Genomic DNA, 64,415 nt, shown 5'->3' on the forward strand with positions numbered 1-64,415 from the left:
TGTGAAAATTTGGTTTCTGTTTCCTTTATGGTCAGAGGCCAGCAATGGAGCATATTTTATTTTAATATAGAGATAGGCATAAGATATTTTTTTAGGGCTCGAATAGAAAGGGTAATATGTCTGTTGTCAGTCTGACGTCTCATGGACAGTGATAACAGAACAGTAGAAATTTCCCTTGATGTAATTTGTTGCCGTTGTAACAACATAATAAAATTATAATTTAAGTGGACTCCTCTACTTAAAAGACTACTTTGTTCGTTTTTCATAGATATTGGTCGTCGGACTTAGTCGGACTCGCGAAACTGAGGGTTCCGTAAAAATGGGACACAGAAATACTCACCAATGGTCATCCATTTCATTTATGACCATTACAATCGTTGCCTAACCACAACCCTCAATTTTAGTATTTATTGTTCTAGCAAGAAACTAAGGAGAATTTCAACTGTCTAGCTACCAACATTCATGAGATAACGCCTGTTGAACAGATGAACTGTCAGCAATCCCGATAAATACTCGGGAGTAAACCGTTGCATCATTTAATAAATTAAAAGCTCAATCAGTTCCGGAGCTATAGCACCACAAACATACAAACAAACACGTTAAACTTACAACACCCCTCTTTTTACGTGGCGGGTTTAAAGTGCATTCAAAATTTCTGTTTTCGATTGTACTTTGCGTAAACAGATTTCACAGAACTTGCCTCACCCCACTGCCGGGGGCAGGCGGGGCGTTGATTTGATTTCATGTTACAACGCATATTTCATTCCTCTGTTTGTTATTCATTTTATGATTAACTAGCTATCCCAGCAAAAGTTCTTTGGATATAGAAATGAGATCTAGGTATAAAAAATGTCAGTATGAACGATTTCACAAAATTTCATGAGAATAGGTTGAGGTAGACTAGATACGATCATTTTATATACACGGTGATTTTTAGTCGTCTTACAAAAGCAGCCCAGTTCATGTATCCGACGTAAAATACCCCTAGGCGCGATTATTATTTTTTTATCATCAACTAAGATAATAAGTACGAAGAAAAATTAAACAAGAGAAATCTGAAATATACTCTTAAAAATGATAAAAACGCCGCCGCCCGCGCCCCTCACCATTGTTACAAATCTCGGACCGCGCTCGCAACAGAGCTGTGTTTCTAAAAAACTACAAATTGCATCATAATATTGAATAAAAATTGCATTTTAAATTTATTAAAATCTCATAAATACCAATTTTTTTATCATGAACGTGTTCTAGTCATTGGATACATGAACTGGGCTGCTTTTGTAAGACGACTAAAAATTCACGGTGTATATAAGATATAATACGTCCCACTGCTGGGCAAAGGCCTCTTTTCGTATAGGGAAGGTTTAAGCATTGATCATCGCGCTAGCTCACTGTGGCCGATTCCTCATGATGTATCCAGGTTTCCCCATGATGTTTTCCTTCCCCGTTAATCAGTGATGTCTTAAATTAATTAACAAAATACCTAAACCTGTGATCATCCTTCAGTAGTGAAGTAAATTTCTGTAAGTATATTTTTTCTTTACCTTATAATACATTTTTTTTTAGTATGTCTTTTATTCAAGACTAGAACAGTATAAGCTAGAGAAAATAATAAGAATTCGTTCAAAAATATTCTATTATATTGTAACATTTTTTTTATTTTTAAAGCATAAAAGTATGTGTATCTATTTTCAATCGCAACCCGTTTTAAAATCTGATTGAAGCTTAAACAAATAACCCGTTTTTGAAAAAACTAGTATATTTGGTACTAGAATTAACTATGTAGATATATTTAAATTAGGATGAGAAACATCGATTTTTGTTATCTCTTCCTACTTAATATTATGATAAAAGTTTATTTAATTATGCAGCAAATGATTGTACTGTAAATATTTATTTATTTAAAGAATGCAACAGCGAAAAACTTGTTAAATATAAATTAGTTGATATTTTATTATTAGACTAGCTGTTGCCCGCGACTTCGTCCCCGTGGGTAGAATACATAAGTTATGATTTATACCTGCCCTGTTTTTTTTTCACATTTTCCATTGTATCTTCGCTCCTATTAGTCGCAGCGTGATGGTTTATAACCTAAAGCCTTCCTCGATGAATGGTCTATTCAACACAAAAATATTTTTTCAATTTGGACCAGTAGTAGTTCCTGAGATTAGCGCGTTCAAACAAACAAACTCTTCAGCTTTATATATTAGTATAGATATAGATATAGATTATATATTAGTATAGATGATAATTTCAGTGTGCCTGAAAAAAGCTATATAAAATTAAGCTATATAAAAGTGTTGGTTCATAATGTTGACATAACCGTTTTAAATACATTTCTATGATTAACAATATACATTTATTTTTTTCAGAATTTGTCTTGTCTTTTGACTCTTTGTTCCAGCTAATCTCTGAAATGGCTGGACCGATTGTGACTTGACTACGGGGAAAACGGAAAATCCTTTAATTTAATAATATTTTCGTAATCCAAGTAATAATATAATCATAGATAATACACTATAGACTAGAGAAATATAATCTTGATTAAAAAGGACCGGGTGCATGTGAAGCAAATACAATTATTTAGTTTTCCTTGAAACAAATAAGAAAAATTGCAAGTAAATTATTTTGAAAAAACGGTAGGTAAATAATTAACAACGCAATTATGAGAATAAAAACACAAATTCTTTAGGAACTTCTTTTTTTTTTCTAGCCTACTGTGTCCCACTGCAGGGCAAAGGCCTCCCCCAAATCCTTCCACGACTCTCTATTCTGGGCCTAATGGAACCAGCCTGGTTGGTAAGCGTTGAGGTCGTCTCGCCACCGCTTCCTAGGTCGCCCACGTGTGCGATAACAATGCAAGTCACTGATCATTATCATCGGCCTAGCCTTTTCCCAACTATATTGGGGTCGGCTTCCAGTGTAACCGGATTCAGCTAAGTACCAGTGTTTTACAAGGAGCGACTGCCTATCTGACCTCCTCAACCCAGTTACAGACAACACGATAACTTTAGTTAGACTGCTAACATTTTAAAATAATATTTTATACCGTATATGCAACTGTTTATTTAAGTCAGTCAAGTTTTATATCATTAGTAAATAGTGGCTGGTCTGTTGGTCTAGTGGTTAGTGGGCCTGACTGCTGTACTGGAGGTAGTGGGTTCGATCCCCACCCAGGACAAATGTTTGTGTGATGAGCACGATCGTTTGTTCTGTGTCTGTGTTCTTATCCCCCTAATATATTTTTACGGAACCGAATACAATAACTCAGAGTACCTAAAATTATATTTATTTAAAAAATAAACTTCCTGCCTTAATAAATTAAATAGCACAATTTAAAGTAAATCGAAAGATTAAGACTAAATTTAAATTACAGATAAACTACAAAATATATAAATTAATCAAGTTTGAAAGAAATGAAAGGACAAAAGAATTTTACAAGGACACTCGCTCACACCAAGCTTAATTTTTAAAATTTCCTAAATTGCGGTCGATATGTGGATGGGTGACCGGTAGTCTGTGAACCCCGCACACCAGGAGGACGTGAGCCTCTGATTCTTCATGTTGCAGACAGCCCCTACATAGTGGACTATCCATAACATTGATGGTGAAATGGTGCCTCATCATCACCATCATCATCTCTCTATAGCTGTCCACTGCTGGACGTAAAAAGGTGTCTGTTAAGTGAAATGTGCCAGGTCAGCGAGCCCACTACCTATTAACTTCTTTATATTTATACTAGCTGTTGCCCGCGATTCCGTCCGTGTGGATTTTAGTTCAGAGACAGACAGACGGATAGACAGATTTACTTCTTCTTTGACTTAAATAAACAATATTTGAGAAAATTCAAAGCCGTTGTCTAATCCAGTAGAATCCTTACCCCATTAATCCCACTTAAAACCTAGCCTAGCCTTCGTCCTTTTTCAGGCTCTAGACTATCAGTATACCAAATTTCATTACAAAAGATTCAGTAGATTTGGTGTCAAAGCGAGACAGACAGACAGACAGAGATACTTTCGCATTTATAATATTAGTATAGAGTATAGGTTTGTTGTTATTGCAATAATAACATGATATGTGATAATTTCAATTGTCTAGCTATCACCTGATTTAACGCAACGACATAACCTCAAAAAATTACCTGTTTATAATCCGATTTACAATAGGGTAAAAACCTTACCAACTGCGTCACAAAAGTTGTTCTTAAATTAACATAGTTTACAATTATCCCTTAATTGGTTAACACGTAAAAACATGCGTCATTGTAAAAAAAACTGTTGTTTCGATAACTTGTTAAATATCGGCCATTAATTTCGTTAACTATAGTTGATTTGTCAGTTAAAACAGTTAAATTACTAACTAGTTTTGTAAAAAAACGGGAATATGTTTGAATCAATTGAAGCTGCTTAATAAAAGTATCTCAAACTTTTAAGATTTCCACTAAACTTGTGTATTTTTACCCGACTACCAGGAGGGTAATGTGTTTAGCGCGTATCTTGTATGTATGTAATATTCTTTATTACCTTGTATCTCTAGAACCGTTGAATGGATTTTCACAATTGAGGTATCGTTAGATTTGTCTTAATAGCCCGAGTGTTCTTAGGTAGGTGAAATATAGAAAAAAAACAATATAGCGGCTGTTTGAAGCCATAATGTGAGGAAATAAAAATAAATCTACCAGGCATACGAAATTAAGTGCTTCTATATGATAAATTATTATCTCTTTACGCATGCCTCCGACTGCAATTCTGTTTTGAATTTTTATCTTGTTTCAGTCTTTTCAGTTGATTTTTAATTGTTGTTATCCATGCAGGCGGGTTTTTTGTTTTTTTAAATTATTATTTTATTAATTTATTATTCAGAAACTTTATGACCGTAACAACCGTTGCTTAACATTGATCCACATTTGTTGTAATAGCGGCAATTGAAATACATCACACGTGAAAATTCCAACTGTCCAGCTATCACGGTTCATGAGATATAGCTTGGTGACAAACGGGCAAACAGCGGAACTCTTAGTTTAAGGGTTAGATTTTTACCTTTGTCGTACGGACTCCTAAAAGTTAATCTACCGAATTAATAACCTTCTTCTTTTGTAGTCGGGTAATAAACAATTTATATATTTTTTTAGTTGCATGACATTGACCACAGACAAGGAGAGGGAAGTGCTTTACTTTGACAGTAATGTCACAAACAGCAATAAATATGTCGTAATGGCCATAATTCGGCCTTGTAGCCCACTGCTGGGCAACGGCCTCCCTCAAAGACACACGCATGCATATAATCCGGTAATTATCTAGCAATGATCTAAAACGCGGAAATCATTTGTATCTAAGGTCAAAAATTTTGCACAAATTAATATTAATATGACATAATTTTACATAATTAAGTTAGCAAGTTTATTTGACTATATTATGTATAACTGTTAATTGATAAAATCTTGTTGACAGCGTAGCTGAGTGGTTAAGGTCACCGCTCAAAATCTTGCGTGACGTGTCGTGGGTTTGATCTCCGAAGGACAAAGGCTTGTGTGATCCACGAATGCCTGTCCTGAGTCTGGGTGTCTTTGTGCATGTGACTTGAAAGTTTGTGAAACCCGAGACACAAGGATTAAATTACTTAATGCGATGTTAAAAAATTATATAGAGTCTAATATCCTGATGCTACATTTTAGAGAAGGCCTATTAGGGCTAGGGACAGCGGGATTTTACGTAAGGGTTACCGTGGCCCCGGTACACGAAGGGCAAAGGAAGGAACATGGGTGGGTTTTAGTCAGTAGAAGTCTGACACTCCCTTCTGTTCAACCCAAAACGGAAGGAGTCGTTTGTTGATTTCCCATCCAAAAAAAGCATGTAAAAATGATGAAATTATATCCTAATTACTGAATAAATAATAACATTTCATAGTGGTTTCTTAGGTTTACGCGAATGTTAGACATTGAAATGAAACTAATTTTTCGGATTTCATCGCGGTTTAATTTTAGATTTTAGTTCCCGACGTTTCGACACCTTTGCAGGTATCATGGTCACGGGCAGACTGAGATGGCGTTCGTCTTGACAGAAGATGTTGCTCGTTCTACCTTCATTTCATCCTTTAGCCAAACGGAATTTGGTCAAATTTCTCGAAATTTACATATGTATAAAATTAGTATATATATTGATTAATTAATATATGTCTTAATTATTGATTAGTTTCTTTGGATTTCATATTAATTGCGTCATTACCTTGTTTTTTCTATTTTGTAATGATGGATAATGTACCTAAAGGACCAGTTTTATCAAATCGATGTTTTTCTTTTCACAGGATCATAAATAACTAAGTTTATTGTATTTAAATTGAACGCAGATTAATTACGTAACTAATTGATTATTTTTATCATTATAATACAAAACAAAATCGAGTTTCGAGGTTATGTACTTTAAACCAATACTTATTTAAATTCATTTGAGTGACCGGTTAGTCTACTGGTCAGTTTTTTATTAAATACTAAGGAATTTAAGCCTTGTATCGCAGAGGTTTCACAAACATTAAAGTCGCATGCATAAAGACACCCAGACTCAGGACAAGCATTCGTGGATCATGCAAATGCTTGTCCTACACGGGGATAGAACCTGGGACACTTAGCGCATAGTACGTTTGGCGTGGTGACCTCTCAACCACTCAGCTATCTGTTAGTAGCCCTGACTGCTACACCGGAGGTCGTGGGTTGCATGTGGGTCCATCCAGGACAAATATTTGTGTGAAGAGGACGATAATTTTTTGTCTGGGTGTTATTTATCTATATTATGTATGTATTTAGAAATATATAAGTTTGTTTATCAGTTGTCTATTACTCATATTACAAGCTTTGCTGAGTTTGAGACTAGATGGCGTTGTGTGAAAGTCGTGGAATGTTTAAATTGTATCGTGAGGAAATCAGAACCCCTGGCTTTCAATGATGTGTTAAGCTATGACAGTCAGTTTAAACTCTTACACCAGGTTATGCATCAACATTACGATAAGAAGAATATGGTATAGTTTTATCAAGGACATTACTCGCCCTTAGTAACCGTCTTATCAATTATGACCAATACAAAACTGGTTAAAAATAACCACCATCATAACTTACATAAAATATGAATCTTTAACAGATATATCGTATTCATTAAAACTATAAAACTTAACACTTTACGAGATAATTTTATTTAAGTTGTAATTTGTACAGTTTGTTGCGTTAATTGAGTATCGGTTAACAAATAGAACGATTTCCGATACGTTTGCTGAAACGCGGTCTCCACTAGGTACTAACGTAGTATAGGACGTCCTCAGGTACGGTGGAGTGATGATCTGCGCAAGATGGCAGGAGCTGGATGCGAGCAGCCGAAGATAGATCTCGATGGCGTGTGATTGGGGAGGCCTATGTCCAGCAGTGGACGAATATGGGCTGATGATGATGAGGCAACAAAGGGGTTTAATTGTATAAGGCTGGTTATTTTTTGAAAATTTTGGTCTGAAGACAAGTCACTAGTTTTTTATTTCTATTAATAATCATCAGGTCCTAAGAAACGTTACATTACAAAACTTAAGACCCTTAAGTGCGCGGTTCTAAAATGTCATTCTTATAAAGAAGAACCAGTAAGATAATCCATATGTTTCTCCTAGAATAATATTTTTTTAGAACAAAAAAATACAGTCGACTTCAAATAAAAATTACTTACCCAAACCTGATGACATTTAAATGCGACCAAATGAAAGGTATTTTACGTTAAATGAAAAAAAAATAGTTTAAAAAACTAAAAAAACTCGCTTTTATTCCGCACTAAAAATATAGTTCGAAAAAACTAAAAAAACACGCTTTAATGATGAAAGAAACTAAAAAGTGGTAAATAATTTCTAATTTAGAAATAAATCAATAAACAATAAATGGTATTAGGTATTGCGTGGGGGGCTCCATAATATCAGTTCTTAAGAAGCGCCCCACGCTTTTTTTGCAAAAATACCATTGATTGTTTGTTAAGTGGGTCAAATTAATATTCCAAGATTTTCTTACATACTTACAAGTGAAGCTAATAAAAACGTGTTAAAAATAACCAACAAAATTGGTTAATACAGACCTAAGGTTAGTGACAAACACAAATACAGACAAATTGAGAACATACAATATCACTTACAAAAGTCGATTCAAAAAAAATATTCGTATACCTACATTTGGTAAGCATGCAAAAACTAGTGGGGAAATACCATACAACCATACAATATAAAAAACAAAGAAAAAATTAGGATGTTTATACTTTTACTGAGATTTACGCTGTTGATACATAGTACAAAAATAACAACACAAAAAGAAAATGGAAAATACATAAAATGTTTAACAAGCTACCAAGCTATTATCGTCGAAATCCTACTACTATTATAAAGGCGAAAGTTTGTAAGTATGGATGTATGGATGTTTGTTACTCTTTCACGTAAAAACTACTGAATGGATTTGAATGAAACTTTACCACAATTTAGCTTATACATCAGAATAACACATAGGCTACAATTTTTGAGGTTTCTAAAGTGAGGTCGTAAAAAAACACATTTTTTGCGCTTACGTTGCAAACGCTGACTGAATCCTACAAGATAGATAGAAGGCAGATAGATAGATAGAACGCAGGTATAAATTATAACTTATATCTTCTAACCACGCGGACGAAGTCGCGGGAAACAGCTAGTAATATTATAAACGCGAAAGTTTGTGTGTGTCTTTGTTTCTCTTTCACCCAAAAACCACTGAACGGATTTAGACGAAACTTGGTACACAAATAGTTTATAACCAGGATTAACACATAGGGTAGTTTTTATCCTGTTTTTATATTCTAGTGGGATCATTTTCGATGTGTAGCAGGCAATCGGGAAATCGCTAGGAAATAATTATGATGTCTTAATAAAGTTTCCAACTATACCAAAATATATATATCAAATTTAAATTTTACTTGTAAAATTATGTTAATAAACGACCATGTTTATTACAAGGTATGTCAAGTATATGATGTTTAATAAAAAATAACATCATATGATACCGTGCTCGCATAATAAACTTTGCGAAAAAAACCTGTCGATTACGGGTCCGACTACAAACTGGCTAAAGAAACAGATTTATTGGTAATAAATTGGTATTTTCGGAAGGCACGTTAAATTGTGTGTCCCGGCTGTTGTTCCTACATCTTTGATAGTCGTTACAGGTAGTCAGAAGCTTGAAAGTCTGACAACTAGTCTAAGGGGTATCGTGTTGTCCAGATAACTGGGTTGTGGAGGTCAGATAGGCAGTCGCTTCTTGTAAAACACTGGTACTTAGCTGAATCCGGTTAGACTGGAAGCTGACCGCAACATAGTTGGGAAAAGGCTAGGCCGATGACGTCGTATTTTTAACGAGATTTTGTTCTTTTATTACATATCTCAATATATTTTTTACAGGTGCCAAAAATAAATCAATACCTGGCAAACGGTGAAGAATAACATCTTGAGGAAATCTGGGCTCCAAAATTTGGAATCGTAAATTGTCAACACGCAGTGAGCTGGACGAGAAGAGGCTGAGCCCAGCAATGGACGCATGTATGACTAATGGTCCAACCACGTGTCGCGGTTCGATCCCCGCGCAGGACAAGCGTTTGTGAGATCCACGAATGCTTGTCCTGAGTCTGGGTGTCTTAGAGCATGTGATTTGAATGTTTGTGAAACTCCCGGCGACTCAAGGATAGAATTCCTTACAGCGGGAATCGTTATCTCAAAAAAGGAGGAGAAGCTCTGACACCAGGTTGTACATCAACCATAAGATAATATGCTAGTAGAGCCAATAAGAGAATAATCAGCTAATACATGGTCTGCGCCACTCCATTCCGTTATTAATTACTAGCTGTTGCCCGCGGCTTCGTCCGCGTGGTTAGAAGATATAAGTTATGAATTATACCTGCCCTGTTTTTTCCACATTTTCCATTGTATCCTCGCTCCTATTAGTCGCAGCGTGATGGTATGGCCTAAAACCTTCCTCGATGAATGGTCTATTCAACACGAAAATATTTTTTCAATTTGGACCAGTAGTTCCTGAGATTAGCGCGTTCAAACAAACAAACAAACTCTTCAGCTTTATATATTAAGTATAGAAGTATAGATTATTTTGCACAACTGTTACTTAGCTTTTAGGTAATTAACATAGTTTTACATTCGCTTAATTCGATAGTGCGAATTGTCATTGACGGTCCCAATAGCAAACCGGGTGTTAATGAATAACCTTCGTCATTAAAAGAGTATTTAATTATAAACGATTTAATTATAAATCTATTAATAGGCCTTTATTAATAACAATATTATAAAGAGGATTTATTGATCGGCCTATTGGTCTAGCGGTTAGTGGCCCTGACTGCTACACCAGAGGTCGTGGGTTCGATTCCCATCCAGGACATATTTTTGTGTGATGAGCACGATCATTTGTTCTGTGTCTGGGTGTATTTTATATATCATAAGTATGTATTTAGAAATATATAAGTACGTTTATCAGTTGTCTAGTACTCATAACACAAGCTTTGCTTAGTTTGAGGCTAGATGGCGTTGTGTGAAAGTCGTGGAATATTATTGTTATAATATTTTATAGGTAAAGTTTGTGAGTTTTTGACTTTGTAGGCGTAGTTTTAAGGGAGTGCCAGACTTCTACTGACAAAAACCCATCCATGTACCTTCACATACATATTATAAAACAAATAAATGAAATGAAATAATTTATTCTGCAAAAAGGATAGACGTTATCACTTTTACATGACATTTTTTAACCTAGCTGGAGTCGACATTTTCTAGCTGGCTACCATGAGAAGAAACGTCGAAACAACCTCAGGGGTCATAAGGGAGCATAATTATCATTTGCCAAAAAAGGCTTACGATAAGTCATAATATACGATAAGAAAATGCTATCTAATCTAAGATCTTTCCAGATACATTTTTAGTCATACTTAAAATAGTTATACTTGTAAACATATCACTCATAGCTTATTTATATTTCGACGCAAATACGTACCAGTATGCAAATTTATGCGCTGTTAATGACTTGAGATCAATCTTAAGGACATTCCTATATAATTATTTATTATCTGAACTTTGATCCGAATGTATATTAAAGATAAAAATAGTCTCAAAGTGAATGTAAGTGATATAACTTATTATTGTATAATAAACTAGCTGTTGCCCCCGGCACCGCCCGCTAAAAATAGTCCAAGAGGAACATAAAATCGTGATGAAAACTATCCTATATGTTAATCCGAGCAGGGCCGGATCTAGGGGTCCTGGGGCCCCGAGGCAACAGAGGAGTGGGGGCCCCCTTGGTTCAAGTTATTTTCATTCAGTGAAAAATATATCGAGCTTTTTTTAGATGCATAGTGTCAATCATGTGGGCTTCTACCCCGTGGTATCATATTTTTTTTATTTCGTCGGGCCTGCTGGGCCCCTGGTCATAGTGGGCCCCTAGGCACTGGCCTAAAGTGCCTTATGGATAATACGGCACTGAATCCGAGTTATAAACTATCTGTGTACTAAGTTTCGTCTAAATCCGTTTAGTGGTTTTTGAGGGAAAGAGGAACAAACATCAAGTCATACAAACAAACTTTCACGTTTATAACATTACTAGCTGTTACCCGTGACTTCGTCCGGTTATGAAATAAGATATCTGGTTAGGAAATAAGATATTTTCTCGTAATAAATCGTACCCCATGTTAATCCAGGGTGTCAGCTAATTCTATACCAATTTTCATTTATCGGTTCAGCCGTTTTGACGTGAAGGAGTAACAAACTTACACACACCTTTATAATATTAGTGGTATTATTTAATAGGATAGTTTTCATCGATTTATTATTTAAAAACAGCCATATTGACATTATACTTATAATAACAAGTTTCGGATCAAGAAGCGAAAATCAATATTTTTAGATTTTTGATCAGTTACCTTCTTCTTATATAGCGAAAACATCAATTTTTTTGCAGTGTCCGTCTTGTTGTTTTTTGTATAATAATGGATATGTATTTTTTAGTTTGTCCCGCAAACATAAATTGACCAAATTACAGTGAATGAAACTTACGCGTGACGTCACGATTGAGTATAAATTTTACTCTATCGGTACGTCACAAGCCCCCTCTCCTAAACTTTAAAGCAGTTAATCTTTGTCAATTCTAGTTTTTCTGAAAAAGGAAAAAATACGTGTCTCATACTTTTCAATTATCTAACTGAGGGACTAATGAGATTTTTTCTTTTTATACCCAGTCATCATCCCTATTAATGACTCCTCCCACTTTAACTTGGGCAGAAGGGAGTGTCAGACAACTACTGACGAAAACCCACCCATGTTCCTTTCTGTGTATTTTTAAACGGTTCTCACATTTAGGTATTTAATCCTTGTGTCGCACGCTTCACAAACATTCAAGTCACATGCACAAAGACACCCAGACTCAGTACACGCATTCGCGAATCAAATACTTGTCAAACGCGGGAATCGAACTTGCGACACCTATAGAAATCGGCTATCCATGCAGTTTACTATAATACCGGCAATGTGTATGGATTTTTTATTTTATTAGCGATCTCTATTAAACAAAATCGATTTAAATAGCTCCATGCATATAATCTGAATTAAGCGTTTGTTGTGACCACAAATTACTGAGTTGAGTGTAATTACAAGTTCTATTATTTAGTATCCATTAAATATGATATGAATATAAACAAGGTGTACAAAAAAAACCGTAAAAATTAGGGTTCCGCACAAAAAGGGTGAAGATAAACTAATCGATTGGTTGAACAAAACATATTTGTTTCCCTACAACAAATTTATGACCCTAACAAACGTTGCTTAGCCTCGATCTTTAATTTAGATGGGTAATTGAAATTTTCGAAAATTAACTACTCAACTATCATGGTTCATGAGATACTGCCTGGTGATGGATGGACAGACAAAAGTACCTCAGTAATAGAGTCACGTTTTTGGTTTTTAGCCTTTGGGTGCGGAATCCTTAAAATACGTTAAGTAAGTGTTTTTGTTTAATGTTGCCATCGTTAATAAATACGTTAAAAAAACTAAAGACAGCTAATCAATTATTTAAAGCTGTGTCATGGTGACTAGATTTTATTTCTAGTCTAAAATTACTAGACAAAAAATAGGATAGGTAGATACACAATTTATTTTGGTAGCTAGCTAAATAAACAAGCTTGAATTTTTAATTTATAACGGTATAATACTGCTAACTGTTTTTGAAAACTCGCAGTGGGACAGTTACAGGCTGGTGTTATTAACAGCTTCGGTAATGGCGCCCCACCGTGGGGCAGCTCACAAGCGTGGTGATCAATGCTCGTTCTCTGTATGAGAGGCCTGCAGTGGGACAGTTACAGGCTGGTGTTATTAACAGCTTCGGTAATGGCGCCCCACCGTGGGGCAGCTCACAAGCGTGGTGATCAATGCTCGTTCTCTGTATGAGAGGCCTGCAGTGGGACAGTTACAGGCTGGTGTTATTAACAGCTTCGGTAATGGCGCCCCACCGTGGGGCAGCTCACAAGCGTGGTGATCAATGCTCGTTCTCTGTATGAGAGGCCTGCAGTGGGACAGTTACAGGCTGGTGTTATTAACAGCTTCGGTAATGGCGCCCCACCGTGGGGCAGCTCACAAGCGTGGTGATCAATGCTCGTTCTCTGTATGAGAGGCCTGCAGTGGGACAGTTACAGGCTGGTGTTATTAACAGCTTCGGTAATGGCGCCCCACCGTGGGGCAGCTCACAAGCGTGGTGATCAATGCTCGTTCTCTGTATGAGAGGCCTGCAGTGGGACAGTTACAGGCTGGTGTTATTAACAGCTTCGGTAATGGCGCCCCACCGTGGGGCAGCTCACAAGCGTGGTGATCAATGCTCGTTCTCTGTATGAGAGGCCTGCAGTGGGACAGTTACAGGCTGGTGTTATTAACAGCTTCGGTAATGGCGCCCCACCGTGGGGCAGCTCACAAGCGTGGTGACGCTTGCAGGCCTCTCATACAGAGAACGAGCATTGATCACCATCAATGCTCGTTCTCTGTATGAGAGGCCTGCAGTGGGACAGTTACAGGCTGGTGTTATTAACAGCTTCGGTAATAGCGCCCCACCGTGGGGCAGCTCACAAGCGTGGTGACGCTTGCAGGCCTCTCATACAGAGAACGAGCATTGATCACCATCAATGCTCGTTCTCTGTATGAGAGGCCTGCAGTGGGACAGTTACAGGCTGGTGTTATTAACAGCTTCGGTAATAGCGCCCCACCGTGGGGCAGCTCACAAGCGTGGTGATCAATGCTCGTTCAGAATATAATAATTACAGTAATTTGTAAACAATGGAAAAGAGAATATAATATCACAAAAACTATATGTAATTAGCTGTTTTTGGTTCATATGACAATCTTATGACGTCTTTTGTAAAGGTGATGGAAAATCCCGAGTTTTTGTTATAAAACTGACACAAGTATAATAACATATCATTATTTGGATGACCATACTTCTATAAGAACTGTGTCATGCAAAATTCAACCTTAGTGTAAAGAAATAGTGTTGATTTTTCGGGGAAAATTTTGGGAATTCATGAAAATATACAACGATGGTATGCAAAATTGAACTTTAAAGCTTCGGAGTAGAGACGATTTTACAATAAAACGTTAGTACTGAAAACGACCAAAAAATAGATAATAATATTAGTTTATTTGTTGAAGTGTTCTATTGTTTAAATTTTTGAGTTTATTGACTTTAAGTTATGTTTTACTTTTGAACGTGGATGTTAGTTATAGATGCATAAACATAACCCTCTTATTACGAAGTAAAAGTAGATACTCCATGTGTTAGTCCAAGATGTGACCTGCCTCCATACAAAATTTCATCGAAATCGGTCCAGCCGTTTTCATAATTGTAAATTGCATTGTCATCGGGTTTGAAGCTGCCCTGAAAATTTCAGTCTGCTAGCTTATCGGGAAGTGCCTCAAAATTGAGTTGCAAAATTCCAACCGGAACGACAAACAAACAAGAAAAGCGAGTGTATAAAAACATGCGAAAAATTAAAATTTGCTATAATCCCTTGTGATCCACAAATGCTTGTCCTGAGTCTGGGTGTCTTTGTGCATGTGACTTGAAACCTGGGACAACTCACACACGGTTACCTGATCCCAAGCTAAGCAGAGCTTGTGTTATGGTAACCAGACAACTGATAAACTTACTTATATATTCCTAAATACATACATATTATAGATAAATTACACCCAGACACAGAACAAATGATCATGCTCATCACACAAACATTTGTCCTGGGTGGGAATCGAACCCACGACCTCCGGTATAGCAGTCAGGGGCACTAACCACTAGACCAAGAGACCAGTGAATGTTTGTGAAACCTAAGACACAAGGATTAAACTCCATAATTCTTGAGTTAAAAACATGTTTTTATGTACCAACGTCAGTTGTCTATAATATGTCAGAGGTGAGTTCGATTGTTTTCTAGAAAAGACTTTAATAAACCAGTAATTACTAGAGGTACACAAAAACAAGATTTAATTAATATATACCATATAGCTACTATATAATTATAAATAGTTAAAGTTGGCTAGTTTGTGACGCTGTAGCGGATAACCTCAGAAACTACTGAATCGATTATGGAAATTCATGTTATTTTTTAGTGTCTTTATCACGGAATATGCTGCAATATATAGGTGGAAATTGTAAGCTAGTATGTAAATAAATAAATGCGGACAACATCACATACATTGTTCTGAACCCAAAGTAAGTTGCTAAAGCACTTGTGTTATGGAATTCAGATACAATGAAGGTACCACAAACACCCAGACCCGGGACAATGTAGAAATGTGTACATACATTGACCCGACCGGGGATCGAACCCGGGACCTCAGAGCTAGCGACACCTTGATACCGGTGCGTAGGCCACTCCACCACGGAGGTCGTCAATGCATATATATAATTATTTTATACTTCTTTTTTCATATGTAAAAATCAATAGCTGTTCGTTAGTCTCGCTATAACTCGAGAACGGCTGCACCGATTTGGCTTATTTTAGTCTTGAAATATTCGTAGCAGTCCAGGAAAGGTTTAAACAATGATAAAATAAGAAAAAGTGACGAAATATTGTATTTTTATCTGCATTATCATCGACTATTAGGCAGCTCGTAGCGACTGTCTATCTGACAACACAACACATGTTTCTGGGTAACACAGTATCACATAGCAAGACTCGTAACAACTTGAACTGTCAAAATTATTTTATAAAACGCATGATTATAAATTATATTAAATTAAAATATAATAAGATTATCAGGAATTATAATGATTAATGTTTAATATTATAAATAATTGAGTTATGACACAATACCTCTTTATAAATAAATTATTTACATAAATCATATTGCAATTAGTTTTACTTCCTTTATTTAATATACGCCATGTTTTATTTATTAATATGCAGTGTTTTATAAATTTAAAACTTACGACACACTAAACCGCGCCCTATTTTTCTCCTTTTCTTTGTGTTCCTTCTACCGTACTATCATCTAATATGTAATTTTATAAAACCCTTTTTTTAGTTTTAAATGTTGCGGTAATTTTTATTGTGTACCCACTTATTTTTTACTAGCTGTTGCCCGCGACTTCGTCCCCGTGGGTAGAAGATATAAGTTATGATTTTTACCTGCCCTGTTTTTTCACATTTTCCATTGTATCTTCGCTCCTATTAGTCGCAGCGTGATGGTTTATAGCCTAAAGCCTTCCTCGATGAATGCTCTATTTAACCCAAAAATAATTTTCCAATTTGGACCAGTAGTTCCTGAGATTAGCGCGTTCAAACAAACAAAGTCTTCAGCTTTATATGTTAGTATAAATATAAATTTTGTATTGATAATACCTAAGGTTATTGTGTAGATTATATCATAATATTAATATGTCACTAGGTCATTTTTACTTCCTTCTTCCTTGTCTATTATTATTATTTTATAATAATCTTAATAAATTATTAGCTGGCGTGTCAAATGCTTATTAATGAATAAAACAATGTTTTGTTATACATTCTTTAGTTAAGTAACCGGTCAAGTTGACTGTACGGATAACCGAGTGGTCACCACGCTTAATCCACTGTGCGCGACGTGTCACGGGTTCGATCCCCGCTAGGACAAGCATTTGTGTGATCCACGAATGCTTGTCCTGAGTCTGGGTGTCTTTGTGCATGTGACTTGAATGTTTGTGAAACCCAATCGATACAAGAGTTAAATTACTTTATGCGTTTTTAAAGAAAAATTGCAAATGGCGACAATTTTCATCCAATTATGTTGGTACTTTTTATGTAGGATATTTTAATGATAGTCTAACGTAAAAAAATAATCTGATTCGCAACACTGGGTTCATATGAACAATCTAAAGAAATCTGATAAACAGATAGCAAAGCCTTGTCGATAGCAATAGATTTCCATTTTTAATTTGTGTACGGAAAACAAAAAATATTAACCTTTACTCTATACTAATATATAAAGCTGAAGAGTTTGTTTGTTTGAACGCGCTAATTCAAATTGAAAAATTATTTTTTCAATAGGCCATTCATCGAGGCAGGTTTTAGGCTATATAAAATCACGCTGCAACTAATAGGAGCGAAGATACAATGGAAAATGTAGAAAAACGGCAAAAATATTCATCTTCGAGGGCTTCCGTTCAAAAATTCCTAACTTATATCTTCTAACCACGCGGACGAAGTCGGCTGTAACAGCTAGTAAAATAATAAGAGACAGATATTTTTAGAATATAGGCTACAATAATATCTTAAATTACAATCTCGGGTATCGGGGATTTTCTGCTTCAATATACCTATTTTGTAATCATAAATATTGATGAGATCAATACCGGATCAGATGAAAAATATTTCAAATCGAACCCTTGACCTCTATTGACAGCCTAACGTTTTATAAATGACTCATTTTTTCGTTAAAAACATGGAAAAGTACATTGTAGTCGAAGAATAAGGAAAATAAATAAAATCGTCTTGGAAACCGTATACAATGGGTTCCGTACAAATAGGCTAGAAAAAAAAACAAATTTGTAAATAGAATTGGTCACCCGTCAAAGGTATGGCTAAGTCAACCGTTGCTTAACCTCGATTTTTATTTTTATTAATTGTTATTATAGCGACAGCAGAAATACATCACCACTAAAATATGCTATCTATCACGGTTCATGATATATAAGCCTGGGCCAGAATATTCAGCTATTTACAATAACAGAATATTTTGACTGCACGGATAGCAGAGCGGTTGAGGTCATCACGCCAAACCCACTTTGCGCGACGTGTCGCGGGTTCGATCCCCGCGTAGGACAAGCATTTGTGCGATCCACGAATGCTTGTTCTGAGTCTGGGTGTCATTGTGCATGTGAATTGTATGTTTGTAAAACCCCCCGCGACACAAGGATTAAATTCCTTAGTGCGGGAGTTAAAAAAACAATGGCCAATTAATAAATAGAAATTGGATTAAATTGGACACTATTCCTATTCTATTAATCATTTTCCCATCACAGGAATTGGCAATTCATTGTATTGACCTTGAGTGTACCGTCCCATACTTAATTTCCAATTATTGTGTAGACAAAATGCATAAGAGAATATATAATATATATATTTTTTTATATAAATAAATGCGGACAACATCACATACATTGTTCTGAACCCAAAGTAAGTTGCTAAAGCACTTGTGTTATGGAATTCAGATACAACGGAGGTACCACAAACACCCAGACCCGAGACAATGTAGAAAATGTGAATTTTTACATTGACCCGACCGGGGATCGAACCCGGAACCTCAGAATTAGCGACACCTTGAAACCGGTGCGTACGCCACTCGACCACGGAGGTCGTCAAAAGTGTCATTCATTCATAGGCCATTGTAAATAGGAGAATTGAGATAGGCCCTTTTTTTGAGACTATGTATTCAAAAATTTACAATAATACCTTTTAGTAATATTTGCAATGTCATTAAAATTATTTTAAAGCAAAGAAGGTTTTAAACTTACCTGCGTTGGACAGAAACGGATTTTTTGTTGCCAGTTCTAAAAATAACCGAGAAATGTAATGCTATCGACCTTTTACAGATTTCCTGAATATTTATAAATAAACCAGTTTTTTTGGTTTATTAATGATTATTGTTTAACAAACAGTTACGTGTGATATATGTTATTTTTTAGGATACCGTAGCGAAAGGGTGAAAACCGAACTCTTCCAAATTAGGTTTCGCTGTTTGTCGATCTGTTTGTCACTAGATTGTTTCACATAAAAACATAGCTAGATATGTTATTTTCAGAGGTGATATATCTATTTCTCTTGGCGCTTATACAGAAACTAGCTGTTGCCCGCGACTTCGTCCCCGTGGGTAGAAGATATAAGTTATGATTTATACCTGCCCTGTTTTTTTCACATTTTCCATTGTATCTTCGCTCCCAATAGTCGCAGCGTGATGGTTTATAACCTAAAGCCTTCCTCAATGAATGGTCTATTCAACACAAAAAGATTTTTTTCAATTTGGACCTGTAGTTCCTGAGATTAGCGCGTTCAAACAAACTCTTCAGCTTTATATATTAGTATAGATATAGAAGGTCTTAAAATAAAGATATACTTAAGTCAAGCTAATGCTCCTAAAATTGGGTGACCAACTTTCTTCACAAGTTATAATATTTCTTTCTTGCAATAATTATACGGAACCCGCTTTTTCGTAAGTACAACTCATGCTTTTGCTGAATTTTATAATGACAGTAAATATAATTTGCGATAAGATTAAACTTTAAGTGACAAAATAAATAAATAGATTTTAGAGATAAATAAATTATTTTAACACGCTTTTATGTCATTTCTATTGAAGAGAAATGTGTTACATTAATGGTCGATTCATGCGACGAATAACGGTCTAGTGGTAAGTGATCCTTAACTGCTGTAGGGAAGGTCGTGGGTGCGATTCCCACCCAGGATAAATTGTGTGATGAAATAATGAAAAAGTAATTTTGTATTTGCCTGCGTTGGAATCGAACCTCGTGAAGATACAAATATACTAGTCATATTGTTTATTTTAACTAATCTACAAGTGAATTATGTTTACTTAAATAGTTACATAGATAATAATATAACTAGTCAAGTGAGAGTAGGACCCGCGAGACTGATGGCTGCGTACAAATATTCTGGTAAATAAATTTGTGTAATTTTTTGGCCTTTATTAAAAAATGTATCTATTACCGTAAGAAAAAATTCTTAATCTCGATTTTTATTTTTAGTAACTATTTGTTATAGCGGCAACATAAGTAAGTACATCTGTGGAAATTTCAACTGTCTAGCTATCATGGTTTTTGAGATACAGCCTGGTAACAGACAGACAGATGGGCCTCAAAGCCTTATTAATAAAATGGATGTATTTTCATGAGGATATGTTCTTATTAAATGATGAAACTAGTCACCGCAGTAAACTGGTGCATCATTTAATAACTTAGTAATGGGTTCGGTTTTAACCCTGTGTACACGTAACCCTAAAAAGCTACTTATTATAAGTAGGTAATGTTTTTGCTCCCTGACAAAGCAGTTTCGTCTAAAAATTAACTTTTTGTTTTTCCGGCTATTAATATGAAGTCGCAATTTCGACATGTAACCCTATATTTTATGTTTTTGTCAAATAATTTACTTTAAGTCATTATTCTATAAGTATACATATTAATGTATCTATTAAACTAGCTGTTGCCTGCGACTTCGTCCGCGTGGTTTTTTTTTATTTATTATTTATTTATTGCACAATTACATAATATCTTTAACATAGTTCCCACAAAACCGGTTTATCGGTTTGTCTGCGGGCGAGGAGTTGCTTACTATATAATTATGCTTACGTTGTATTAATATACTAAAATATTGGGTATAACTAGACTAAGTACATAAATTTAAAAGATATTTTCTTAATTTTCTCTTAAAACTATTTTTGTTTTTATCCTGTCTAATATCCTCAGGTAAACCATTCAGGATATATGGTAGTCTCTTTTTCACAGTTCTATCTCCAAAGTAGTTTCTAACTCTGGGTACATTAAATTTACCAGTAGCCATCGACCTGGTATTATGGTTGTTGGTTACACATGATAGGTTATGCTCTATACTGCCATGGTTGTTTACAGCGAAGGTTAGAAGATATAAGTTATAATTTATACCTGCCTTCTATCTATCTATCTACCTTCTATCTATGTTGTAGGATTCAGTCAGCGTTTGCAACGTAAGCGTAAAAAATGTGTTTTTTACGACCTCACATTAGAAACCTCAAAAATTGTAGCCTATGTTTTATTCTGATGTATAAGCTATATTGTGGTAAAGTTTCATTCAAATCCATTCAGTAGTTTTTACGTGGAAGAGTAACAAACATCCATACATCCATACTTACAAACTTTCGCCTTTATAATAGTAGTAGGATATACAAAATTCTAGTATCACGGTGTACGTAATGGAGCTCCTCCGAAACGGCTCGACCGATTCTTATGAGATTTTGTGAGAATATTTGGTAGGTCTCAGTTTTCATTCTAGATCTTATTTGTATTAATAGTAAAACAATGTTTGTTGGGACAGCTAGTATTAATGTTATTACCTACTGTAATAGTAAATGATTTCATTGTTCTGTATTATAACTTAATTGAAGTGCAGAAAAAGTATTTTTATAACTTTTTTATTAGGTTCACCTTGGCTGGTTATTTTCCGTCGAAATAATTTTATTCGTTGCTTTCTAACAAAAGTTTAGCTAGCGCCATCTATTGAGTAATGTGAAAACAAACTTAAAATTTTCTCTGCTTAGAGACAAACGGTTTGGATCATCACTCACCAGGTGGCACTTACAGAGTAAGTTCTTCTGCTCGTCGATAGATGTCCATATAAACGATGAAAATTATGTTCGGACATTGAGTTTATGTCTTTTGCTTGTTTGCTATAAATATTAATACCTCTTCTTTTATGAAAAACACTTTTCAATATGTTTTTTAATTTTCGATTATAAGATATTTAATGCAACACTTCTTGGCACGAAATGTCCAAATACTGATATGTATGTGTATCCGAACGGCGGCAAGATGTCAGCTGCTCTGTATCGTGATAACAATTTTTCCCTAGTTTATGGGAGATTTTACCGATAAGAGATGCTAAATAAAATAAAATAATAAATTCATCTTATCTTCGGATACAAGAGTAATACCGCTTATGTCGATTATTCTTTGTCATAAATACCTTTATGTTTCTTTTTATCAAAATTACATACTTAAAGGAGTATCTAGATAAGCTTTAACATTTCCTTATCTAAATTAACTATAGACTAAAAGATAATATTTGCAATTCGAAAATGATTATTTGATTAAGCATTCAGTTACTCATTCTCATGTTTTTATGATCAAGTTTTGAAGTTAATATCGGTGTAATTTTGTGATTGTGATAGTTATTCTGTATGGGACTGTTTTGGCTAAACTGTTGTGCTGTTTTTCATAGTATTTAATATAGTATTAGCCTTATCAAGATCAGTCCGTTGCAGTCAACAAGACGCCATGTCTTGGTACGTCTCTCTCTTTCCCAAGGTACGTCAGAAAATAAACATTTTCCCAAGATTTTTATAACTGCAGACTTGCTGGCTTAGTATGTATACTAGTTTGGTAATGTTTTTGATTTTGATTCAGTCTTCGATTAATATTAGTAGTAACCTATGAAACCAGACCAAAATCGTATAGCAATTCAATATTCTGTGTCGGGTTATAGAGGGCTAACTCGATCTCATTTCAATTTAAACAGAACTCGATTCTGCCGTTAGTAGACCTACAGACCGGCCATACACAAATCTGTAACAATGTTTTTTTCCGAGCTGTCTTTGCTGCTGTAAAAATTTTGAATTTTTCTCTGTACACAATCACGAATGACCAACACTCACATAAACTCCAATTAAATTTGTATTGAAATACAGCCTGCTCTGAATAAGAATATTACGAAACAAAGGAATACCTTTTTTCACTTTGTTATATTCAAATAAAATTGAACTTAACTCGGAGTAACTCAAATATACCAAGTTTTAGTGCTATCTAGTAAAGTGAAGATCACTCTATTTCGTTCTGAGTTATCTTTTACCGATTTTTTCCTCTGTTGGGATCGCTTTGAATATCAACAAACTGTCAGTCAGCGAACTGTTTATGGATCTTCTGTTTTCCTGACCTTCAGGGACGAAATTGGGTGAATCAATAACACTAACAACTGATTAAGATATATACATTAATCTTTATTAAACGGTTTTATTTAGCTCACTTCGTTTTTTGTTTAAATGTATTTGAGAGTGAGGTAAAAGATAGCGATTAAAAATAACCTTCTATTTAAATCTGATCCCGTGGAACTACTACCAAATCAAAATCATAAGTTTTTATTTCAAATAGGCCGTTTTCACGGCACTTTCAAAACGTTACAGTGATGGCTCTAGTTGCGCGGTTCCAGAGTGTCATTCTTATGGAGAAGAACTGGCAAGAAACTCCATAAATATTAAAGTAATATTATTGCGTGATTTCAACCCTTGATACTTGTTTTTCTGTTTCATGTTTAAGCAGAATCTTAGTGGGTATTAAAGCAGACACTCATCAATCACATATTTATTTGTGAAACATAGGTAAAGATACAGATCTTACGTTTATATGATGTATCCAAAAGAAAATTTTGCGACCCAGGCAAAATTATAGTTAGCATATAAGAAGTAGTGCAGTTTTAACTCCGTCCCTATCTCTTTTTTTGAAATAAGAAGTATAAAGTGTTTCTATTGTTCTATATTTCTTTTAAACTTTATTCAAAACTGGTATTTTTACAGTATAAAACAGACTTGTATGTACAAATGTAGGTTATCTAGAAAAACAATGAAATATGTTAAAAGTTTTCATTAAATATTCATTAATAATTTTGACTTTAACAGAAATTGAAAATAATTTGTTAATTAGGCACTTATAAGGTGTTGTTTTCATTCAATGCTACAGAAAATACAAAGAAGTCCTGTAACTAAGTTACTTAAATAATGCGTCATATTAATGATTCACAATAAATAAATACTTTTAGTTTTTGTTATTAATGACACATTTATTTCAAGTCAGCTGTTTTAAGGAAAACCATTGCATAAAAGGAAATAGTTTAACAGTATTAAAAAGATAACGGTCCAACAATAGATTGAATGACTTGGTAATAACGAATTATCAATGAGACATATTCATTTCTTAACTAAATTTTATTTTTCCAATGTTCGTGGGTACTACATTATTTTCCTTCAATTCTGCCCGATCTAATCGGGTAATGTAAAACACAAACCTGGCAATACCGCAAGTGCCATGCCGTGCCCTCGTACGTCGAACGAACAACTGTTTATGTAAACTTTCTGTCAAGTGCATTGTGTTTCAAAATAGTTAACATCGGGTAAAATAACAATCGTCGTTCCACTTTCGCAATAAAAACTATTGTATCGTGCAACTTCTTACTATCGCGATTTTTAATGAACACAACTTACAATCAGTTCGGCATTACATCTGGTGACTTGAACCGTGTTTTGAAAAAAAAAACACCAACTGTTGTTTCATAGTTTCGTGTTTACAAATTCTTTCACGAGAATTAAAATGGGTGAACCGAATGAGTTTTAATGTTTATCTTAACGAATAAGTTGATAAAGTTTGTGTGTGTAACTTAGTGCGAATAAAAATGTATTATGCCGTGTCGAAATGATATCGTCTTCTAAGAACAGAGTACAAGAAATAAAAAGTAAATTTGAGAATTTGAACAACGAATACGTGCCGAAACGCGTCGAGCCGCACTTGAGTAAACATAAAAATGTTTTCGCTACAACTTTTGGAAAGGAAAACAACGATACTATTGATTACGAATTATCATTTAATAAGGATAACACCGAGAATGAATCAGTGTGCAGTGATGAGTGGTCGATCAAACCTAATTCGAGCTATTTGTACAGTAAAAGCGATGTGAAACGTAGTGCAAGTGATACGAAAAATTCCCTATCGCGTCAAAGTAGTGATCCTGGAAAAAAGTTGCACAGGAGCCATGCTTTTCGTTGTGACAGAAGTCAGAAAATAGTGAATGGGCCACAGCGTCACGGCAGCTGCAACGGTAGGTCGGAAACCAGTGATTTTACATTAAAAATGGAGAGAAAACTAAGTAAAGACAGACTGAAAAGACTAGGCAATTTCCTCGAAGAGCAAATGAGGAAAGAAAAATTTGTTTCGCATTTAGATAACGCAGAAAATGTGGATGCAGTAGAAAATGTGGAAAATGGTGATAATGGTGACTCAATACCGGATTCCGAAGTGCCTCAGCATATACTTGACCAGTATGCTACCGTAGTCAAACCAAAACGTAAAGAAAATGAAAAACATGAGGCCATGACGGATAGTGGAGTCAGTTCGGAGACAGAAAATGTTGAAGAAGACAAAAATGGCCGCTTTAAACGGCTCATGTCTCAGTTTGAGAAGTCTCCGGAAAAGACTCACACATCCAATCTTCAACACATGGATGAATTCTGTGATTCCAGTGAAACTATACGTCTTGAACGTAAAAATCCACACTTGATCTTAACAGATACGTTAAAAAAGGCTTTAAAGCAGCCTTTGCCTCCAGGTCCGCCACCGAAGAAACCTCCACGGATAACCAAACCCCCAACAATTACGGAAAACGTAGAACTACAAAAGAAAGAAGCAAAACGAATGCTCGAAAAGCTGGAACAAGTTCTCCATAAACGTGAAGGGACCGTAGAACCTAAAAAGCCAAAAGAAATACACTACTTATGTACTGAGATCCTGGATATCACTAACAGAACGTTACTACCAAACCAAAGCTCCGATCCCATATCACGTTGTCTGAATTCTCTCAACTGTGCCATAACTAACAATTCCATGTCCAGTCTTCCGTACACAAGACTGAAGACAGACCGTCAGTCAGCCGTATGCTGTGCCAGTAACGATAGCATAGAACAATCAACGAGTGACAAGTGTTCAAAGTGCAAAATTAACGAAGAAACCGAAGGATTCAAATGCCATTTGGATTGTAAGTGTAGTGTGAATAATTCAGAGTTTTATGTTCACGATGAACATATATATGATGTGCCGTGTAACGATGAGGATACCAAGTTTGTGAAACGGAACAAGTATGGGACTCTGAACTCTTTGGAGAACAGCAAGAGTTTGGAGGACCTTCGGATGAAAAATGCTGAGGTGAGTTATAGAATATAATCACTCAATTTATCAAGTTTCATAAACTTTCAACAAAGTTGATTTATTTGTGATAATAACTCATTCATTAATACTCATACATTGCAGTGAATGTAAAATTGGAGTTGTATTTTTTCTCAACAAGCTATCCGGAACAATAAATAAAAGACTAGCTGTTGCCAGCGTCTCTAAGCGCTTCAAATCGAATATGATGCCATGGGAACATACAATCGGGATAAAAACTATCTTATGTATAAAACCAAGTTTTAAACTATCTATGTACAAAATTCCGTCCAAATCCGTCGAGTTGTTCTTACGTGACACAATAACAAACATCCATACAAACAAACTTTCACGTCTTTTTCATAATCTATATCTATACTTCTATCTATTACTAATATATAAATCTGAAGAGTTTGTTTGTTTGTTTGAACGCGCTTATCTCCAAAATGAAAAAATCTTTTTGTGTTGAATAGACCATTCATCGAGGAAGGCTTTAGGCTATAAACCATCATGCTGCGACTAATAGGAGCTAAGATATAATGGAAAATGTGAAAAAAACCGGGCAGGTATACCTAAATCATAACTTATATCTTCTACCCACGGGGACGAAGTCGCGGGCAACAGCTAGTATTACATAGTTGGATTTATTTTCTAATCAATTTGTGTCAAGTAGACTTTTACCTAATATTATCAAATGCACTCTCTTGACAAAAAGGCGCTTCGGAAATAAAATACTCGGTCAGTTGTGACACAAAGTCTCGACACTTAGAGTTCCGTAGGAATAGGCTAAAGAGACAAATTTTCGAAAGAAAGAACCCATTGAAATTATGACCGTAACAACTGCTCCTTAACCGAATGTTGTTTTTTTTTTATTATACATCATCTGCGAGAATTTCAAATGTTTAGCTATAACCAGACTCGATGCAAGCCTTAGTGGATCCCACAAACGTTTGTCTTTCGCGGGGATCGAACCCGCGACACGTAACGTAGTAGGTTTGGCGTGGTGACTTTATGAGACAGAGGCTGGTGACAGAAAGACATACAGACAGACAGACATCGGAATCTTCGTAATATGGTAACGTTTTTAACGTTGTTTACGGAACCCTAATTTTAACTTGTTTCTTAGTATGAAAGTTTACAACAAAGGTTTAAACATGTCTGTAAGTGAACCCACTTAAGATAAACAGTTTATTATGTACACACAGTAAGTTAAGATCAATGCACCCATGACTCACTGGTCTAATTTCAGTTAAAGTTAACTATTTTAACGGACGAAATAACTGTTAGTCATTAAGTTATGGTTGTCACGAATAAAAAGAAATACACTTTGACAAGGTTAAGCAACCTTTGTCCAGGTTATATTTTGGATGGGTTCCCGAATAGTTATATGTTGGTGTATGCAGCTTTTAATTTTAAGTCGGGAACCCTTGTCAAGGTCATTTAAATGATGGGTGAGCGATACGTTTTTTAAATGTCGTTGCTGCATGAATCACTTTTGTGTAAATAGATGTTTTGTTATAAATTCAATAAATTTGTTTTACTATTATTTATTTGAATTTTACATGGGTATCGTGTGGCTCAGAATCGAGAGATCGAGAGAATCGTGGAAGGATTTGGGGGAGGCTTTTGCCCAGCAGTGAGGTACAGTGGGCTAGTTAAATAAAAATTATAGGTCACCTTTTTTTGTTACTAGGTACGTTATTTATTTTAAATTATTCAACAGGAAAAGCGGAAGTAAAACCGCGTGTAAAGCTAGTATTGCATAATGCCTATAAAAATAATACTAACATAATTCAAAATATGTTATTTTTATTTAATTATACCAGCTACTGCACTATAGAACAAAGCTCTTTATTATAAATCATTGATTGATTATTATAAAGAGCTTTGTAAACAAAATACACATATACTAGCTTATCCCGTGTCTTTGCTCGCGTTAATGTCAATATAGCTGCAAAAGCATATAACCCTCTTCTGATGCAATCGAAGAATTTTAATAAATTCAAAAAATCTAGAAAACCTGGTGGGTCCCCAAATGTCAGTCTATTAAAATATTATCAAAATCGATCCAGCCATTTTATAGTAGAAAATTGTATTGTCATCGTGTTTGAAGCTACCCTGAAAATTGCAGCCTGCTAACTTATCGGGAAGTGCCTCAAAATTGAGTAACAAAAATCCAATCGGAACGACAAACAAACAAGAAAAGTGAGTGTATAAAAACGTGGGAAAATGTGGCCAAATTTTATTTTGTCGTTTTAGCGCGAAGAAGCAACAAATATACACACGCATCCCTACTAATATTATAAATGCGAAAGTAACTCTGTCTGTCTGTCTGTTAAGCTTTCACGTCTCAACCACTGAACTGATTTTAATGAAATTTGTTACGCAGATTGAGTTGATCTTGAGAAAGAACATAGGATAGTTTTATCCCGGTCTTTTGAAGAGTTCTCTTGGAACCGCGATATAACCGACATAGACGCGGGCGAAACCGCGGGCGAAAAGCTAGTTAAACTCTAAAACATAGCTCAGACATTGTATGATTAGCTATCTATAAGTTTACAATCCTTATCGGTCGTTGGAATAAGGATTTGATCCAAATTGATTTTAGCTATTCTTTATTAAGTACTGATAATGGTAGGCTTGTTTAAATCAATTAGTTTTCCTCAATTCTTCTGTTAATTATATTCTGGCAGTTGTTCTTCGCATACTTACCTGTTATATATGTATGTTGCCTCATTTCGTCTTTCGATCGATAGAACGATCAATTTAGCCTATTGAGTTCCACTGTTGGGCATAGGCCTCTCCAAGTTGAACCACAACACTCGGCCTTAAGAATCCAGTCAACATGATAATTATATTTTAATAGTTGTTGCCCGCGACTCCGTTTGCGTGGACTTCAGTTTACAGCGTTCGGTGGTCCCCCGTTTCCATGGAAATTACGTGCTTAGTTATAGCTTTTACACACCTCTTCAATTTTCGCTCGGGAACTATTTCAAAAATCGGGATTAAAGGTAGCCTATGTTCTTTTCCATGTCAATGGCTATATGCATGCTAAATTTCATCCAAATCCGTTCAGCCGTTACAAGGATTACGCAAACATAGGATTACTTTATTTTTACTAGTAGACTATCTATTAATCAAATTTCAAACAAAACCGTTATGTGGTTTTTTGCATGAAAGAGTTACGAACATCCATCCATACTAACAAACTTTCGCGTTTATAATATTAGTAGGATAATCTACTTATCTTTCTATCATTACCAATTTATTTAACATCACTCCTGTATATTTATCATTCAACAGCACCCTTTTACTTCTAAACTTTCCTTTCAAATCACTTCCAATAATCCGTCAGAAATATCCCGATTCCATTCCATCTCAACTCATCCCATTACAGACATGTTCTAAAACCGACCCTATAAACTTGATTTCGTGCTCCCACAAGCAAGAAACCCGATGCGTCACATTAGTTCACAGCGTCACGCTCTGCTGGCTCTACCTAGCCAGCCGTGGACGCTCGACCCTAGCGTTATACTCCAATGATCTCCATATTACGTTTTAATATTAACGTCGTATTAGCTGGAGATAAGCAAATGCTTCTAAGGATGGTAATTTAATTGATATTCGTGAGGAAAAGCAAATCTTAAATACATCTTTTTATGGATTGGTTGATGTGATATAAGTTCGATCACAGCGTAAGACAAGCATTTTTGTGATTCATAAACGCTTGTACCGGTTCGGGTGTTGTATTTGTATCTTTGTCTTGAAGTTTTTGAGACTGCCAGGAAACATATAAGGAAACCAGCAAATTTGAAAAAATAAACAACGTCATAGGCCCAAGGGAGGCTTAAAACTGAGATCAGAATGTTTTTCTTTTTTTTAACGACTTCCGCACAAAGGAATTTTATCCTTGTGTCTCGAGGGGGTACCACAAACATTCAAGTCACATGCACAAAGACACCCAGACTCAGGACAAGCATTCGTGGATCACACAAACACTTGTCCTATGTAGTCGAACCCCCGACCGTCGCGTACAGTGGTCATAGTGTGATGACCTCAACCATTCGGCTTTCCTTGCATTCACATTGTCTTGGCCCCTTGAAAATTATAGTCTTCAGCGACTACCCTTATAAATAGAAGTCTACACATTTCTCATTCTATGTTATGGTACTTGTATAGTGTTTAATGGCATACCTATACTTCATCTATAATAGACTATCCTACACAATTATTTTTTTCAATAATTCAATTAAAAAATCTAAATAAGCACGATTATAAGTGTCACTCCATTCAAATTTTATTAAAATAGCCGTTTTTATAGTTGTAAATTGCTTTGTCATCAGGTTTGAAGCTACCGTTTAAATTTCAGCCTGCTAGCCTATCGGGAAGTGCCTCAAAATTGAGTTACAAAAATCCAGCCGGTACTACCAACAAGAAAGTGAGTGTATAAAAAAAACGTGGGAAAATCGATCCAGTAGTTCCAGAGATTGTCACATACAACATACCAAAACCTATTAAAAACGCTTGCTACAGTGCACTTAACGTTAACCTTAACTAAATAATCTCAAACTAATTTATTCGTAACGCGTCGAGTCTTATTATAATAACCTTGTCTGGAATAAGGTCAATTATACCTGAGATGATTACTGCTCTTAATTCTAAGTCTTTGTTATAAATGTATTGCCCCTTATGTGTACCGTTATGTTTTATAGATTCACACTCAAATTAAAAAGGGCTAAAGTTTTTTAGTTTGTTTGTCGTCTCTTCGCGTGCAACGGCTGTGTCGATTTTGCTAAAATTTGCAATGGAACTGACGACGGATTTAGATATAGGCTAGGATAGCAAAAATCTATCCGAAATCTATACATAATCTTGGTCAAAAGTGTTACTTGTAAGTGAGAGAATAACTGTTTGTTTTAATAAATATTCCTTATTTTGTTTTCAATTACTTAACTGTCGGCAATGGCTAGTATCATATTTAGCTCTTATTTGTCTAATCATTAGGTACTTCAAGTCCTCCAAAACTGCTTGACCGATTCTCATGAAATTTTGTGTGCTTATTGGGTGGATTTGAGAATCGGATCATCTTCTTATCATTCCCCTAAATGCTAAGAGTAGTTTACTAACATTTTTTATCCTTATGTAATATTGTTTCTTTACCAAATATTCGACATACAACATCTGCTGGGACTAGTATACATATTATAAATTTTACCTAAGTAACCCAATACGTACAGTGAAGGTTTTTTTAATTGTTCTCTCCTAGCGGCCACTACGACTCGAGGTTATAATAACTGGATTTGTAAACAAGGTGCCAAGTTCAAACCCAGGGAACCGGGACAATATTCCGTCGTATTAGAAAACTTCAAATGTATATGAATGACATTCCTTTTCGTCAAGTGACGTGACTTTGACTTGTCAGTTCAATACATTTGAGGGATTCGTCAGCGTTAGCGAGGAGACATGTAACTTGTGTACAGGTACTATGATTCAAGTTAGCAAAACTAGTGAAGCTTTCTGGAGTATTTGAATTCTTCGTAATTTTAGTTACTTATTTCTTTAAGCGAATTGTTTGGAAATAAAAAATCGATTTTAAAATGTGATTTCATGTTTAAATGGTGTATCGTTGCGATGTTGTTACTATTTATGTCTGCGGATCGATTTAGAAGTTAATTTTGAATCACAATAAGTATAATATATAATTTAGAACGTCATTAAATTGAAGGAAATGGAATAGAGTAAGTATTTTATACTTTTCTATTCTATGCAGATTGCTTTATCGGAGTAGGTACGATTCCCGCACTGAGGAATTTAATCCTTGTGTCTCAGGAATTTCACAAACATTCAAGACACTTATTCTTTAGTATTTTTATAGTAACTATCGTGAGAATTTTTCTTTATTTAATGATGCAACGATTAACTCATCCGACCCCGCCGTGTTAGCTCATGATTAAGGACTCCGGTTGGCTCCGAAACTACTCGGGCAATCCCGATAAATACGCGTGATAGATGGCCACCTATCCACGGACCGACCGCATCAAGCTCAACTTAACCTTAGATCAATCGAGTTCTGCAGTATGACTTAGCCACTTATAATAAGATCATTAATTTTACCGAGAGCTGTTCTAGATAAAAATAATAATTACTCAAATACCAAATCATCATTGAAGTGTAAAAATTAACTGTCGCCAATCCGGTTAATGGCCTCGCGAATGATCGCTTAACCTACAAAACCGTGTGAAAGTTTAGTTAACCGCTAACTGTACGCTAACATATTGTTTGTAGTTAAAGACACTGTTTAATTAGTGTCAAACACTTTGGGACGGTTTCACTAACAATTAGTTTTAACTGAGTTTTGAAATTTAAATAAGATAGTCTTTCTCTTGAATTCCTACTTAATATTATAAATGCGAAAGTAACTCTGTCTGTCTGTCTGCCTGTTACGCTTTCACGTCTAAACCACTGAACTGATTTTAATGAAATTTGGTACAGAGATAGAGTTGACCTTGAGAAAGAACATAGGATAGTTTTTATCCCGGACTTTTGAAGAGTTCTCTTGAAAACGCGATATAACCGACCTCGACACGGGCGAAGCCGCGGGCGAAAAGCTAGTAGTGAATATGTATCCGTTGAAATTAAAATTCATATTGTTTATTGCTCCATGTGTACTGTGTAGGTAAAAGGTGTTATAAATACATTTAATAGGTATCAACATGACCCTGTAGGGGCGCAGCAACTTAATAAACATAATATATGTATGTATCAGTATATAACGCAATGATTTTAACTAAAATTAGAAAAAATGTTGTAATATCAATATTAAGGATACAAATTAAATTCTCAATAGCAAAGTAAAGCTATAATATATGTGTCTCTCCCATCTCTTGCAAGTTAAAATAGTATGTTAATAGAAGAGAGCATAGAACTTAGTTCAACATAAGTACTGATTTTGGATCAACCGATCGCGTTTATAGACCCCGTGAAATCAGTCCTTGGACAGAGTTAAATGAACTCTATGTGAGTTAAATGAAAACTTAGGATTAGAAGTTATTTATTTTATAATTGTATTAAAAATAAACAAAAACAAAATTGGTCAAGCGTAAGTTGTACTTGCCACATAGTGTCTTAATGACGACCTCCGTGGTCGAGTGGCGTACGCACCGGTTTCAAGGTGTCGCTAGCTCTGAGGTCCCGGGTTCGATCCCCGGTCGGGTCAATGTAAAAATTCACATTTCTACATTGTCTCGGGTCTGGGTGTTTGTGGTACCTTCGTTGTATCTGAATTCCATAACACAAGTGCTTTAGCAACTTACTTTGGGTTCAGAACAATGTATGTGATGTTGTCCGCATTTATTTATTTATTTATTTATAGTGTTCCGTTAATATTTTTGCAAAAAATATAGTTTAGTTCATTTTCATATTCTTGCCGACAATCGCTTAACCTCCATTTTATTATAGCGGCAATAGATAAACATAATCTGTGGCAATTTCAACTGTCTACCAATCACGGTTCATGAGATACCGCCTGGTAACAGTCAAACAGACAATGGAGTCATAATGATATTAAAAAGGCTAAAAATGCAAGTAAAACCGAGTGTCAGACTAGTATAGAATACCTAGTAGCTATTTATCTAACCTATACAAGATCACTAATGCCAATATTGGCGCCACTTGTCATGTCAAACTTTCACTTCCACGCGAAGTTTCTAATGCATCTGACGGAGCTGTCAGCAATTATGTGAAGTAAATTGACTCTTTGGAGGTTAAGCAACTTTTAGCGAGGTTTGGAATGTGATGGGTGGGCTGTTAGTGACGAGTTTGTGTTTGCGAGACGGTGATTTTATGGACGTCGGATTGTCAGTTTTACTTGTCCTATAAAAACTGACCCTTTTCCTCACCCCTCTTCACCTATAGAAATAAATGATTACTATTTCGCATCCTCCTATTAACTTAAATTTGTTTGCGAGTTCAAAGTCTCTAAGGTTCCAACTGTGTCTGTACACTCCAAGTTTGAGTGATCCTAGTCTAGAGGAGTTGCAATTAAGGCCAGGAGTGGCAGACTTATGCCATAAAATTGTGATTTTATTCGATTGAACATTTGCTATCTGACTACCCTGAGTAGAAATGCTTGAATAAAGAGAGGTGAGTCTCTTTTTAAGTCCCGATTGTGTATGTATGTTGTCATCATCATCATCAGCCTATCGCAGTCCACTGCTGGACATAGGCCTCTCCAAGTGCACGCCACTGAGATCGATTTTCGGCTTCTCGTATCCAGCTCCTGCCAGCCGTCTTGCACAAGTCATCACTCCACCGTGCCTGAGGACGTCCTACACTACGTTGTATGTATGTATGTTGTGCGTGTAAGAAATACAAAGCTTTTCCCAGTCTGGACTTTTGGGAAAGATATAAAACCAGATCGTTCTGAGCAAGCCCGTGCCAGAAAATTACATTCACAATAATAATATAACTTGGTTAAACTATTGCAGTTGCGAATAACGTGATTGTCATACATAAGATAAATGTTTATCAAATAAGAATCAACATCCAATCGTTGTGTTGTTGTTTGCATTTTTTCATAATTTGTCCACAGTTACGCATTTTCTAAAAGATAGATTCAATGGTCGGTCTATTCATGCAGAATATGTCTGGCTGAGGCTAGCACAGGGCCCCAATTCTGCTATGTACAATGGCCGATGAATGAATGAAGATTGGCTCAAAACGACACATTTCGTATGCTTTTGAGCATTTTTTCTACACAATAATTGGAAATTTAGTATGGATGGTACACTCAAGGTCAATAAAATGAATTTTCAATTATTGTGTTGGCAAAATGCTCTAGAGAATAGGAATAAATTTAATCCAATCGCCATTCATTCATTGGCCATTGCAAAATAGCAGAATCGGGGCCCAGGACCGCAGAAATTGGCACGAGAAAGTGGAGGCCTATGCCCAGCAGTGGGAGGATAAAGGCTGTGGTTGATGATGAAGTCTCAAATGAAGTTTTTTTTTTGGATGCGAAATCAGGCGAGTTCGCCCTGGGCAGCCCAGGAAGGTTCACGTTGCCCAGGACAGAGAACCGTGGAAGGATTTGGGAGAGACCTTTGCCTAGTGGGAAATTTTTAGGTACTAGATAAAAAAAAAATATTTGAAAAACCCCACGTTTTTAAATGTCAAATTCAGCCTGCTAGCTTATCGGGAAGTTCCTCAAAATTGAGTTGTAAAAATTTGAACGACAAAAAGAAAGTGAGTTTATAAAAACGTGGAAAAATGGGATATCGTCTAAGGACTCCAGTTTTGAATTGAAAAGGAGTCTCAGACAGCACTAGCACAGTAAACGAGGCACAGCGAAACATAGTGCCTTATTATGGTACTAGTTTCTAAAAAAATGTATCTACTACTTAAAGACTGGGTTTTAAGCTCTCAATAATATGTATAGCTTGTAATTACATAGCCTAGTTAAAATACGCGATAATATAATCAAATAAATGTCGAAATTATCACAAAAGGACAATCCAGATTACACTTTGAAACTATTATCACCTTTTTTCCCAATCAATAAAGTCCATTTTTATTTGTCTTGATGACCACTATATTAAGGGCACTAACCTATATTATAATAATCATGTCTATTCCTCACAAAATGACAGCTTTTTTTTATATGGATTTAAAAAGCTCCCCCCGTGGTCGGATGACCGATACGTAAAGTATTTTTACTGAAATTGGCCAGTTTTACTAAAATTACTGTTTAGGTATTAGTTCTACAAGTATAAATAAAAAAAAACTTCGACTCACTTGGATATGAAATTAGACATCTTTATTTTATTTCACTTTCTAAGCCTTTCCATTTAATATACATGTTTAAGAAATTAAGAAAAAAAATAATCCGCCATTTTACTAAGAATACTCCCGACGAATTTAAATATGGATTAAAAATATGTAAATCGTCACATCAGTTCAGTAGCTATCGTGGCACCAAACAATTCGTAACTCCAGCGTATTTTAACACCGGTCACTTGTACTAAGGCATCGTATTGTATATAATTGTATTCTATTTGAATACGCTTTTTACAGTTCCTAGTCCTAATTTGTCAGCAATTGACACAGTCATGTGTGTCAACTGCCTAGTTTTTACTTAGAATACCAAAACAACGCTTATCACAATGGATTACAGTTGGTTTTCCCTTAGCAAGTTAGTGTTAGAGTTTGTAAACGAACTGAAAGTATTTAGGGCATCTTATTAGGCAAGGTTATGTGTTGGAATGTTTTCAGAATTTAGCTCGGTTATATATAAAAATAGGAACGGATTTTGGCCGAAGATTTGGTTATAAATATCAAAATAGTGGCCCAGTGCATCTTGAGCTGCCCCACGGTGGGGCGCCATTAACGAAGCTGTTAATAACACCATCCTGTAACTGTCCCACTGCAGGCCTCTCATACAGAGAACGAGCATTGATCACCACGCTTGTGAGCTGCCCCACGGTGGGGCGCCATTATCGAAGCTGTTAATAACACCAGCCTGTAACTGTCCCACTGCAGGCCTCTCATACAGAGAACGAGCATTGATCACCACGCTTGTGAGCTGCCCCACAGTGGGGCGCCATTACCGAAGCTGTTAATAACACCAGCCTGTAACTGTCCCACTGCAGGCCTCTCATACAGAGAACGAGCATTGATCACCACGCTTGTGATGTTTTTTTTGTGTATGACTGGAATATTTGTAAAAACTGACGAAAGTGCACACAATTTACGTATTACAAGAAAATATGAATGTTTTCAGTATTGACTTCAACTGATTAAAACCTATTTCAAGATAGTTTTACCTTAAAAGCGTGACGTTAATTTAATATCTAATATATAAAATTCCCGTGTCACGATGTTAGTTACCGTACTCCTCCGAAACGGTTCGACCGATTTTTACGAAATTTTGTATACATATTGGATCGGTCTGAGAATAGAACAACATCTATTTTACATACCCCTAAGTGCTAAGGGTTGCTTACACTAAAAAAAATATTTGGACGAAATTGTTTTTTTTAATTTTTTTTATAATGTGGCACTAAAAATACATACAACTAGAAAAAAAACATATTCGGCAAAGCAACGTTTGCTGGGTGAGCTAGTATTCAAATAAAATTCCTTATAAAAAGCTTTCGTATTATTAATTATGTAATTTTATGAACAGGAATATTACAAGGTAAATGCTTATCCTATATTACTTCGTACTAATATTATAATTTTACCTTATGGATGTATTTAAATGTGATAATTTCCTCTGCGGTTTATTGATCACGTTTATATTAATAAAAATAGCTACATATATTAGTGATGCCCTTCTAACCAAATTTATCCATGGCGGCTAATATCGCACATCACCATAAAAGGCCCCGATTCTGCCATTTACAATGACCGATCAATTAATGGCAATTGGATTGTATCTTTGTGAGAAAAAGTTGAAGATCCTTAGGGCGAGTAACAATCATAAATAAGATAAAATGCCAATAAATAAAAAACCTCACATAATTGAAATTGCTCAATCGGTTCGGGAGCTATGATGCCACAGACATACTAACAGAAACGTTATCTCACTTTTTGCGTCAGGAGTAAAAAAAATAAAGATCCTTACTGCGATATCGCTACATTAAAAACATTGTCTTAATAAGTAACTTTACAACAACAATTTACGTAGTTCCTCTCGTTAAACCGTGAGAAAGGGTAACTAGTTTTTTTTTGTAACTAATTAAATTAATCACCGGATGATCCGTGATAGCTGTTTGCATCCTGTTAATTTTGTTCACATCCTTTGGGTCAGGTAAAAAGTTTGAGAAACTTTCATATATTTAAAATTAAGGTTTATTTCAATCAATGATTGACTACCTAGCGACTTGCCCCGGCTTCGCACAGATTTCTTCAACCAATTTTTTGTTGATAAGGATTAATACCATCTGAATAAACGAACTTCGAAATAATCGTTGTTTTAGAACAATAATTATGACCAAAAAAGATTATATTGTATCAACTTTAAAACATAGACATATACAGTAGCGTTTTGACACATACTAATCGATATAGTTCTTATAAATACTTAAAAAAAAAAACTATTATACACTCAATTAAATGTCTTAAGAAAGTTATTGCGAAAGGACCAAAAATGTTTCCAAATCGACTGCTGCATTTTTAAATAAAGTTGTTTTTTACCCAGTGTCAGTTTAATTAGTATGTATAACATACATTGAACAATTCAGCTTAAATACAATAAAAAGTATTGTTTCATTCGAGGCAGAGATAAAAGTTATCGTTTCGCGCCGGCGTTGAGCAAGTTATCGCTTTTCGGACAGGTTCTACGTCCTGTGTCTGTCTAGATTTCTTGTTTATAGTATATTTTAGGTCTATATGTAGGTATTGCGGTATTTTGAAAGAGTTGCTAACGATAATGTATTGGCTTTTGACGAAATCAAGGCTTAATTTATTTATTATTGGATTGTATTAATAAATAACAATACCTACACAAAACACATAAACGTACGAAAATCCTACTAATATAATAAACGCAAAAGTTTTGTATGTATGGATGTTTGTTCTTATTTCACGCAAAAACCACTAAACGTATTTAGACGAAACTTGGTACACAGATAGTTTATAACCAGGATGAAACTTATAGGATAGTTTTTATCCCGCTTTTACGTTCCCATAGGATCAATTTCGATTTGTAGCCGGAGGACCTGCGGGCAACACCTGGTATTTAAAAAATTTAGCCAAATGGTTCATCTTCTAAGATGTTTGTGTATATAATATACCAAAATATTCCAGAACTTTTACCCAAAGCCATCTAGACCCAAACTAAGTGAAACTTGTATTATGAGTACTAGGAAATTGATAAACCTGCTTATCTAATATATAAAATTCCCGTGTCACGATGTTAGTTACCGTACTCCTCCGAAACGGTTCGATCGATTTTTATGAAATTTTGAAAATCTATTTTTCATACCCCTAAGTGATAAGGGTGGCGATTTTTGGACGAAAATTATTGTTTTTATTTTTATATAATGTGGCATTAAAATACATACAACTAGAAATAATTTATTAGGCAAAACAACGTTTGCTGGGTCAGCTAGTATATGAATAAATTACACCCAGACCCAGAAATGAAATGAAATAAAATGAAATGAAATGAAATGAAATGAAATGAAATGAAATGAAATTATTTATTCTGCAAATAGGATATTTTTTATCACTTTTACATGTCTTTTTTGAGAACGACGGAGCCGACATTTCCTAGCTGACTACCCTAAGAAGAAATGTCGAACAAATCTTTATCATCACACAAACATTTGTTCTGGGTGGCAATCGAATTCACCACCTCCGATATGGAAGTCAAGGTCACTAACCACTAGACCAACAGGCCAGTCAAGCAAACAATATCAGCTAAAATTCAATACCGAGGAAAGTAAAAATGAATATGGAATATGCGGGCATTATCATAATTTTCTATTAAAGGAAACAACTAGATAATACCAGCATAATGTAACAATGTCAGAAACAAAATATTTTTTTTCTAGAAAATAAATATTTTACACTAAGTGCCTTTGTCATACAAAGATTGATTCTAGGTCCAAGTTGTGTGCTAATAGTGTTTAAAGCTGCTTCGGAGGTCACCGGGAGACGATTTAAAAATAATGGATCTAATATTTTTAGCTATTGTAACAATCTCTGAAAAGACAACGCTTTGCTCCGAAACTAGTCAGGCAATTCCGATAAATAAATGTTAGTATTATCACTCTTAAATGATAAATAAAATTAGTATAAAGAAATTGAAAATCTTCACGAGAAAATTAAAAAAAGTCATGTAGTTAGAATAATGCAGCCACGTCATAAAAAGGACTCCAATTAGGTCCAAAACTAAATCTCGCGCATTGTGCAGCAATGCTGTGCATTTCCTCGTGTCACTGACGTTACCCGGTGGTTAGATTTAGTCTGACACTACCTGTCCCAGTAAGAGTCTGACACCACCTGTTCTCTACCCCGAGAGGGCGGGTATCCATGACTATTACCCCGCCAAATAAAAACCGTATTTCATTACACACCTTCCACAATAATATTGATCGAGCAAAAATAATTACAATAATTGCTTATCAATTATTCATGTAGCGAAAGTCAATTGTTTATAACTTGCGTGGGCGCCACAGCGAGGGAAAGTGACATACGGAACATTAAGTTTTTGTGTCACTTACAAGTTGTGTGTGTGACAGTTAGGCGGTGGTTTTTAAATTGTATGACATTTTCTGTCTCTAGGGACTCGTGGCTATGCTATTAGTATTGACTGCACGGATAGCCGGGTGGTTGAGGTCACTGGGCGTTACTGGGCGCGACGTGTCGCGGTTTCGATCCCCGCGTAGGACAAGCGTTTGTGTGATCCACAAAGGTTTCTTCTGAGTCTGGGTGTCTTTGTACATGTGACTTGTATTTTTGTCCCGCGACACAAGGATTAAATTCCCCACGGGAGTCGAAACAATCCTGCTTAAGAAGATCTACGCTTATCGCGATCGGTCCGTAGATGACCATCTTTGTCATAACGAGTTCCTCCGTGTTGCGGAAGGCATGTGTGGGTCCCGGCTGTTGTTCCTACATCGTTAACAGTCGTTACGGTTAGTCAGAAGCCAGAAAGTCTGACAACCAGTCTAACTAAGGATTAACGTGTTGCCCAGGTTGAGGAGGGCAGATAGGCAGTCGCTCCTTGTAGAACACGGGTACTTGGCTGCACTCGTGAGACTTTAAGGTAACACCAATATACCTGCGAAAATAAAAAAGGGGTAACTCAAGCTACTTTTACTTAAGAAAATATCTTTTTTTTCCTGAAATTAAGCAAGTTTTTGTTACATTTCACGCGGACAAACTCGCGGATACAGCTAGTCCTAATATCACTTTGATCGTCCCCCCATCCATCATTCCCTTTACCACACTCATAACATATCTTCATCTGGTATAGACGTCGGTTGTTCGGGGATTTCCGCGTATCTGTCCTATTTGGATCTGGTCCAAGAACGCTCAATTCAATATATTCTTCATTGATCAAGTCTGCCCTTAGTGGGTGTTAGACTATTAGAATATCGTATGCTATGTGCATATTAAACGCATTCCATTGGGATTCGTAGAATGCTCGTTCTCTGTATGAGAGGCCTGCAGTGGGACAGTTACAGGCTGGTGTTATTAACAGCTTCGGTAATGGCGCCCCACCGTGGGGCAGCTCACAAGCGTGGTGACCAATGCTCGTTCTCTGTATGAGAGGCCTGCAGTGGGACAGTTACAGGCTGGTGTTATTAACAGCTTCGGTAATGGCGCCCCACCGTGGGGCAGCTCACAAGCGTGGTGATCAATGCTCGTTCTCTGTATGAGAGGCCTGCAGTGGGACAGTTACAGGCTGGTGTTATTAACAGCTTCGGTAATGGCGCCCCACCTTGGGGCAGCTCACAAGCGTGGTGATCAATGCTCGTTCTCTGTATGAGAGGCCTGCAGTGGGACAGTTACAGGCTGGTGTCTTAGTAACTATAGTATATTGCATAGACTTTACTCTTCCCTTTAACCGGTTTGTTCAGAGTTAGTGAACAAGTTTCCCTTGCACCTGCTTGCGAAATATTTTGCAATACATCTGGTATTGAGAGGTTATTGACCGTTTAAAATTAATTGTACCATTCGCAGTCAGAAAGCAAAATACGTGCGTAAACAAAGAATTCTATGACGAAGAGAATTTGGTAAAAAATGGCGTACATAACGCCATCTAGTCTCAAACTAAGCAAAGCTTGTATTATGAGCACTAGACAACTGATAAACATACTTATATATTTCTGAATACATACTTAATATAGATAAATAACATCCAGAAACAGAACAAATAATCGTGCTCATACACAAACATTTGTCTTGGGTGGGAATCGAACCCACGTCCTCCGGCATAGCAGTCAGGGTCACTAACCACTAGACCAGCAGGCCAGTTATCTAATGTATAATATACGTGCGTGTATAATATTCTATACGTATAATATACGTGCATTCGTAACGGCTATATGGTTTTATTTTAACGTCACACGTTATTCATAAAGAATACCCAAAAAATCTAGGTTAATCATAAAGATGTTGCAATTTGAAAATACCAGACATACATTTAAGTAATTATGTGTGGTTTTCGTAACTTACTATGTTATATTACATAAATATAACATTAATATGTATGAGATTATGTGAGATTTAATGTATAATGTAAATTATAATACGTGTTGATATTATAAACGCAAAAGTAACTCTGTCTGTCTCTCTGTTACGCTTTCACGTCTAAACCACTGAACTGATTTTAATGAAATTTGGTACAGAGATAGAGTTGACCTTGAGAAAAAACATTTGATAGTTTTAATCCCGGACTTTTGAAGAGTTCTTTTGGAAACGCGATATAACCGTCCTCGACGCGGGCGAAGCCGCGGGCGAAAAGCTAGTAGTATTATACATACATACATGCAACAATTTAATCCTTTTAGAAATCAACCGTTTATAACTGCAACCAATCAGAGTATTCCAAATAATATACGAAACTTTCATATCATTGTGTACACATATGAAAGTGAAAACCAATCAAAATCGCATTTATTTTGAATGTCAGTTGGTGTTGGACTGTTGGTGCCCGCGATCACCACTTAAAGTGATAATATGAAACATACCGATGTGGAAAAGAGACGACGTTATACAGGATGGTAGGGACGTCATACCGATCCCTTTGGTCCAGGGGTTCTGGACATGATTCCAGACTCCCCTGCGTTGGAATTTTTCATTGTTCTTTTCATGAAAATTGCATTTTTCGTTCGCGTTTTTTTAATTTTATGTGTCATAAAATCATTTTTCCTACCTATATCAATAATATTTTCATAACGAAAATCATTATTTAGCCATTTTCACGAAAAAAGGGAATGTAAATAAAACACTAAAAACTGCTCCCGATCAGCTGATTCGTAAAGGTACTCGTCGGTCATCGCTCTCGCGCAAATCTAACCGAAAGTGACGTCAAATTGTTCAATTCATCATTCAATCATGAGCTGAAGCAGTGGCGGGGTTGCGAGCAAGCCGCATGAACAAACCGTTTAACGGTATGACGTCCCTTCCACCCTGTATACCGTTTATAGACGCCTTATAAAGATACTAGCTGTTGCCCGCGACTTCGTCCACGTGATCGATTGTATCTTCGCTCCTATTAGTCGCAGCGTGATGTTATATAGCCTATAGCCTTCCTTGATAAATGGTCTATACAACACAAAAAGAATTTTTCAATTCGAACCAGTAGTTCCTGAGATTAGCGCGTTCAAACAAACAAACAAACAAACAAACAAACTCTTCAGCTTTATATATTAGTATAGATTATTATACGAACAACGTAAAAAATACAAATCTATTTACAACTGGACATTACTCAATTAAAATCACTATAATGAGCTATTATTAAAGTTTGTCGATACTTCCTTATGACGACTCTCATACATTGTTTACGAAGATTATTTAAAAACTCCCCATGATTTAAAAATAGCGCCGTCTAAATATAACTCAAGTGGGGTGGAAACATCAAAAACACATGTTTCAAATCAATTGTTGTTTATTTTTAGATAACGTTCCAAGTGGATTGCAATTTTAATTTATGTTCAAAGGGAAGTCGGATTTTTTTAGATGCTTCCTCATTTAGACATGTTACCAAAAAGTTCAGGTAACAAATTGAAGTATGTAAACACACATTATCTTTAAAACAGTAGATTTTGTTGATAAAGGGTCCAATTTATAACATTCCCATTTTGAGCACAGGCCTCTCTCAAAATAGGAGAGAATTGAGCATTGATCACCACGCTTACAGTGTGATCCACGAATGCTTGTCCTGAGTCTGGGTGTATTTGTGCATGTGACTTGTATGTTTGTGAAACACCCCGCGATTCAAGGAATTTATTTTATTTAATTAAGTCCCACCAAATGCTTCGGTAAACCAAGCAAAGCCCGTCAAACTGCATAGAAATCTGAAATACTGTTTAATTTCACATTGATAAGAAAATATAAAATACTCGTTTCTGTTTACTGTAATTTAATGACGGTCTAGATTTTTATTATACTTATTGTGATTCAAAATAAACTACAAAATCGATCCGTAGTCATAAATAGTAACAACAACGCAACGACATACCATTTAAACATGAAAACTCATTTTAAAATCGATTTGTTATTACCAGAGATACCCCTTAAGGAAACAACAAAAATAAAAGAAAAACGGCATCAAAGATTCATTATTAAATGATGCAACGGTTTACTCGCGCGTATTTATCGGGATCGCCCGACTAGTTTCGGACCCAACCGGAGTCCTTAATCATGAGCTGACGTTACGCGTGCATCATTTAATAAGGCATCGAAGACTTTTGTAGTTTCAGGAACCGATAGACAAAAAGATTTCTCGTCAATATCATAGCACTAGCTGTTGCCCGCGACTTCGTCCGCGTGGTTAGAAGGTATAAGCTATGATTTATACCTGCCCTGTTTTTTCCACATTTTCCATTGTATCTTCGCTCTTATTAGTCGCAGTGTGATGGTATATAGCCTAAAGCCTTTCTCGATGAATGGTCTATTCAAAACAAAAATAATTTTTCAATTTGAACCAGAAGTTCCTGAGATTAGCGCGTTTAAACAAACAAACAAACTCTTCAGCTTTATATATTAGTATTGATTATATAAAGTTCTTGTTAACTTCATTAAATAAATACCTACAAAGTACAAGATGACATGATGATGCAACAATAATTTATATAACATGATCGTACAAAGATAACTGTTTCGTGCAAAATAATGACAATATCAATAAAACTCTTGTTTTTATCATTATTATGAGAGAAAGTTCAAGTCGGAAATGTGACTTTATATAGCTTTTTTCGTGTGTAAATGTCATGTATTGTTTGTGTATTAAGTTTTAAGAGGAGCTCGTGAATTAGATACAATTGAACAATTGATCGATCACTTGTTAAGCAAGGCTTGATAATTTCGGTCGTGGGATTTGTGATCTATGTCATAACGAGTCCCTGCGTGTTTCAGAAGCACGTTAAATTGTGGGTCCCGGCTGTTATTCATACATCTTTGTCAGTCGTTACAGGTAGGCAGAAGATAGAAAGTCTGACACCTTTCTAAGGGGTATCTTGTTGCCTATAACTGTGTTGAGGAGGTCAGATAGGCAGTCGCTCCTGGTAAAACACTGGTACTTAGCTGCATCCGGTTAGACTGGACGTCGACCACAACATAGTTGGAAAAAGGCTAGGATGATGATATTAAGTTATCATTAGCTCTATAGAACACTTCGCTTATACTCGCTAACCCGGTTCTGTAACCAAGCTTCTGCTTGCGACCAACTTTTATTTCCAATTTCCATTCATCGATCGGCCATTGTAAATAACAGAATCGGGGCCCAGGTTTTTGCCTTGAGAATTGACATCCAAGACAGTATGTATATCTACTTTCATTTAGTGTTTAATAATATAGGTCATATACTAATATAATAAAAACACAGGCCAAATGTGTCATAACAATGTACGTCGATTTGCATAATATCCTCACTAATATTATAAATGTGAAAGTGTGGATGTTTATCACTCAATCACGCAAAAATGGCTGAACGGATTTAGACGAAATTTGGCATGGATATAGCCATTGACATGGAAGAGAACATAGATACCTTTTATTCCGATTTTTGAAATAGTTCCCGAGGGAAAATAGAAAAGGTGTGTAAAAGCTATAAAATGACTAAGGGGATGTATTTCAATGGAAACGGGAACCACCGAACGCTGTAAACTGAAGTCCACGCAGACGGAGTCGCGGGCAAAAACTAGTAGAGATATATATGGTTGTTTTGCATGGTTTCATGAAAATATTTCAAATGGTAATGTAAGGAGTCATTGCCGTCCCAACCCCAGTTATTTCGAATCGCTTGCCAATCGCCGCGTCAGCTCATGATTAAGAACTCCGGTTGTATCTAAAACTGGACGGGTAATTTTTATACAAACGCGTGAGTAAACCTTTTCAAATAAATAATTACGCGATAATTATATCCAACTAATATTATAAAGGCAAAAGTTTGTGAGTGTGTATATTTGTTACTTCTTCACGTCAAAACGGCTGAACCGACTTTAATGAAATTTGGTATGGAGTTAGTTGACACCCTGGATTAACACATTTGCTACGATTTATTACGAGAAAATATCCTATTTCCTAAACAAGCGGACAAAGTCGCGGGAAACAGCTCGTACTTTAATAACAAATTACATTTTCTTACAACAAAATGCATCATCAAAATCGGTACATTCGTTTCAGAGCTACGATACCACGTCCAAATAGAATTAATGCTCTTTCTTTGTCAATTAAAATACTATACAGTTTTCGCTTATAAAGAAGTTCATGTTATGCAACGAGATAGCAATATGTTTATCTTCTTATCAACTTGTGCAGTCACCTTTGACCTTTCGGGGTTACTTTACACGTGTCTCATTCACCTACGTATGTATTTGTGTCTTTTTGAAAGTCTTAATAAAGTTACTGTTTTAATCTATACTTCTATACTTACATATATATAAAGCTGAAGAGTTTGTTTATCGTATATTGTTATTCTATAGTTTAATACGTGGCTGGAAATCGCAAATGATGGAAAGGTGTGGAAGAGAAAGGGGGACACATTTGCCCAGAAGTAGGATCTAAAACGGGCTTAAAATAGTGTAATACTATGTAATTCTGTTCTGTTTTTAAATGAACTACATAATAAATAAATAAAATACAGACGAATTGAAAACTCTCTCCTGTTTAAAGTCGGTTTAAAAATCCATACATGATTGCTTAAAAAAAATTACAATCTTCTTAAAAAAATAGGCTTATCATATCTTTACTAGATTGTATACCTGATAAGCTATCTGCCTTTAAAATCTTATCTCTCACAATCACTTACATAAATAGACAGACAGATTTGTCTATTTTAAAATCTATATAAATAATCAGCTATTGGCGGATTGATCATAAAATCTCTTTACGATACAACTAATCAAATGTCATCATTTATTTTCAATGAACTCTTTATCTTTCAATGTGAAATCTTTGTTTGTTTTGTAAGGAAATCCTAATTAAATCTAGTTCTAAAGTCTAGGTTGCTTTGGTCTGTGATGAAGTTGAAGTTCAATTATGGCTATCAAAGCAAAAAATATTTTATGAAGGAAATTTTGGCTATGTTGGAAAAAGTTGTTGCCTCTTAAGCTTTACAAGGAGCGCCTGTCTATCTGACCTCCTCAACCCAACGTGGGCAACACGATACCCCTTAGTTAGAGCGGTTGGCTGGCTTTCTAGCTTCTTACACAGCCGGGACCCACAATTTAATGGAGTCTTCCGAAACACGAAGGAACTCTTTATGACATAAATGGTCAACCATCCACGGAACAACTGGATTCGACTAAGTACCAGTGTTTTACAAGGAGCGACTACCTATCTGACTTCCTCAACCCAACCTGGACAACACTTTCTAGCTTCTGACTACCTTTAACGACTGTCAAGGTTGAATAACAGCCGAGACCCTCAATTTAACGTGCCTCCAAAACACGAAGGGAATCTTTATGACATAAATGGTCACCCATCTACGCACCATTCAAGCATAGCTTAACTATCTTCTCGTTTTTATTTATGACGGTTAAACATTCAAATTCGAACATGTTGTTTTGAACTATAAATAATTAACGACCACATACGGATCCCTTATCGTTTAATTGTTATGACATTGACCGTTTTTTTGCGCAATTATTTCGTATCATAGGCTATCGCGGGGCGCGGCGGTGCCCATCTGTCTCTTTCAATGATTAGTGATGGATGTGTATCGATATCGATAGTTTTGGTATTTAATTACTGGTTCATTTAATCTGGGGTACTTAAATTAGAAAGCTCTTTGAGGTTTATTGAGCCTAGGACCAGTTGTGGACTGTTCGGATGAAGAACATGATATTAGAGTTTTAGGACTATCATGTATTGGTTTTGCCGAAATACATACATACAACGAATAATAATAATTAAAAGATAATAAAAAATCGAAATACCCACGTTTTTACATGTTACTTCATTAAAATTTTATCAAAATCGGTCCAGTCGTTTTTAAAATTGTAAATTGCATTGTCATTGGGTTTGAAGCTACACCAAAAATTTCAGCCTGCTGGCTTTTCGGGAAGTGCCTCAAAATTGAGTAACAAACAAAAACCCAACCGGAACGACAAACCAGAAAGTCTGTGTATAAAAAAACAGTCAATCAGTTTGATGGGTGGCCATTTACCCCCCTAACGAAGTCAGTAACGAAGTCATAAAAAATATAACTATCGCAGCTTAGCATTCTCATTAAACCCACACGTTCATCCACGGAACCCTCGACACCCATCTCTCAAACAACATCTTACACACAAATAAAGCTACCAAAAAACCGGAACTCCTCTTATAAAGATCACCGTGCTCATTTACGCTACTTAGATAATCATAAGACAATAGCCGTCAACGCAGGGCTGACTCAGTACCGAGTAAGAGCTGTCATTATGACGTCACTGCCCGTTTTGTGTAGTCAAAAGTATTGTAATCTATTTTATTCCGGTGTGGAAGAATGCGTGTCGATGGGATTTCATGCTAGTTTTTGTATTCAAAGATTCTGCCTGATCGGGTCTGGTTGTGATACGAACGACGGCCATTTTGTATTTCTGATGATGGTAACAACAATTGCTCTGTAGTACTTTGTGCAGAGATTTGTTTTTTTTTGTAAAGAAGGAAGGTAATATATGTGAAGACATTTGTACAAATGTAACAAACACTTTTTTTAAAACCACATCCAAATTGCTTCAACCAAACGCGAGATAATCGCGGACAAACATATATACATACATACAAAAAATCAAACTGAGAACATCCTTTGTTTGAAGTGTCTTAAAATCTCTAAAAAGACGGAAAAACACCTCCCTTTGGGAACGGAACTCCAAAAAGACAGAAATACATCTTCCAGATCTCAATCATCTACATTCTACCTTTCAGCCTTTCCTTAGCTACTTCCGACTCCAAAGACATTTTAAATACCTTTAAATCCAAACGATTTTACCACCAGCCCTGCAAACGTCACATTACCGCAATACATACCCATTGTATTATAATTAAACCTAGTTCCCACTCGAAATAGTGCCAAATAACAAGACCGAAAGAATGTAAAACAATCTGTCTTTTAATACACTTTATTTTTGTTGTCGGTTCTCAGATTCAATTTTGTTTTGAGTACACGATTCTTGCATTTGTAGTATTTTGTCTCCGTAAAGCTTGGTGCTATTGCAGAAGACTTGGTTATATCTATATACTAATATATAAAGCTGAAGAGTTTGTTTGTTGGTTTGTTTAAACGCGCTAATCTCAGGAACTACTGGTCTAAATTGAAAAATTCTTTTTGTGTTGAATAGACCATTATTGAGAAAGGCTTTAGGCTATAAACCATCACGCTGCGACTAATAGGAGCGAAGATACAAAGGAAAATGTGAAAAATAGGGCAGGTATAAATCATAACTTATATCTTTAACCCACGGGGACGAAGTCGCGGGCAACAGCTAGTATAGATATGTAGTAATGATTTTAGACTCTATTTGAATTTTGCTTTTTTGCACATTGTCTTGGCTGTTGTCCTCGGGCCTGCCCGCTACAAATCAGATAGGACACGAAATCGGGATAAAAACTATCCTACATGTTAATCCGGATTATAAACTATCTGTTTACCAAGTTTCGTCTAAATCCGTTCAGTGGTTTTTACGTGAAAGAGGAACAAACATCGATGTTTTCCCCTCGTTCCGTCCACCCATTTATATAAACCTTCGCGTTTTTATAATTAGTATGATAATAGTAGGATTATGAGTAACTAATAAATGATTTCGTCCTGTCCGTTCATCTGTCACCTGTCAAGTAGCATGCGGGTTCAATTTTTCCACTTTAGGTACTAACTTTTTAAAACCGACCCATGAGTACATGTTTTGTTGTTTGGAGGAGTTCGTGGCTAAGCTATAACTGCATAAGTGAAACGATCACAGATTAAGCTACGCTTGACACGGTTGTTCCGTAGATGGGTGACCATCTATGTCATAACGAGTTCCTCCGAGTTTAGGAAGACGCGTTAAATTGTGGGTCCCGGCTGTTATTCATACCTTTGACAGTCGTAACAGGTAGTCAGAAGCTTGAAAGTCTGACAACCAGTCTGACTAAGGAGTATCGAGTTGCTCAGGTCCACACCTCAAGGTCTATTTGGCAGCTTACACCCTCATTCAAGCTGTATCGAATAAGAGAATCCGATAAAAACTTTCACGTATACTTTATAACTATCATTCAAAATACTAAGAATTTCTAGTCTAGTGTGATCTTATCTAACCTTGGATTTCTAAATTGACCAGATATTTAAAAAGTAGGAATGTTGGCAATTACCAAGTGATATAGTTGACAATAATAGAGCATATTTCTAAACACCAACACATTTCAAGAAAAACTATCTAAATGATATAAGGAAGATTTAAAGCTCACTTGCTCGTAAAGTTTACTGGTAAGTGACGTCACACGAGATTTTGAATCACAGTAATCCTCAATATTTTGTTTACGAGAAAAAAAAACCCGTCTTATATTTTTTGAAAATCTATCGGATGGACTAAACCGTGTTTTTTTTGTGAATACCCTAATAATGACCTAGAAATACATTACAAGATCCAAAATGAGATGTTCTTATAAATAATCAATTTTAAAAACCTGATTTTAGTTAACTAGTTTATAAAAAAACTGACTAAAGACTAGAAATACTAAGTTATATAATAGATAGTTTACATATATTAATATTTAGAAATTAATAGAATTAACAGTGTCACTATTATGAGGTTAGACAGAATGAGGATAATCACGTGTAACAAAATACGTCTGTAACCATCATCATCAGCCTAGCCTTTTCTCTACTATGTTGTGGTCAGCTTCTAGCCTAACTGGCTAAGTACCCGTGTTTTACAAGGAGCGACTGCCTATCTGACCTCCTCAACCCAGTTACCTGGACAACACGATACCCCTTGGTTAGACTGGTTGTCAGACTTTTCAAGCTTCTTTCAAACTTCTGACTACCTGTAACGACTGTCAAAGATGTGTTAATAACAGCCGGGATCCACAATTACGTGTCTTCCGAAACAGGAAATTGTCACGACATTGATTGTCACCCATCCAAGAGCCGACCGTATGAAGTGTCGCTTAACCTGTGATCCATCAAATTGCGCTGTCGGAGTCTAGCCACCAGCTCCTAAGTACACTTAAATAAGATTTTATACTATTTACAATATTATAGATAAGTTTCAACCATTGAATATACTCGGAACATAACAAGTTGAACGCGTAAACTTGATTTGCTAGTTAATAATAAGTTAGTCACGATTTAGGCTATAGCGTTTATATGTAAAAACAAAGGTGTTATCCAATACCTGTTTTTTATTTCAATAATAATGGTATCAAGTTCACTACGTTGAACACGAATATGTCGTTATAGGAATAGGAAAATGTAGGTTGGGTTTCTGAATGGATTTTATTTTGCCTTTCGTACCTCAAAATGTAAAAAGCTTTATTGTATATTGTGATATATGCGCTAATAATACGTATAACATTTGTTATATGAATAGGTACAAATAATACAGTATTGTTAGTTAAGTTTCAGACAGTCAATTCCAAGTATATTTACCTAATATCTACGAATTCTTGAAAATAAATAAATGCGGACAACATCACATACATTGTTCTGAACCAAAAGTAAGTTGCCAAAGCACTTGTGTTATGGAATTCCGATACAACGGAGGTACCACAAACACCCAGACCCGAGACAATGTAGAAATGTGAATTTTTACATTGACCCGACCGGGGATCGAACCCGGGAACTCAGAGCTAGCGACACCTTGAAACCGGTGCGTACGCCACTCGACCACGGAGGTCGTCATAAAGATTGACTGATATGCAATTTCAACTTACCAACGCCAACCATAGAAAAAATATTAACCAACTACAAAAATAATTTTAGTTTAAACATCAAAAATTCAAACAATCAGGTCTTGAAACCAAAGAAACAAAACAACAACCGTAATAAAACTTAAAGAAAATAACATTTACAATGAACTTAGCTGTTACCTAAGTGTTATGATCTCAAGACAATATAACGGATATCGTACCCCCGATACGGTGGCTGGCTATTGCATCATTTGAGCATAATGGTAGGGTGCTGAGTTATTCGTGGATAGTTTTTGGCGTTTTCAACCGATTTGAAAAAGGTGTGTTCTTGATTCGTATTTTTTGTGTTTTGTTAATCCTGAACTTTGGATTGGATGAATCGGTTTTGTTTTGTCCCATAATAGATATAAAAATCTAAAAATCCACGTTTTTAAATGTCACCAAATTAAATTTTTCAAAATTGTCTATGGCGTTGTCATCGGGTTAGAAGCTACTCCGAAATTATTTCAGCCTGCTGTGTTATCGGGAAATGCCTCAAAATTGAGATGCCAGAATCCAACCGGAACGACAAACAAACAAGAAAAGTGAGTGTGTAAAAACGTGGAAAAATCAATGCAAAAATGTCTTAGTCTTATTTGAAGTAAATTGTAAGTTTTTATTGTTAAAAAAATATAATAAAATCTGCAAGTGTCCTAATTAACTGTTTGTGAGTGAACCAATGTGACTTTTATAAAGTTAAGCATATGTGCTTTCTTTATTATTCTAATACACCACTGAAACACGGTGAGAAACCTGATTTAAAATTAAAGGATTATAAAATCGCCCGTAGTAATTAATAAATATATAAATAAATGCGGACAACATCACATACATTGTTCTGAACCCAAAGTAAGATGCTAAAGCACTTGTGTTATGGATTCCAGATACAACGATGGTACCAATTTAGCGCATCGACCCTCAAATATTATCTGTATTAACTATTTAGTAATCTGTGCCTGTATATCTAGAAGCCTGTGCCCAACAGTGGGACAATCAAAGTGTAGTATTAGATACATCTTTTTTTAAGTATAATCCTGATAACATTGCAATAATTTTTTAGGAAGATTTCCATAAAACTGAGTGATGTTTTTTTAGTTAAATTTCACCTTTACCAGGCCCCTAAATCAATAGATACGTGAACAATAGTTTTTACAATAACTCAATACTTCTTTGTGGACAAAATCACGTTTCTTGCTTAACTATTTTCTTTACAAGCGTAACATGTCACGCGTAAATTGACAATGACGGTTGGCAGATCATTACTTTTATATTATTCTTGTTGTGGTAAACGTGTCTGGAGTGGTATTGGTCACCTAGTGGTGGTAATATTCACTTTTACTAGTTCCGAATCTGTTAATATCAACATCAATAACATCATCATCATCAGTCCACTGCTGGACATAGACCTCTTTCAGTTTACGCTACTGAGATCGAGACTCAATACTCAATAGTTTTATTGCATTACACATGTATTATTAGATGGTAAAACTTATGAATAGATCACATAAATACATCATAACATAAAGTTTTAGGAGAGAGTAAGCTTATTATTAAAGTCTAAACCAAAGAACTGATTTAAATGAAATTTGGTACAGAGATAGATTTTGAGAAAGAACATGGGATAGTTTTTATCCCGGAATTTTGAAGAGTTCTCTTGGAAACGCGATACAACCGACCTCGACGCGGGCGAAGCCGCGGGCGAAAACCTAGTGACTATATACTTTCTCAAAAACTGTTCTGGAGTCGAACCCTCCGGTATACCATTCAGGTCCACTTACCTCTAAACAACCAGGCCAGTTATGATGATTACTTCGATCTGACAGCTATAAGTTCAAATGAGATCTCTATGAAAGACTAATGACCATTCACAGTAATTTGCCAACGCGCAAATCAACCGTCATCAACTTATAAACAGATTAAACAAAAAAAAAACGGGAAAGTGCGAGTTGGATTCGTGCGCGATGGGTTCCGTCCCATTGGGTGCATATATTAATTTGTTATACAAAAAAACATAACAACTTGCTACAAATTAAGAATACTGAGCCAAACTTGAATATTTTTGGGGCCTATTGATAGCTACTTCACGTTTAATGTAAAAGTCAAGAATCAATAAATTAGCTTCAACCAGTTCAAAGTTCTGAGGTAACAAATATAAAAAAGAGTACAGACGAATTGAGAAAAAAAAATATTGATATATAAAAATATATTATCCGTCGGCAGCAAAAATAACCCCTTCAAATAAATCATGTTGAACCTGTTCATGATAACCATAACGACACCCTTAGTGACATACAGCTTCGCACTTCGCACTTAGAGTCATTATTATCTAATACTAGCTGTTGCCCGCGACTTCGTCCCCGTGGGTAAAAGATATAAGTTATGATTTATACCTGCCCTGCTTTTTTCACATTTTCCATTGTATATTCGCTCCTATTAGTCGCAGCGTGATGGTTTATAGCCCAAAGCCTTCCTCGATGAATGGTCTATTCAACTTAAAAAGAATTTTCCAATTTGGACCAGTAGTTCCTGAGATTAGCGCGTTCAAACAAACAAACAAACTCTTCAGCTTTATATATTAGTATAGATAACATTTCTAAATCTAATAAAAATAATAACAAATTAATTTTTATTCCTGTTGAAACCTGTCTACCATCTTTTCCCATTCAACACTAGCTTTTACTTAAGGGGTCTCTTTATCCTTTCGCTACGGAACCCTAGAAATACTGTCATTAGAATCCAAACCGAACCAGTTACGAGTTATTTACTTTCACATACACTTGTATGATCGAAAGCTATTTGTGCGGAAATGTTATTTACTGCGTATTCTGAGTTTCCTGCTCGGAAAGTTAGCTTGCCTTCCTGCTACTGGGGAACCTGTATTTTGATTTGATTCCAAGTGGTGATGGGATTTTTATTTTTGACTAGCTGTTGCCCGCGACTTCGTCCCCGTGGGTAGAAGATTTAAGTTATGATTAATACCTGCCCTGTTTTTTTCATATTTTCCATTGTATCTTCGCTCCTATTAGTCACAGCGTGATGGTTTATAGCCTTCCTCGATTAATGGTCTATTCAACACAAAAAGAATTTTTCAATTTGGACCAGTAGTTCCTGAGATTAGCGCGTTCAAACAAACAAACAATCAATCAAACAATCAAACTCTTCATCTTTATATATTAGTATAGAAGTATAGATTAGCAAATAGGATAGCTATTAGCCAGATCTAATGTTCCCGTGGGATCATTTTCCGGGCGGAGCCGCGGGCAACAGCTAGTTTTAAATAATATCATACTAGTTTCCTGTGCCAGTACTACAGACTACGGTATTACAATAATTATATTTTGTTACTAGTCCATGTCTATATTTAAACTTAAGGTTGACAGGTAGAGATAGTTATATAGCCTTAAATCAAATTTAATTATAACCAATGACAAATTAACAGCCTTATACATTAACAAGTACAATACGGTGACTTGGATCGTCGTGAAGGAGCTACCAAATCTCTCTGTTTCACACAGCTAGCTTGTATACGATCTCGCTTTTACAATAGGGATGATGACTGGGTATTAAAAGAAAAAATCTCATTAGTCCCTCAGTTAGATAATTGAAAAGTATGAGACACGTATTTTTTCCTTTTTCAGAAAAACTAGACTTGACAAAGATTAACTGCTTTAAAGTTAAGGAGAGGGGGCTTGTGACGTAACGATAGGGTAAAATTTATACTCAATCGTGATGTCACGCGTAAGTTTCATTCACTGTAATTTGGTCAATTTATGTTTGCGGGACAAATTAAAAAATACGTATCCATTATTATACAAAAATCTACAAGACGGACACGGCAAAAAAAAATTTTCATCGTCCCTATTTTTTTATTTCCGAAGTGCCAAGTTTCTTCGGCCATATTGTATGTACGCCTCTTAAAGAAAGATGATTTTAAGGAACAGTTGTGGAAGTAAGTCGCCGTCCCTTTTACACAAATGCCTGTACAGACATTACATTAAGACTGTATTCGAACACATTTGCCATTAAATTTCGTGACATGGCTCTAACATAATTTATTTAATAACGCGGTTTACTTAGTTTGATTCGTTCGCCGTCGTCATCTCATGGTTAAGGACCTAGGTAAGTCCGAAACTAGTCGGGCGATCCTGATAAATAAGCGTCAGTAAACCCTTATTAACCACTGCTTATGTTTTTAACTAGGCAACTGTTTTCCACTGCTCTACAAAAGCCTCCCCCAAATTCTTTCACAATTATCTATACCGGCTACCTGGAATCAGTCTTCTTTGTTTTTAACCAAATATTTATACCTATAAAACTTAACATACATAATTATGTACACACAATTCCGTGGTTACTGCGGTCATGGCAACCTCTAGCAACCTGCACGATGAAAGTAAAACGTATCATGTGTTCAAGCCTACTGACTATTGCGAAATCTATTCATATAAGTATTCTATTTATAGAAGTATAGATAGTAATAGAATAGTTATTTATATTATCAGACTCTGCGAACTAGATACCTCCGAAATTAAAATGAAATTTATCCTATCTTTCAATCTGTGCAGCTTGCGCACGATGTGCAAAATTTGATTAATATCGGTCGAGGAGGTTAGGAGCCCATCGCGCACAAGCAACATGACGCATAATTTGTATATAGTATTTTTTTTTATTCTAAGTCAGGCAAAGTTTAATCCTTGTATCGCGGAGGCTTCACAAACATTCAACTCACCCAGACTCAGAACAGGCAGTTGTGGATCATACAAATATTTGTTTTATGCATCGATGGAACCGTTGTAAACTGTAACAGCAGAGATACTGAAAATATCGTACAAGAAAAATTAACAGCAATTGGTCACCCCTTCAATTTATGACCGTGACTGACGTTGCTTAAGCTCTATATCCATTTTTAGTATTTGTCGTCACAGCGGCAACAAAAATACCTGCTGTTTTAACTGCCTAGCTATAACAGTTTATGAGATAGAGCCTGATGACCACTAAAAAGTAACTAGAAATTGCTGAAAAAGTATTTATCTTTATTAGATTCCAACCTGAAACCTCCTTTTACTTGCCTTAAGTCTATAATATTTCCTATCCAATCGGTAGCCGAAACTAAACGGTCGAAATATTTAAAAAGCTAGTATTGAAAGTTGAAACTTTCTCCTATGTCGAATTCGTTAACAATGGCGAAAGATTTAATTACACCTAAGTTTGTTAGTATAGATGACTTTACATAAAAAGTCAAAGAGGTCGTATTGTCAGTTTGTCATTTTAAATACGTCATTTTTATACGATGACGATGACATGTATTATGTTAGGCAAGCCTTCTTCGCATAGGCCCTGGTTATATCTGCCTTAAACACATGAAAATTGAATTAAACTACCAGGTGGAGAGTCATCGGTTCAAATAAGTACGGTAGCCACCAGGAGGCAACACCAGAGAGACTAGGGGTACACAGTTATAGGGGTGTACAGTTATCGTGGTAGTTTGCATCACGTTCCAGTGGTCTCAGGTACAAGATAAGGGTGAAGCACTCCGATGATTTTAGCCGGTAAGAGTCTGGCATACCTCGCCCCCTTCCCCAGGGCGGAGAAACTCCATGAGTATTTCCCCGGGAAAAAAGGGTGTACAGTTGCTATACATTGCCACAAACGACCAAATGTGGGAGACGTAGCACGGCGGTTCAAGTTTAGTCAGTGAGAGTCAGACACTATACGCTAGACTATATGAGGTGGGTGTCAATGAATCAGTAAACTTAGCCTATCGCGGTCCACTGCTGGATAAGGCGGGGGAATACTCATAGACACTCACTCCCTCGGGGGAGGAAATTGGTAGTGTCAGACTCTGACGTCAGACGTCCGCGCTTTTGTGTCGGTGAATGGCAATGCGTTGCAATCGTTCATACTGCTGGATATAGGCCTACCCCGAGTTTCGCCATAACAAATAGCCTTTTGTCTTCCGTATCCAATTCGACCCAGTCACCTTTATTAAAAAACGTAGATTTTTACAAATGCAATAAATTCAAATTAGAGTAAATCGCTTTCAACGATATTACTTGTCCTGAACATCCAACAAACATTGTTATGCAGGCAAAAAGATTTGTGTACACACATTGCAAGTTAAATAATAGCTTATAAAAACAGACAAACCCACAGCATCGAATTAGTAAACAAAGAAGTGTACGTCATATTATTATTAAACGTATTATGTTTGTTTGTTAAAACAATATATGAATAGAGAAATTCTTTATGAGGAATGCCTAGTAGCTTGGGTTACAGTCGTGGAGTGACTATATGACGATATTTTGTAACTCATACTATCTGCCTTCCTCTTAACATACTAGCTGTTACCTGCGACTTCGTCCTCCTGTAAGCTGGAAGGGTTGGTAATACACAAATAAATTGTAAGAATAATATTGCGACTGTAAATAGAGATCCTATCATATTTTTCAAGATAAATTAGGCTACACGGTGTGCGAATTTGATTTAAACTGGGAAAGTCGTTTAGAAGTCCATCGCGGACAAACAACGTGATACGTAATACATACATTGAATACAAAATAATATTTTGCGTGGTGACCTGAACCTTTTAGATATCTCCCTAGGAAACTCTCAATTTCTCACATTGGTAACTTAACTGTATCTCCACAAACCGTTCAAATACAGCTTAATATTTCAAAATACTTTAACATACATTTTCCCTCTTTCCAGGATCAAAAGATCTACGACATCCCATACGAGACCAGAGCACCATCACCAGACCTCCCACTCCGCGAACCAGAAATCCCAAAAACGGACTTCGCGAAACTACGCCAGAATTTCGAAAACGGATTCCCCTCCGTGGAACCCAAAAAACCGGCCCCGATTAAACCGAAACCAATTCTGGTATCGAAGACCAAACTGGCGAGGTCTATAGAGAATCTGAATGGAGAGTTTTTGAAGAATCCAGGGAAGTTTCATACTGAACAGAGGAGGATGAGGAATAAATGTGAGTCTGCAATCAGCTTTACGCTGCCCAAGAGGGATACACAACTTGATTTGGATAAAGAGAATGTAAGTACTATATTTTTAAGCGTCTCTTCCAATACTAGAAAAATGGGTACATATGTTTCAGGGATACACGGAGAGCCAAACCCACAGAGCGGTTTTCACTACCCTATTTCGCAAATAAATGATTTTGATTCTAATTTGGTAGGAATAGGGCTAAAATGCACAGGCAAGTATTTTGCCTTTTTCTGAAAAACAAAAATATACAAAGAGAAACTGCTTTGAAGTTTAGAAACGATTACGTATAATTTATACACTATGGTGACGTCACGCATAAGTTAAATTCACTATTATTTGATTAATTTATGTTTACATATCATTAAACTGCAAGATGGACGCTGAAGAAATAAGTCATTTCCCCTTCGATCGTAGAAATTAAGTCTTTAGTTTAATATTCTAACTCGTGGTTATGCCACACTTGTGTACAAGTTGTAAAAAGTTTTCATTACAAAAGTATCATTTTATTCATAACTAATTACCTTTATTATACGATCCTTATCGCTTGCGAGCATTACCGGACGTAAAAAAATAACACTCACATGAATCACCGTAGCGGCGAAAATCTGAAACTCTATGCGACTTACCATAGCTGTTAGTTCAATGGTGCCTCAATAGATGGCGTTGTTCGTTGGTAACAGAAAGTTGTAGTTTGTCGCGTGTTGAAATGACCGCGTCTCGGCAAACGTAGTGTAGGTCAGGCACGGTGGAGTGATGATCTGCGCAAGATGACAGGAGCTGGATGAGGGCAGCCGGAGATAGATCCCGATGGCGTGTGATTGGGGAGGCCTATGTCCAGCCGTGGACGAATATGGGCTGATGATGATATGTTGAAATGTTATTAGTGGGGCGTTGAATATCTAGTTGTTGTGTTTTTATTTAGAATTCGGTCTAATTAGTATTTTATTTTGAAGTTGTATGTGTTCTGTCATATTGCGAATGAATTAGTTGTGTACTGCTTTGCTGTGTCTAGGATTTTCTTAAAGTTTCTTATGAGAGACAGCGGATGGACGGTAGCGCCATGGTTGGCACAGGAAACGGTGTCGATACGATTTTAATAAATACCGCGTGGTTTGATTTCAAGTAACCCAGGATAGAAAATCGTGGAAGGATTTGGGCTAGGCCTTAGCTCAGCTGATAGAGAGAGTGGGCCTGATTTTTTTAAATAATTTTTGAAAAAAAAAAACTTTTTTAGGTAGATAGAGAGGTGTTTATTTTCATGATCAGAGATAGATATTATTATTTGCGGTCTTTTAAAGGCGCTAGGCTATTGAAAGCAAAAACATTGGATTCTGATCTGGTAACCCACTAGTATCGTTCTATCACTAGTATATTATGAGAACTTTTGAACTTTCTATAAATAGCGTTTGCTGTTTAAACAACTTTTTGCCGTGACCTTAAAACAGTACTCTTGTGCTCCCTTTACAAAAATGATGAGTCAATTATCTTCCATTATCATAGTGTTTCTAAAACAATTACTCATATAACATTATTATTGTAAACTACACTTTATCTCAAAGCAATAAAGTGCAAAATCGTTCAGCAATAACCGGCTAAAAGATTCTCTATCCATTGTTAGTTAAAATTCGACCTTAAGTCCAAAGAGTAGGGTTCAAAATTGATTGTTTATTTCGTATAACAATGTGTTCTATTTTAGGTCATCTAAAATGAACTTTAATTGTTTGAAATTGAGTGCAAAATAGATTAAAAATGTGAATTATTTAGTTCAGACTTCTGTTAGAGCGAGATGGGAATTGTACAGTTGTATGCAAAAGTGTTAGTTATTTATTAATAGTTTTGTTGTTGTTGAATGTAAGTCTTGTTCTAAGAAACTTTAATCTCTTGTTACGGGGTATTTTACAAAAATTCAAGTCACATACACAAAGACAGCCTGACTCAGGACAAGCATTCGTGCATAATATAAATAAAACTCAACACACAACAACTCGGCTATCTGGGCAATATATCGCTTAAGACGTTCGGTCCGTGGATGGTTTACCATCTATGTTATAAGGATTTTATCTGTGTTTCGGAAGGCACATCAAAATGTTGGTTTTAGGTGATATCTTAAAAATTTTAACAGTGGTTAAAGGTAGTCAGAATCTAGAAAGTCCGATAACCAGTCTAACTAAGGGGTATCGTGTTGCCCAGGTAACTGGGTTGAGGAGGTCAGATAGGCAGTCGCTCCTTGTAAAACACTGGTACTTAGCTGCATCTGGTTTGACTGGAAGCCGACCCTAACATACTTGGGAAAAGGCTAAGATACCGTTAAAATAACATAAATATTTATTTTTAAATAACCTTCGATTGCTGCCACATCACCGCGTATGCTCATAGTCAAGGAATCAATTTGGGGTTCAAAGTTTGTAATAAACCGTTACCTCAAATCATTATAACGTAAATGAAACCTGAGCAATCATCCAATAACATTTATTTTTATGTATGTCAACATCTCACCATCAATGACGTATTAAATACGCATGCAAACACATCAAACGTCAAGAAATAATGGATTTCTTGTTGACGTCATCAAACAATCTCACCATTCCTTCCTTGGTGATCATTTGCCAAAAATAAACCGTTTTGTTTTAGATGTTTACGTAAATGTAGGATTGTTTACTTTTTATTTTTATTATTATTTTTGAGTCTGGGTGTCTTTGTGCATGTGACTTGAAAGTTTGCGAAACCCCCGCGATACAAGGATTAAACTTCATAATGCGGGAGTCCTTTTTTATCTAAATATCTACAACCGGAAATGGGAATTAGACTCACGATATTAAGGGTTCAGTACGACTACAATTTACTATTCTAACCCATTGTTTTTAACAACAAAATACATGTAAGTCTACTTCAAATGAATCTACTAATCGAAAAGTTGAAGAGGTTTTTATGTCACCAAATGTCAATAGTGCTCATCACGCAAACATTTATTCTAGTCGATTATCAAAACCACGTCCTAGTATACCAGTCAGAACTACTAACCACAAGACCAGCAGCTAATAAATTATAAAAATATTCCACAACACAGTTCTCCCTGTATATACAACAACAAAACTATCTGTTGTATAACACTTATCTGTCTGACTCACGTGTAGCAATCACGGAATTTTAATAACGTTGGTTTACATGCCGCGGTTACTGTCTAAGCACTAAAGGTATCATTAATAGTTGAATAAATGTAAAAACCTACTTTGTTAAATGTCCTAAAATTTAAAATAATCCTAGGGGCTAAGAAGGGTCACAGAATTCCTATAATTTACGCGAAAACGTGCAAAAAATTTTTTTTCGACTCGACAGTTGTCATAATTACTCGATTAAAATTTAATCAACATCGTTCCAGCCATTATTATTCTTGCGAATTGCATTGTGATTGGGTTTGTAGCTACCCTAAATTACAGCCTGCTAGCTTATCGGGAAGTGCCTCAAAATTGAGTTACAAAAATCCAAACGGAACGACAGTCAAACGAACAAAGAAACAAGAAAAACTTAGTAAAACGTGGGAAAATAAAACTAGAGTTAACTATACATTGGTTTACTGTTTACGGTTTGCTGGACCAAATAACAGCTGATTCACGTTAAACGATAAAACATGTATACGTTTTATCCAGTCCGAAGTTCTGAGGTAACAACAAAAAAAACACAAATTAAGAACCCCCTCCTTATGAAAGCGAAAGCGAGTTTTCCTAGTAAAAAGAATCTCCGTGCACTGTTTTAAAATTACACATCACATGCCCAAAAATATTTAAAAATCATTTTTTCCTCGCCCACTGTGTCCCACTGCTGGGCAGAGGCCTCCCCCAAATTCTTACACGATTCTGTCAATAATCTGGCTCCAAAAAAAATATAACAAATTGAACACCGTACCATGTAAACCAAGCTTAAAAATGGCGGCATTTACCCCACGGTACGTTGTTCAGTAGTGCGCGTCGAGATCGCGCAAAACTTATACCTATTTCATATCGCTTTTTATTATACACTTGTAAACACGTAAAAAACTGAATATGTTCGCAAATATGTAAAATATACCAATTCAAAAGTAGTGCTTAAAAAGTGAGTCATTTTTTAAGTAGTTGTGAAAATTGCAGTGTTTAAACGAAGTTCGAAGATGTAATTGTGAGTCATTAGTTTTTCAGTGTTACTAGTTTGACAGTGAATTTGTTTGTGTTAAAAATGTGGATTTTTCGAAAAAATCTTTAAAGAACAGTTTAATTTAAATCAATAAAATGTGTGACGGTGTATAGAGTGGTCGCTAAAAATCAAGTGAGGAAACAAAATTTGAAGTGATTGCTGTCTAATAAAATATTACGAAATAAATAACAAAACAAAGTGATTTTAATAACACTAAACACAACCGAAATAAAACTTAAATTAATCAATTATTTCAAATATAATTGGTGTAATTTAGTGCAGAGTGTAAGAGTGTAACGCCAGTGTGTCTACATGAATGGATCCCGCAGGTAATGACGTCATCACGTGACGTAGCATATGTTTACAATTGTAATCTTTGTTGTAAATTTTATCTTTTTTTATTATTCTTTTAATGCGTGTAAAGATAATGTTGTAAATGCGTAGAGTGATTTTAACCCCGTACGTTTAAAGATAGGTGTTACAAGTTAGATGGGTCTGTCTGTTTGTCTGTCTTGAGAATTATAGCCCCTGAATTGATTGACCGAGTTGGGTTTAGTTGGTTTTGTTTTAAAGGTGAATTATGTGCGAGTGTGCTTAGACATGTTTGACAAAAGTTTTGGATCTTGAAAGGTTTTACTGAAGTCTGTTCTGATAATCGTATCTTAATTAAAATACAGATAACATTTCAATGAACCTATCAATAAATCTTAAACGAATGTTATAGCGGGTGTGGAAAAGAGACGCCGCTCTACGCCGTCTATAGCGCTGTCACGTTTACACAATTATATTATTATTACTTTAAAAAGTTAGTAGGTAGTATGGTTGTAAAAAATTTCGTATCAATAACAATAATGTTTTTATTCACAAAGAAATAAAGTTTATATTGAATACAAAG

At 35.8% G+C, this 64,415-nt stretch overlaps 1 protein-coding gene across 1 annotated transcript; it reads left to right on the forward strand.

Moving 5' to 3' along the window:
• Positions 1–24,044: 24,044 nt before the first annotated feature.
• LOC113498611 lies at positions 24,045–59,401 on the forward strand (the record flags this gene model as incomplete). Its single annotated transcript, XM_026878688.1, is given in 2 exon segments — positions 24,045–26,266; positions 59,060–59,401. Coding segments are annotated over 2 exon segments (1,845 nt in total), but the record flags the coding sequence as incomplete, so codon positions are not given.
• Between the last annotated feature and the right edge of the window lie 5,014 nt (positions 59,402–64,415).

This window comes from Trichoplusia ni, chromosome 11 (genome assembly GCF_003590095.1).
Source record: "Trichoplusia ni isolate ovarian cell line Hi5 chromosome 11, tn1, whole genome shotgun sequence".
In the NCBI taxonomy this organism is placed as follows: domain Eukaryota; kingdom Metazoa; phylum Arthropoda; class Insecta; order Lepidoptera; family Noctuidae; genus Trichoplusia; species Trichoplusia ni.